General features: G+C 40.9%; 2 protein-coding genes across 2 annotated transcripts; both read right to left on the bottom strand.

The window, feature by feature from the left end:
* Positions 1–16,021: 16,021 nt before the first annotated feature.
* FUT4 (fucosyltransferase 4) lies at positions 16,022–19,076 on the bottom strand. Its single transcript, XM_066370830.1, has one exon. The coding sequence runs from the start codon at positions 18,482–18,484 to the stop codon at positions 16,898–16,900; it is 1,587 nt and encodes a 528-aa protein (XP_066226927.1). The 5' UTR covers positions 18,485–19,076; the 3' UTR covers positions 16,022–16,897.
* A 12,985-nt stretch (positions 19,077–32,061) lies between these two features.
* On the bottom strand, positions 32,062–55,492 carry C1H11orf97 (chromosome 1 C11orf97 homolog). The gene is made up of 4 exons (XM_066360729.1): positions 55,270–55,492; positions 49,578–49,682; positions 38,194–38,319; positions 32,062–34,076 (listed from the first exon to the last, which is right to left on the bottom strand). The coding sequence occupies exons 1-4, from the start codon at positions 55,397–55,399 to the stop codon at positions 34,072–34,074; spliced, it is 366 nt and encodes a 121-aa protein (XP_066216826.1). The 5' UTR covers positions 55,400–55,492; the 3' UTR covers positions 32,062–34,071.
* Positions 55,493–57,120: the final 1,628 nt, after the last annotated feature.

Raw genomic sequence — 57,120 nt, 5'->3', positions numbered from 1 at the left:
TTTTTTATTGATTGATTTTTTTAGAAAAAGAGGAAGAGAGACAGAAACATTGATCTGTACCTGTATGTGCCCTGACTGGGACTGAACCCTCAACCTTTGTGTATTGAAAAAATGCTCTTACCTGTTGAGCTATTCAGCCAGGGCTCATCAGTTACTCTTTAGTGAATTGATTGAGAAAAATGTTTTTGAGCAATACCCCTTGTCAAAAACTGTCCTACTCAAGAATGACATGTCTTCAAGGATCTTATGGATCTTGTTGGATACAGAAGCATATTATTGTTGGGGTCCAACCACAACAAGTATTTACTGGGGTCCCGAACAGGAAAAGGTATGAAATTGAAATAAATGATAGGAGACTTAAAGATACACACACACACACACACACATACATACACACACATACACACACACGGGTTCAGGAGGACGCCAGAGCAAACAGTCTCCACTGTTCCTTAGATGTAACGTCCATGCTCCCAAAAGCACATCCACTTTTATTCATAGAAAAAATGTGGTCCATCAGCAATTCAATTAAGTTTCCAAGGCAACTCAAAGACAACCCCCACCATACCATCCAAATCTACTTTACACTAACAAGAAACTAGCTTCCAGCCTCCTCCGGAGAACATGGGTGAGATAGATGAAAATCAGGTGTAGCTCTTTGTTAACTAGGCAAATGAGGTGGGGTTTGGGCCCAGCACCTCTGTCCAGATTGCAAAAATACCTTGTTTATTTATTTGGTCCCCAACACATTATGGGATGTATAGAGACTGATAAACATGCAATGAAGAAGTGATAGAAATAATACTTACTTTTTTTTATGATGCTTCTATATCCCCCAGGCCCTTCTGAATGTTATATTCCATTCATTATAATTTATGTTGTAGAAACACTGGAGCAATAAGAGTCTCCCATAGTCTGGATTTTGCTTGTTGCACACTCTTGGTACATTTCACTACCTTCTTATTTTCTGCCAGTTGACAGTAACATCAGGGATTGGCCCAGCCTCAGTATACCTGGTATGTTATTGGCCATTTTGTAACATTCGATTCCCAAACCATGAGGAGTTTCCTCTATGCTGGCTCCCATCCTCCCAACTGCCATAGGTTTTAGACATTTCAAATTCTGAGCTCTTGACAATGGGTCCCAAGTACTAAGGAATTATATCTCCATTTCTTCCTGTGAATTAGGACCTGGAAAATGGTTGATTTTACTAGTATTTGTTGAACAAGTAAATTCATCGCAAGATCAGGAATATCCAGTAAAAGTGGAGGGTCTCTCCACATAAGATTTTTAAAGGCATACAACATGGTTACAGATATACACAAGCTTTAGAATCAGACACACTGGAGTTGACATCCCAACTCCATCACCTACTACTAGCTTTCTGACCCAAGAAAATGTATTTAATTTCTCTTAACCTCAGTTTTTTCAACTATAAAGTGGGGATAAAGATGTGTCGGGATTTCTCCACCTCAGCACTGTTCACATTGGGGCCAGGTAGTCCACACTGTGAGGGGCTGTCCAGAGTGCTGCAGGAGGTTTTCTGGTATCCCTGGACTGGACACAGCAGATGCCAGCAGCACCTCCTCTCACTATAAGAACCCAACACGTCTCTAGAGCCGGCCAAACATCTGCAGAAGACAAAATTGCCCAAACTGAGAACAATGGAGAAATGGCTACCTCCTAGGATTGTTTTGAGGGCTAAATGAAGTAACAATAATGATGCTTTGTGTAGTGTTGGGCCATGTAATAAAAACTAGATCATCAGCTATTATCATAAGAATGTGTGAGGGACAGATTTCAGAAAAATACATTTAATACAATTTTTGCCATATTTCATATTTTCAAACTTACGTCAAATCACTTCATGTGCACACACTGACTCATGATGTTGTTAATCCATGATGTTGCCTGTGATACCCATCACATTTTCCTTGGTCCGTATTTCATCTCCAGCCACTGCTGTGGTGATCAGCTGGATGGTACATCTCTCACTTCTGTCCCAGGACTTCACATCATGTAGGCAACCCTTGGCCAATGTGTGGTGGGAAATGGTGACTAACTATTCCCTGTAACATTCATTGGGTAGATGGTTTTCTGGTGCGCTCTGTGGCTTCACAGAGGGTCTTCGTGGGACCACGTGTCAGATTACACAGTGGCGATCAGTTTGATCATGCATCCTTGGGTTGGCTTCATTCTTCCCTGTTACCCTCTTCCCAAAGCCTCTCTAGTGTTCCTTCCTTTCAATCACTTCCCAAATAACCTACCTGCCATCCAAGCCCTTGGCTCATGGTATATTTTGGAGGGAACCTAGGCTAGCATAGTTCAATAAGAGAATACAGTATTCATTCATTTAAAACTTATCTCATGCCTACTGTGGTCTCAAGTACAGTAGCTGGAATTTCATAATGAGGAAAAATACAATTAAAAAACATAACTAAACTCATTCTGCAAGTCAGCGGCAAAATCAGTTTTTCAGTGATATTAGTCCAGTGGCTGTAGCTTAAATGTTTGAATGATTTTCACTAGGAAAACCTTGTAAATAATGGCAATCTACAAACACAGACATGTTTATATAAGTTCATTTGTTCAGTGTCTGTGGTTCTTGCTTGTACAAAATTAATTCCCCAGGCACAGATGTGGGGATGGTCAAACCACCTATGAAACTAGTGCATCAATAATGATGTTGTCTTCTTTGGACTCTATTTCAACATTACTTATTGGATTAATTTTGAACAGTCTCATTTTAAATTTTTTTTATTTGGAAATATATCACATTTACAGAAAAGCTGTGAGCAAATAACCTTTCACCAAGATTCACCGGTTATCATTTTGATATACATACTTGCTTTACTATACTGCTCACAAAAATTAGGGGATATTTCATAAAATATTCTCCACTTCTCTAGCCTGAACTGTGGTGGCGCAGTGGATAAAACATTGATCTGGAACACTGCGGTTGCTGGTTCAGAACCCTGGGCTTGCCATGTTGGGGCATATACTGGAAGCATCTACGAGTTGATGCTTCCCACTTCTCCTCTTTCTCTCTCTCTCCTCTCCTAACATCAATAAAATCTTAAAAGAAAAGAAAAAAAAAAGAAAACCACTGCTCTAAAGGTCAATTAACTCCTTCTGGGGAACTGAACTTATAAACATCGAGTACTTTTTTCTTAATTGTTTTATTTACTGATTGATTTTAGAGAGAGAGGAGAGAGAGAGAGAAAACATCGATTTGTTGTTCTACTTATTTATGCATTCATTGGTTGATTCTTATATGTTCCCTGATCAAGTATTGAACTCAAACCCTGGCATATTGGGACAATGCTCTAGCCAACTGAGCTACCCAGCCAGGGTATAAACTTACAAGCATTGAATATTTTGTGTTGCAGGAGCATTTCTGCTTACATGTACCCCCCCCCCCCATTGTTCTCCAGTTCTCTAGCCATTGGGTTTATACTTTCCTCACTCAAGGACTCTCTTTCCCTGGAAAAATCCATGCATCGACCTCAAGCAGGAAGCCCCACAGGGTGGATTTTGCCTTTCATTGACCCTACATACTTTTACATCAGTGGGCACCTCCTCCAATTAAAAAAAAATGTTTAAAATTTTATCTTATAAGTATATATTTTAGATTCCACATATAAGTGAAACCATGCATTTGTCTTTCTGTGTCTGACTTATTTCACTTAGCATAATACCTTCTAAGCTCATCCATGTTGTCACAAATGGCAAGATTTCATTCTTTTTTTATTGCTGGATAGTATTCCATTGTATATCTGTACCACATGTTCTTTACCCATTCACAGAAACAGAGGCCAAAGGGATGGTTACTAGAGAGGAGGGGAGGGGAGGTGATGGGGGAATGGGTGAAGAAGGTTAAGGGGAACATAGTCAATAATATTGTGACAAGTTCGCACAGTGACCTGTAATTACTAAATATTAATGGGGTGAGAACACTGTAAGGCATAAAAATGTCCAATCCCTCCCTATATTGTACACCTGAAACTAATATAACTAATATTGTATGACAACTTTACTTAAATTTAAAAAAATCAATTCACTAACCTCAAGAAAATTTTTAAAATTAAGATATTAATATTATATATCAGATCACTTTCTTTTACTTAAATTTTTTATTCCAATTTAAAAAGGAATCAAAACATTTCAAACACCCCCTCCCCAAAAAAAAAAGCATTGTGGGCCTTAGGCACTGTGCCTCCTGTGTCTAATGCATAAGGCCGTCCTGCTCTGACCCCCACATGCATTTCCCAAATTGAGTGATGTGATAAAGAAGCATAATTGGCGGCTGCATCAGGAAGATCAGGGATGGTCCCTGACTCCCCATCCCCATGGGAGGTGCGTGAGGATGGATCCCAGGCCCAAGATCCACAGCCAAAGGTAGATGTGGGTCTCCAGGTTAGATTTCCTTTGCAGTAGTCCCCTCTGTGTTAGTTGTAAGTATGTCCACTTATTTAATTATGGAACCTATTAGAATAGTACATGCATCTCTTCAAGGGACAAGTATAATATGGGTGGAGGGCAGTACCGCCTAAACTCAAAATGGGAAAGGAAATATTTTCTTAATTAGCAAGGCTTCTTCTCCTTCCTGCAAGTTAGATACGTCTCCCATCATTGTGTGGCATTGCCTTTGGATTCCAGCTCTACCTTGGAGCCTACCAGAATTAAAAATGAAGTTATATTTTCTCAATATTGTCTACCCACTTTGTAACTCAAAGGAAGGGCTGCAAATGTATAAGTCTAATAAGGACTCAAAGCTTTTAATTTTCTCAGTCTGAAGGTTGAGATGAAGGGATATAGTTCATTAGCAACTCTACAATGTAAAAGAGCATTACCAGGAGTGCATACACACTGGCCTGAGATTTACAAAGTTTGGAGCTACCAACTTCCAACTTTGATATGAAGATGCGAGAATGTAAGCCTCTTACGTGTCCATTGGACTCAGCTCCCACTAACTTCCTTACTGAACTCACGCCTAAAATAACTGTCCCCAATATGCCCTATTGTCAGACTTGGTGGTCAAAGTCAGGTCTTCCCAAGTAGATAGATACGATAGCTGAGATTTTCTTTCTTTTTTAATTTTTTTTTATTTTTCTGAAGTTGGAAACAGGAGGCAGTCAGACAGACTCTCGCATGCACCCGACCGGGATCCAACAGGCATGCCCACCAGGGGGCGGTGCTTTACCCATCTGGGGCGTCACTCTGTTGTGACCAGAGCCATTTTAGCGCCTGAGGCAGAGGCCATAGAGCCATCATCAGCACCCGGGCCAACTTTGCTCCAATGGAGCCTTGGCTGCAGGAGGGGAAGAGAGAGACAGAGAGGAAGGAGAGGTGGAGGGGTGGAAAATCAGATGGGCACTTCTCCTGTGTGCCCTGGCTGGGAATCGAACCCGGGACCTCTGCACGCCAGGCTGACGCTCTACCACTGAGCCAACCGGCCAGGGCTGAGATTTTCTTTTTAAGGTAATAAAATTCAAATTTGGTAAGATTCCATGTAACTGAGTCTAATCTTATTTTAGCCTGATACTATAATAATATTCATCAAGCAGAGAGCGAATTCCTGGAACACAATGTAGCTTAGTCACTGAGGGGGGATTTCCATGGAGTGGTAAGTGAGGGGAGCAGTAAGTGAGGCTCTGATAATGCACCCCAGCTCCAATAGGACTTCTCTGCTCCAATTTGCTTCATATATTGCAGTTCTACATACAATTTTGTTTGAAAATTCGATTTTGGCCTGACCCTGTGGTGGCGCAGTGGATAAAGCATCGACCTGGAAATGCTGAGGTTGCCGGTTCGAAACCCTGGGCTTGCCTGGTCAAGGCACATATGGGAGTTGATGCTTCCAGCTCCTCCCCCCTGTCTCTCTCTCCTGTCTCTCCTCTCTAAAATGAATAAATAAAAATTTAAAAAAAAAAAAAAAAAGAAAATTCGATTTTGTTCCTGAAAAAAAAAAGTTTGAAAGCCATCCATATCGGCTCTCCCCTTACTTTAGGGAAAGAAACTACGTAAACTATCCTAAACAAAGTTTAAAGATTTAGGCTATTTCTTCCACCTGAACTCAGGTAGTGCACAATGAAAACAATAGCTTTGGATTCCAAGAGAATCAACGTTAGCTCTGCAGGGATGAGCTGTGTGACCTTAAGCAAGTAAGGCAGCCTCTCAGTTATCTATAAAATAGGAATCTTAAAAGTTAACTGACAGGGAGTGTTGTACTTGGAAAATGGGAAAAGAGCCAGTTTAGATAGCAGGTTCAATTAAGCTTATCTCCTCTGTGCTCCCTCTCCATCTCTTAAGAGAACCCCTATGTACTCTCCTTGTTAAAGAAACTTTTTTCCTACCCTATGGTTCAAACCTCATTTTCTCTTATTTGAGCCTACCATAAAGAAATTTCATTCCAACTCTTTAATCATCTTTTCCAATTGATTCAGCAATTATGGTAATAACTAAAGCAGAACACAAAATTGTTATTCCAATGCTTTGTAATACACCGAAATAAACTTGAATCTTGCTTACCACGTACAACTTACTCACTGCTTAGAGTCTAGGTCTTAGACTAATATACTTAGTAAATAAAGCACGATACTATAATCCCAAGAGAATGCAAATGGAATTTCAAGCAGGATGGCAGGTTGCTAAAGTTGATATCTAAATAATTGTGATTTATGGTACATGCTACATGCTTATAGAATTACTAGGCAATAAAGGGCCTTAATAAATCTTCCAAGAAGTAACAGAGTGGAGTGTGACTAATTTCAAAGAGTGCTATATAATACTTATAATTATTTTATTACAAAACAATGAATAAAAGTTTAGAATTTTATTAGTCATTCCAGAGGACTGCTGGAAAATAAAGTATTTTCAAATAGAATGAGGCAGAGGTAATGAGTAAGGACATTCTTTTTTGTCTTCAGGGAGAATTTATCTGTTAAGACTGGTGGAAAAAATAAATATATTAAAGAAAATTATAAAAAGAAAGGAGAAAATGAATTTTTCAATTGAAACTTTTAAATTGCCCTCTAAATTACTGAGGATTTTCTGTTCAATTATATATGGAGCATGATAAATACATGCTCATTTAAAAATGTAACTCAGAAAATACTGCAGGCAGTATCTATGCCCTGAAAATACAAATAGAAAAATTGCTAAGTGGAAACGAAGGGGAACTTTGTAGGCGGTCTTACTGATTTCCTTTACAGACTGAGAATTAGAGAGCAAAACTGTGTGTGTTACAATGAATCAATCACCTCAATCTCACACGATCCTTCTCAATAAAAGAATAACAAGACTTGCCTGTTTATTTGTATGGGGTAGTCCACTGTGGTAGTCCTAAGTGTCCTGACCCAAACCAGCAATATTAACTTAAAACCAAGGATAGCACTATGGCATATTGGCTGCTGTAGTCTTCTGGGTAAGGATATCGTAAACCACTTCCTTGCCAGTACATCAAGTAAAAGGACGGTATTGTTACACATTTAAACAACATAGCAACTGAATCAATAATAAAATAACAATATCTTCTTCTTTCTTAGGAAATAAAAACTCAGAGTATGGTTAAGTGACATAGTTCAAAGTATAAATTTTAATAACCAAATTCTTAGCATATAGATCCAGCAATGGCATTCATTGTTATTTTCCCAGAGGTGTCAAAAACTTCCCACATATAAACATGCACATGGATGTTTATAGCTGCTTTATTCATATTTGCAAAAACTTGGAAGCAACTAAGATGTCCTTTAGTAGGTAAACAGACTGTGGGATATCCGGATAATGGAATATTATTTAGTGCTGAAAAGACATGAGCTACTAAGCCATGAAAAAACATGTAGGGCCTTGGCTGGGTAGTTCAGTTTACAGTGTCCTTCCAGTATGCCAAGGATGCTGGTCTGATGCCTGGTCAGGGCACAAACAGGAATCAACCAATGAATGCCTAAGTGGAACAACAAATAGGTGTTTCCCTCTGTGTGTGTTTCTCTTCCTTCCTCTGTCTCTCTCTAAAATCAATCAATAATTTTTTTTTTTAAAGAAAAGACCTGGCAGGGTAGCTCAGTTGGTTAGAGCATTGTCTAGGTTGTGGGTTTGATCTCTGGTCAGGGCACATACGGGAATCAACCAATGAAGCATGGATAAGTGGAACAACAAATTGATCTCTCTCTCTCTCTCTCTCTCTCTCTCTCTTCACTCCTCTGTCTCTAAATATCAATACCTAAAAATTAAAAAGAAAAAAAGACATGGAAGAAACTTAAGTGCATATTACTAAGTTGAAGAAGCCAATCTGAAAAAGCTTCATACTATTATTCCCACTGTAAGTCATTCTGGAAGAAGCAAAACTATGAGACAGTAAAAAGATCTGTGGTTGACAAGGATTGGGGGCTGGGAGGAATAAATACATTATACACAGAGGCTATTTTTGTATAAACTATAATTGTGAAAATATGTCATTATACATCTGTCCAAACTCATGAAGTGCACAATACCAATTCTGGGCCCTAATGTAAACCATATAGACGTGGATGATTGTGATTATCAATATAGCAAGTATTCCTATCATGTGGGTGGGGGATGGTGATAGTGTGATAGGCTATGCATTTGCCAGGGCAGGGTATATATGGGTAATCTTGGTACCTTCAATGTTGCTGTAAATCTAAAACTGCTCTCAATACAAAGTCTAATATACATATGATAAATAACTTTTATACAGAAAATAATGATTTAATGGAATACTCTTTATCAACAAAAGGAAACTACTGATACATGCAACAATACTGGAGACTCTCAAATGCATTGTTAAGAAAAAGAAGCTAGATTGAAAGGTTACATACTACTCAGTTTCATTTACGGCATTTTTAGAAAAAGTGAACTATAGCAATAGACAAGAACAGTGGTTGTCAAGGGAAGGGGGTGGTGGGAACTGGGCCCAAAGATGCATGAGGAAACTTTGGAAGGTGGTGGAACTTGACCACAAGACCTGGTTCCTAGATCCTGAAGTGACACAGTGCTGCACAATCAGAACTGTGAAGTGAATTATTTGAACTAACTAAATTTCATTAAGCTTCAGACATGCAAACAGAACAGGTGAACTGAACACCTGAGACTTCTTTCTACTCAAAAATCTGTAAACAGAAGAAGCACTGGCAGAGGCCATGTCTCCTCTTTGGGATTTATTCTTGGCTAGTGACTCCTGTAATGGCTCCCTTCACTGTAAGGAAACAATTCAAAATTCCTAGTCCCATTTTTAAGGCCTGTCATGATCAGACCATGCTCTCCTCTTCAGAATTACCTCTTCCCCTCCTCGCCTCCCATTTCTGGCCCCAGCACACCCTTGTCTTCTATTCTGGTTTCTCTAACCCAGCAACTTTCACCCAGTGCACAGCAAAAAAAAAAAAAAAAAAAAAATGTAAAACACACAATGCCTGACTATTTAGTCGGGGCACTGATCTATTTTCCCTTAGATTGTCAAATAAAAAATGACAACAACCAACACAAAGATACACTTTTTTATTTCAAGATTGGCAAAATATATATATTTTGGGGTATGGTGTAGAATTTTAGTAATTAGTTTATATGTGCTGTGAGATGAAAAAGGTTGAAAACCACTGTTCTATCGTATTCCCTCACATATATGGGCTTTTGCTCATGCTAGTTCTTCCCATACAGGTACTTCACCTCTCAAGTGTACTTGTAACTTCTTTTCATATTTAAAGACTCAACATTTACACAAATATTTCCTCTAGATCAGGAAGACCTTCTGCAATCTCCACCCACTGAATTAGACACCCCTCATCCATGCTTCCATTACACTCTAGACATTCCTCTGCCATGACTCTAGTCAAGCCACTTAACAACTGTTGCTTCGTTTATCTGTGTCTGCTTCTATTCTAGATTGTGATCTTCTTGAGGGCAGGGACCATGTTTTTCACTTCTGTGTCCCTAGAATCTAGCATAATATCTATTATATGTAAATAGATATTAATTAAATGAATGAATGGCTGGATTCTTGGAAGGATGTGGATAGATGAATGATGGATAGATAAAGGCTATAAAATAGGTATATGAAAAGCACTCTGGATCATCTTAGAGCAGGAGTCCCCAAACTACGGCCCGCGGGCCACATGCAGCCCCCTGAGGCCATTTATCCGGCCCCTGCTGCACTTCTGGAAGGGGCACCTCTTTCATTGGTGGTCAGTGAGAGGAACATAGTTCCCATTGAAATACTGGTCAGTTTGTTGATTTAAATTTTCTTGTTTTTGATTTTAAATATTGTATTTGTTTCCATTTTGTTTTTTTACTTTAAAATAAGATATGTGCAGTGTGCATAGGGATTTGTTCATAGTTTTTTTTATAGTCCGGCCCTCCAACGGTCTGAGGGACAGTGAACTGGCCCCCTGTGTAAAAAGTTTGGGGACCCCTGTCTTAGAGGCTGCCTACCAATGTCTTTAATGTAAATAGTTAAAAAAAATATATGGAAAGCACCCTGCACATAGTAGGAGCTTAATAAGTAACAAAATATTAGTGAACTGCAACTTCTAGCAAAGAATCTTGTTCAAAAGCCACCAATTTATACCTCCCAAAGCAGGAATATTGATATTAGCTAGGACTCATTTTTCTCTAATAGTATTTGTTTGATCACTAAGATAGCTATGCTTAATTCTATTTCAGAGTAAGTTTTAGGTAGCGAAACAGAGATTCCTAAAATGTTTACCTAACATTCTGAGAATGAGAAAATTACAGGGTAAGAGCAGGTGTTTCCTAGTTGTAGGTGAGAAAAAATCCCTCTAGAGGTAGTCATTTTGAATGTGATGCTAATTATTATTGTTTTTAACTGTAGTATTAGTGAAAATAGGTAAATAAGTGTTGAGACAAGAGGCTATCACATTTGTATTTTTCAGAAACAACATTAAGAAGACTTAGTTTGTGATGAAGGAATTTCTGTTCTGACATGTTATCCTCAGACCCCTCTGAAACTCCTATTGAGTTTGCTTTGTTTTCACCTTAAATTCTGTGATTTTTTATATGATCTAATACCTCTATGACATACCTTTATTATGACAACACTTATGCATTAGGATTACCTGTCAACATGTCTGTTTTTCCCACTAGGACATACACTTTTGAGTGCAGAGTGGGTGTTCATTTACATCCCTAAGTCTAAGCATACCCTTAGTCTTGGACATAGAAGGCAGTGAAGCAATATTTGTGTTGTTGAATAGTCTGCTCCTCCCCCATTAAAAAGTAATTCAGAATAAGATCTTTAGCATTCATGTGAAAATAGGGCATTATATTTAGTGTATTTAGGTAAGATTCAGTAATTTTTTAAAACATTAATTTGAAGAGCTTAAAATCCAATTATTATGAAAGTTTCATAATAGGGTTCCACATGAAACTACTAAGTATATTAAATGTACTGAGTCCCTTGACTCTTCTTCAAGGAGCCAACTGGTAATTATGGCTATATGAAAAAATAAATTTCTCTAAGAGTGCATACTGAGTACAGTTGAAATATGCCGACTGGGAATTTTTTTTATAAAACTGCAATGAATGTGACTTTTCCAAGATGAAAAAGCAGCATTCATAGGAGTTCAAGAATTTGTTGTAATGAGTCGAGACAGTTTTATATTTCTGATGAAATGTTAGTTTATTCCTTAAGTTCCTGACTTTCTGTCTCCGTGAGTTCAGACTTCTTGATTTCACTCTCCATTTGCCGACAGATGCTGCATTTCAAGCGGGAACAAAGGTTGCTTTTTAGAAAGGTGGTGTTGAATGGCTTGTACACCCTTCCCTCATTCTCTGGGCATATGTTCCTCCTTTATCCTCCCTCCTTCATTGTCCTTGCACCCTTATCTCCCCTCTCCTTTTTTCTAATCTAATCTCTTTCTCCGAACACTCCTTACTCATTTGCCCCAATGTCTTCCCATTTTCCTCCTCACTCCCCACCTACACTCGCCATCTGTTCTGCTTTATAGTGCGCTTTGGTTTCATTCGCCCACTCCTGGGCCCTCTTTACTTGTCACTCCTCTCCTACTCCCAGCGTCCATCATCCTTTTTCTGAATCTGTAGTGAAAGGAGCATGTCAGTGTGTGGTGGAGGAGAGAAAGCAGAAAAAATACTCAGTGTTTTTTCCAATTTCATATCTTTTGAGCACCAGCTGTTAAGAAAGATGCCTCTGCCAACTATCACATTCCCAGACTTTATTCCACCTCTTTAAAAAAATGGCATTTTAAAGTTTAATGAACAGGAGCTAGGGACAGTACAGAGAGGGCATCAGAGCACTTAGTAAATAAATTGGAATGAGAGAAAGGATTATACTACTTATGCCCTTAGAGATGAGTTACCAGCGAGAAAGGTGAGAGGCAGAGTCAAATGAGACCTGATGCAACTCAAAGGAGCAAAGCCATCATATTCCAGTTACCAACCTAGAACCGACGGGCTTAACAAAAACTCTGACCAAGCAAACCCCATGCGCCATGGTTAAACAGATCAGTGCCTGGGAACACACATTATAAACACGGAGTCCTTTTCCATCTCATTACTTTATTTTGTCAAATAACCTGAACGTACATACATAAATTATTGTTATAAGACTGTGTAGTATAAAAGTCCCTGAGACACATCCAAGAATGATTTGAAATGAATTCAATGCAATTATTCACCACACTAATTACCAAGGACTTGGCTCCCTTCCCTGATATTGAAAGCATGTGATACTAAGTCAGAGCGTCCCTCTTTGGTGCCTGGTTTTCTGCTAATTTACTGCTGCAGTGTAGTCAGTCATTTCCAGACTGTAAGGAAGGCACATTAGGAGGTGACTTAGTTCTCAAAGACCTAGGGGACCAATTAGTAGAATGATGGCAAGGGGAACTAGAGGTGCCAAAAAAAGATCTTATACAAACCCCTCACTTTGCAGTTCAGTTGACAGAGGCTCAAAGCGGTTAGGACTTGCACAAGCATGGCTGGCTTTCCCACTATTACTGTAACCTTAGGCGAGTCCCACAGTGGGTCTGAACCTCAGCTTTCTGTAAAATGGACTGGTGATCTCATAGCTAACATCTTCCTGTGCTTCCTACGTCAGACACTGCAGAGTACTTTACATGTCTTACCTAATTCTCCCAACACTTCCATAAATTACAGACAATTACCTTCAATTAGAGATGAGAATGTCAAAACACAGAAAGCCTAAATAATTTGCCCAATATAAGATAATTCAGAAATCTTACAGAGCTGGTCTAGGAACCCAGGAATACCTGCCTCTAAAAAGTTTTAATTATTCTCAGCAGGTAGGTTCTCGAATTCCTTATAATCTCTAAAAGTCTAGTACAAAGTTGACAAGCTATGATTCAGGGGCCTGGTCCAGGCACCCCGTTTGTTCATGGACTGTCAATGGCTCCTCTCAAACTGCAACAGCTGAGGTGAGCAGCGGCAGCAGAGACTGTGTGGCCTGCAAAACCTGAACGATCGATCTACTCTCTGGCTGGTACAAAAAAAGTACGCCAACCCCTCCTCTCCAGCACTGTATAGCACTTTACGATGTACAAAGTGCCCTGGCGCATGGGCACCACATTTAATCCTTGTGCTGTAGGGGCATTCATGCATTATAAAGGAGGAAGCTGAAACGCAGAGTTGACTTAGGCTCTGCCTAATCGGGGCCACAGGGGCAAAAGTGGCAGAATCCCATACCCAGTTTCTGATTCCAAACTGCAAGCTCTTTCCATGAGGCCACCCTGCCTCCTCTACAGTTACTACCAGGGAGATGCCTGGAAACCGGGAAGGACCTGGAATACAGAAAGCAAGTCAGACAGTCTTCCTGATGCAAATATCAATCATTCCAGGTGCTCTCATGTAGTTCAAGTCATCGAGTACTAAACATCTTAAATTTGTAGTAAGTTGTAAAGAAAAGTTAATGTGTAACAGGAAGGACATAACAATCAGAGGAAAGGCAGTTTGAAATCTATATGATGCATTTTATATTAATGCTTGTGAAATTTTAACCCGCTCAATTTAGAGTATGAAAAATTAAATAACATAAAATCGCCACATTTCTCTTGCTCTTTGATTAGATTAGCCTTAAAAATACTGTTTGTTCCATACTCCAAATTTTCAAATAAAAATGCAGTCATGCCTTCTTATTCTAAATACTCAACAAAGAAGAGGCTAGTTTTAGATAGACAATATGAATAACATTACTAAAATAAACTTACTTAACTATATATCTTAACCAAATAAAAACAAAAAATTTTTTTTCCAAGAGAGCAAAGGTGCTTCTCTAGTCTGAAGATTCAAGTTCAATCTAAATGGCAATGTTGATTTTTGAAATAATAGCTTAGCTGTAGGGATTCATCTAAGATACATGTTAGGAGGGCCTTTCCATTTTATTTCACATGAATTCTATAATATACCTTCAGATTTCATTTTAAACATGTCAGGGGGCATGGAGGCACCCTGAAATCACTGCAGGGAAAGAAAGGAAAAAAAATCTCTTTCTCATCAATTGAGTGGCCCTCTTGACCTATTTCCTGAAATGTTCACAATGAGCTATGAAGTGTTTTACTCTTCCATTTTACAGATAAGGAAGCTGAAGCTCAGGGTTATTACTAATTTGCCCAAGATCACAGTGCTAGAATTCAAATCTAAGCCAGCTTACCTTCAAAACCCAAACTCTCCCCCAATGCCCCATGTAGAGTCCAAATAACACCAAAATCATTAGCCAGTATCTCATAAGGACTCATTTTAGGAACAGAGTTTTTCTTTTTTCTTTATTGGATGGTTGATACTTTGTAACTATAACCCTGCCTATGCTATATTATTTTAATAAGGAAATTTTACCTATGAATTTAATTTCTCCTTTAAAGATTAAGAGAACTGCAGTGCTTTTCAGATTTTAGTGAGCTTTTTAAGTGAGTCTACAACAAATGCAGATATAAAACTTTATGATTCAGCTAATTGTAGTAGTCAATAACAAAATTACTATTTACAGCAGAACGCTGTATAAACCTAATTTAATCTTGGCCCCTACCTACAATAATTAGTCATTGAGGGTCCTTATTATAATAAACCTAGGAGAAATATAAACTATTATTTCAGGCTGTAAATCAGCTTGCTTTGTAATTATTCATTTATGGCCTGTATCACTAAGAACATCACTTTAAACATGTTCTGCCCATTGATTTATCAAACTTCAGTTTACTTGTTGTCAGTGGTAGACTGTAAGAGTCTTAAAAAGAGGGATCTTGCCTTACATATTTTTTTTTCCTGTGTCACCCCAAGCCTCATGTTTGGCACAGAGTAGGCACATGGTAACATCTATTGAATATGCTGCTTAAAACAACTTTTCAAGTCAATGCATATATTTTCAAAGTTGGTCCAATGGCACAGTCTCAAGGTCATTAGAAACAATAGAGTATACATACTACTATGCAGTGTAGGAGGGAAATCTGCTGGACCCAGGGAGAACTACAGATTTACCGTATTTTTTCCTCCATAAGACGCACCTGACCATAAGACACACCTACGGTTTTAAGAAAGAAAATAAGAAAAAAAAATCTGAACCAAATGGTGTGTTAAAATATTTAATAAAATACCATATTTTTCGTTCCATAAGGCTCACGGGCATTTTGCCCTCCACTTTTGGGAGGAAAAAAGTGCATCTTATGGAGCAAAAAATACAGTAGCTTTTAACAAGAGACAAAGTTCATCGCAGACACTAATTTGGTTCCATCTCTTAACTGAACATTTAACAACAAACCAACAGAATCAAACACAGCCATTAACAGACACCATGAAACTTTTTCCATTTTGCATGATTCCATAACACAGTACAATCTATTTCACTGTTCTGCAGACAGGTAGGTAATGCCAGTACCCCTGGAGGACTGATATTCCAGTTTAAATTTCAGGTCCAGTAAAGACACAAAATAAGTAATTTTGTGGAAAGTGACACTGTGGCTTCCTTCTCTTCTGGCTGTAAACAGTCTTGTGTTCTGGGAAGAGGAGAAAAGAAGGTTGCTTCCACTTTATTTTCACATCTGTAATTTTAATATGCTTAAAAAACCCAGCTTATAGACATACATACACAGAAGAAACTAGTTAGGGGATCGCTATTCACATTGTAAAGGGATTCTCCATAAGGTTTTATCATATACTGAACTCCCACCCTAGGGCCGTAAATTTGGGATGTGATTGAAAGCAGCTTTTCAGGAATACATTTGTGTAAAGAGGGGTACACTTATATATTCTTGTCCAAGGACAATCCAGCATCTTGTTTCCATTCATGGGGCTGGAGAACAGACAGTACTTGTTAAGGACCACAAGTCAACAGACTCTTGGACAACCTTTCTCACTTTTCTTAGCAGCTGAGGCTTTGAGGAATTCAACCAACAAAAAGAAAGATCCCCTTGTGGCCACAGTCCTTCCACTATCCCCCAACATGGCTCTTTCTAAAACCAGAGGTTTGCTGCACATTGGTCCAGTGAAATGCAAAACGAGGAGCAGTGTGTATGACATCTGAACTCAGCACAGGCCACAAATATGACCTGTGGGAGATAAGAAAATTCAGAGCAAATGGATCAACGGCTTCTTTTAGTTAAGCTATTTCTTCAGCTCTGCCCTGGGTTAGTTACAAGATGAGGAAGGGCCCCCACTTCATTCCTGAACACTGATGCCCATCAACAGCAGAGGGAGCCCAACAGCTACTTCCACACAAAAAAACTAAGACCTGAATAGGGATCCTATCCACCCAGTCATTGTGCTGAATAACACTGGCAAATCATCTTTTTTCCCAAAAGTAAAACCTTAGTCCCATGATTCAGCGCTCAAGGTGATGCGTGCTGGCAGAGGATCAAAAGCTGATGACTTGACCTCCCTGAGTTACACCCAGAGGAGACTGGCTTCACCTCTCAAACCAGCGAGCCAGGTTGCTTACGCTTTGGGTCCGGTCCCCGGCCCTCTGCACAGCCTGGCAGGCCAGGCACCAAGGCTCATCCCAAAAGGAAGTTATGTGCACAGCATAGCTCCGTCGCCAACTGAAGTAACGGCGGTAGACAGCCTGGTTTCGGTCGAGGAAGCGCAGATAGGCGGCCAGGGAGGAGGCATTAGGGAAGTCGTCTACGTGGATGAAGGCACCGCGGGGCATAAAGCGCTCATAATTGGCACGGCTGGGGCCCAGTACCACCGGTACTGTGCCAGCCAGCAGGGCGTTGCGCCAGAGCTTCTCGGTGATATAATCCAGATGTTGTGAGTTTTCGAAGGCAAGGTAGAATTTGTAGCGGGCCACCGTGTGCAGAAGCCCAATGTCAGGCACAGGCCGCCGGGTCCCGCCCTTGCCGAACACATCCACAGACATATGCTGGCTCAGCTGGTGGTAGTAGCGGACCCGGGCCTGACGCTCATCCCAGTTGCTTACAACCCAGGCCACCAGACCCCGTTTCCGAGCCAGCGGGGGGACCAGGCCTGGTGGTTGGTCGCTGGGATGGGTCCTGGGGTAAAGGTAGCCATAAGGCACAAAGATGTCTGAGTCAGCCCGGTAGGAGAGCGTCCAGTTGAAGAGGTTACCTCCCAGGCTTCGCAGTCTGGGGCAGTGGGAAGGCGACTCGAAGTTCATCCACACCCAGCGCTGGCCCGGGGGCCTGTGGCTCGAGGCAGCCAGGGCTTCAGCAGCTATCACCTTCGCTTCCTCCTCGTCGTCCAACACCCGCAGCTCCAGCTTCTCCGTTGGGCGCCCGCGGCCGCCCCAGGGCGGGGGCCAGTCCGGGGATCCCTTCACGAGGTCTCGGTGGTGGAAAAGCACAGCCTGGGCTTCCCCGTAGTTAGCACGGTCAGTGAGCAGGCGGCAGCCGCTGATGCTGAAGCGCAGCCAGCAGTCGGGGGGCGGCCTCGCGGCGCTGTCGCGCCCCGCAAAGGGCTCCCACCACAGCAGCACGCCCACCGGCCGCGGCGGGGCGTAGGAGGTCCAGGGCAGCGGCGGGAGCTGCCCCCAGCAGGCATAGGCGGCGAGAGCGGTGCACAGCAGGCCGGCGGCCGCCAGCGCCGAGGCGGTCTGCGGCAGCCCCCGCGCTCGGCGCCGCCCGCGCAGCCGGCGGGCCACCGGGCCCCACGGCGCCCCCATGGCGCGCGCAGAGAGAGCCGCCGCAGCTGGCCGTGCGTCCGCAGGCTTGGAGCCTCGGCGCCCGCTCTCATACTGCCGCTGCGGGTCTAGCCGTCGTAGCCGCTCGCCGCCGACCCTGGACCCGGAGAGGGCGGTCCCGGAACCCCAGGGCCCGCGGATCCTGCTCCCCTCCCCGTAACTCCCCGCGGGGCGCGCCGCCAGAGCGAGGTGAACAAGCCGGGCGGCCCAGCCGGGCGCCGCCCCGTCCCTCCCCTCCCCGGCGCCCCCAGCCCGACCAGCCCGGCCAGGCCCCGGGCGTTTCCTGCTGCACCTCCGCTCCCCCTCCGCCCCCTCCACTGCTCCCGGAGTCCCGGCTGCGTCCCACAGGCTCATCACCCGTTACTCCGGATCCCGTCTCAGGGTGTCCCCAGCCTTCCTGCGCAAGCCCACCGCTCAAGCGTTGCGCCCGAGCCGCTGGGAGCTGCCTCCCAGATCTGCCCCGGTGCTCAATCGCTGTGGCCGGAACCGCGCCTTCGAGGGAGGGCCGGGCTCATGCCAGGGTGCACGCAAGGGACGCGAGCCCTTCCAAAAGCCGCTTCGGCGCGGGAGCCGGCGCAGGCACCGAGGTGAGGCGAGCCGGGGGTGCCCAGCTTCCTGGCTGAACGGAAGACCAGAGTCCACTTCCTTCCTCGCAGCCCAGCTAAGGCCAGCGACGCCTGCCGGAGAGAGGGATTCAGAAAGTCGCAATGACCTTGACCTTGTGACCTACAGAGGACTGGCCAGTTGTGCAGTCAGCTTCCCACGGCACGGACCACAGAGGTTTTGTATTTTGTGAAACCAAGTTTTAAGGTGAACAATTAATGTTCATAAGAACATTCCCTTTGCCTACTGCCCCAGCAGAGGATGGAGAGGAATAAGACGTTTTCTAAGCAACTGCGTTCCATGGTCCATACGTTCCTTCCAGTGCTCCCCCACAGAACACACCTGACTACCCCTGCCCACAGCATTCTTTGTGCTAGGATTTAGGAGGACTCCTGAAACCCAAGATAAAGATAAGGCTCTTGAGACCTTTGTCCTCAGGGTGCTTCCCTCCTATTCAGTGAGGTTAAGGAATGAACATCACTATTAATTTTACAAAGCACTTAAGGAAGAATTACCGCACTTAAATAGATTATGAAAAACACTCTGGACTATTAAGTGATGACTAAGAGAAGTATTATAGCACCCAAGTTTAGGGTATGAAGGATTAGTATCACACTGGCCTCTCCAGGTTTAGCAGTGAGGCAACAATCAAGGATTCTACAGCTGTTGTAGATTTTTTCCCCTATGGTTTAAATTTGAATTTCTAGGTTTAGGCCTTCATTTATGTTACTAAATGTTTATTCAGCAAAATTCTAAGTAGTCCGTGTATAGGCTGCTGACCTATCCACGAGGAAAGGAGAGGATTTGGAGAGGAGGAGGTTTTGAGAAAACTTTTAATAGATCACGGCTGTGCATCAGCGGTGCCCCAGCCCAGTGCTATTTAAGTTACAGATGTTAGGGGAGAAATAGACTTTCTGGGAATGGGGCCAGCCAGTCAGAAGTTTTTGATGTTATGCCATTTGCATTTTTTTGTGTGTGTGTGAAGGGCTTTTTCATGAAAAAATCAACTCCAGATTGTAAATGCTTTTATGAAAATAGTTTTGGGTGGCACTGCCTGCTGGCCCTAGTAACAGTTTGGGAGCTGAGTGGACAGCGTGAGGTGCTCTGGTTATACCTATCAACGTAGTAACACTTTCTCCTGCGAACTAACACTATTTATAGTTCTTTGTTGTTTTTTTTTAATTTCATAGAATCATTTTCAAGCTAGTTAAGCAAATTGTCATTGAAATCAGAAATTTCAGTGATTCTCTACTGTTTATAATTTAAAAGAGAAAAGCTATAAATGAACAAGTAAATTTTTTCAAACAAACGAAAGGACATATTGGCTTTGTTATGCAATTTAAAAGGCTATATATTTATACACATTTCTCCCCCACTTTAGTTAATTAAGACATCATAGATAGAGCCTAACATTGTGTCCAGTGCATTGGTAAATATTAACCTGCTTGCCTGCTTCCTCCCCCTACTCCCAGTTTTCCCTGAAGTCCTCCAGATACTCCAATTAAACCAACTTGTTATTGGCAGAATGGCTCAGATATAAATATCAATTTCCATTCTGTCCACTTACCTTGGTTGGGTACAAGACCACAAACTGTCCCTACTTTAGTCTTACCTTGGGGGGGGGGATACTTAGCAGGAGAGTATGACTGCATCAGTGAAACCAGTCATGACTTCTCTACAAACTAGTCATTCACCACATAAGGACATTTTAGTCAATGACAGATTGCATATAAGGCCCTGGTCCCATAAGATCATAACAGCTGAAAAATTTCTATTGCTTAGTGACATTGTAGCTATCATAAGGCCATAACAGGACACATTCACTTGGGTAAACCTACTGTACTGCCAGTCACATAAAAGTATAGCACATACTTGATAATGATAATAAATGACTATGTTACTGGTGTATGTGTTTTCCATACAATATTTATCATTATTTTAGAGTGTACTCTATTTATTAAAAAAAAAGTTTGTAAAACAGTGTGCTTTGTAACACTCAAAGCAGCCTCATCCATTTTGTCTCTTTGCCCTGCTTTTTCTTTTTCTTTTTCTTTTTTTTTTTGTGTGTGTATTTTTCTGAAGTGAGAAGCAGAGAGACAGACACCTGCATGCTGTAGACCGGGATCCACCCGGCAAGCCCACTAGGGGGCGATTCTCTGCCCATCTGGGGCGTTGCTCCACTGCAACTGGAGCCATTCTAGCACCTGAGGCGGAGGCCATGGAGCCATCTTCATTGCCTGGGCCAATTTTGCTCCAGTGGAGCCTTGGCTACAGGATGGGAAGAGAGAGACAGAGAGAAAGGACGGGGAAAGGGTGGAGAAGCAGATGGGCGCTTTTCCTGTGTTCCCTGGGGCTGGGAATTGAACCCAGGACTTCCACATGCTGGGCTGACACTCTACCACTGAGCCAAACGGCCAGGGCCTGTCCTGTTTCTTGATTGCATCATTTCTCTTGTGCTTGATTTAATCTCATGTTGTTTTGATATTGGTTCTGATACTGGTTCTGATTTATGTATGTGGTTTGTGTCGTGTCATAAAAAGCATTTTCTAAAACCCACACTTGGAGAAGCTTAGGTATTGCAATAAGATTTGTTTGGAGTTGAAATATACTGCTCACAAAAAGTAGGGGATATTTCAAAATGAATATGAAGCTATAAAAAAAAGAAGCATTTGAATTTTTCTTTATTAAAAAAGAACATCAGAAAAGCAAACAATAAGTTGAAGAAATGCAAATGAGATGTAAAACCAACTTTTATTTCATTGGTGAAAATGCACTATACAAAAGGCTGAAAGTACTGGAGTATCTCCACGCTCACTGATCCCCTAATTTTTGTGAGTGGTGTAGAAGGTAGTTCACAAGTTCCCAATGCCTTATTTCCCTCTGTCTCGCCAAGGAAAAAAATCCAGCCTAGCCTTCAGTAAGCCCAGTATAAAGATCAAAGTCCAGATATTCTGCACCATAGTTTTAGCCTATATCAAAGCACAGCCCAGTTCAGGCACTGTTCAAAGTCTGTACTTGGGAGACTACCTGGCTGCCAGCCCATGCAGCATGGCTGCAAACACGGTGAGTGCATTCCCAAGCAGGAAGACAAAAGGGGCTGGATCTCTTTTAGGCCATGTTTATATTTTTGGACTGGGAAACACTAGCTCCCTTTAAGCTAATCAATCAGCTTTGTGCAGTAACATTCTATACAGGCTTGTAGCCTAGAACATATAGGGTATAACCGGCGAGGTTTGTGTAAGTACAGTCTTAGGATGTTTGCACAAGGACGAAATCACGTAAAATCAACACATTTCTCATAATATCTCTGGCTCTATTCTTAAATTGTCCCCATTGTGTGTTCTTTTTTTTTTTTTTTTTAAATGTAACTTCAGAGAGAGACAGAGAGGAGAGAGAGAGAGAGAGAGAACCCTGTTGTTCCACTTATGCACTCATTTGTCAGTTCCTGTATGTATCCTGAATGGGGATCAAACCCACAACTTTGGTATATCAGGATGATGCTCTAAGCAGCTGAGCAACCCAGCCAGAGCGCATCTCCATTGTTAAGTGGTATGTGACTGTACTGATTGAAGGTCATATACATTGATTTATTCATAGGGCAATGGTTTGTTCTTATTTTAAAAGAATGAAGAGGAGGAAGATAAAGGAAGAAGAGCATTAAGGGAAAGTAATACTGCCAGGTGTTCTCATCTGCTCATTTAACGAACTGAGAAACTGGGATGAAAAACACTGTTTCTATCTTCAAGAATATGTAAGAGAAACAGACAGGGGAGAGGGAAGAGATCATGGAAGGCTTTGAGAAAGTGTCTCCCGGAATAGTTAGGAACAATTTAAATGAGGGAAGAAGCCTGCCAGGCGGTGGCGCAGTGGATAGAGCTTTGGACTGGGATGCAGAGGACCCAGGTTCGAGACCTCGAGGTCGCCAGCTTGAGCACCGGCTCATCTGGTTTGAGCAAAAAGCCCACCAGCTTGAATCCAAGGTCGCTGGCTCCAGCAAAGGGTTACTCGGTCTGCTGAAGGCCCGCGGTCAAGGCACATATGAGAAAGCAATCAATGAACAACTAAGGTATTGCAACGTGCAATAAAAAACTAATGATTGAGGCTTCTCATCTTTCTGTTCCTGTCTGTCTGTCCCTATCTATCCCTCTCTTTGACTCTCTCTGTCTCTGTAAAAAAAAAAAAAAAAAAAAAAAAAATGAGGGAAGAAGAGGGCTAAATGTGGGATTCAGCCAGTCCGCACAGGTTCGGTAGAACCGATTCCTAATGTTTTGTTGAGTTTGAAGAACTTGTTGTTAAAATGGCTCTTGTAATCAGGGTTCTCTCTAAGGTGGGCGCCTGGGCAGCCGCCAAATGTGGAAATCATGAATTTACATTCCTTACTCTTTTTTAACATTCATCTGCACAACAGCGTATTCTAAGCCCTGGTAGTAATGTTCATTCCGTTTATAGGTAAAAGAAATTGAAAATGAGGATGCCAATCAAGAAGCAATATGGAAATATCTTAAATAACAATTTTATTGCTTTTATGTCAGGTATTATTTAATGTTTTTTCATTAATATTTTAAAACTCCTATAACATAATCTGGTTTTACACAAAACTCTTTTATTGTTCTTACTTACGTATTAAATGCATGAAATAATAAACTACCTTTTGGTATATAGTTTTTTCTATACTTAAAATGGTTATTAGGACAGAGAACCGGTTGTTAAGTTATTTGAATCCCACCACTGGCTGAGATGTTAGTCTTAACAAAAGGAGTAGCACACCCAAAGGCCAGACAGTGAGGACTGGGACAAAAGGTTAGGAATTACGAGGGTTCGGTTTGGCTAAGGAAGTGAGGTTTTATCCTGAAGGCTGTGGAAAATCCTTGAAATGTTTTAATAAAGCAGGGGAACAAGATAGACATTAGCATTTTTAAAAGCTCATTTGGGAGAGGAGGTGAGTAAATGGAAGGGGACATGAGGTGGGCTTCTGGTGTGCTGGCCATGTTTATCATCACCGGTTCTGGTTAATGGGTGTGTTTACTCGGGGAAGTTCGTCAAGCTGCATGCTTACATATGTACTTTTATGTGTATATGCATATATATTATACTTCAGTAAAATATTTTTTTATGAAAAATCATTCTGTCATTGGGTGAGTTGGATTTTAGGGCCCAGGATAAGAGGAGACATAAGAAATTCAGTCAGAAAGCTATTGCTATAAATCAGATGTGCAACAAAAAGGGTCTGAACTCAGTTGCTGTGAGAATGAGAAAGAAAATTTAAGGAGAATAGAGTCAGAGATATTAGGAAGTCCGTCCCTTCCTCCAGGAAGCTGTCCTAGACACCCATATGCACACGTCCAGGATAAGCTCCATGCCCCTCCTGTGCTCCCCCTGTACACCTTCCTATTTCATTCATAACTCCATTCCACGTGCAGATCCAGGCAGCTAGTAGTAGTATTCAGCATCTCACGGAATACTTTTTTCTCTTGTTCTTTTTTATCTTTTTTTTTTTTTTGTATTTATTTTTGGGGGTTTTTTTCCTTTTCTTTTGTTTTGGTTTTCTATTTTTTTTTTACTGTTTTCTCTTTTTTTATTTCAGTGAATACTTTTGGATTAATGAATGCTCTTGATATCTGTGTTCTCCACTAGAATGTCAGGAGAAATTGGTTATGTGAATGACTTGCTGTGACCTTAGCAAGCCCCGTAAGCTTTCGGTGTAAAAATGGTGCACATGTATTCATCAGACATCACAAACAGTGATGGCTATGCTACTCCTTTTGTTAAACTAACATCTCAGCCAGTGGTGGGATTCAAATAACTTAACAACCAGTTCTCTGTCCTAATAACCATTTTAAGTATAAAAAAAACTATATACCAAAAGGTAGTTTATTATTTCATGCATTTAATACTTAAGAACAATAAAAGAGTTTTGTGTAAAACCAGATTATGTTATAGGAAAGAGTTTTAAAATATTAATGAAAAAACATTAAATAATACCTGACATAAAAGCAATAAAATTGTTATTTAAGATATTTCCATATTGCTTCTTGATTGGCATCCTCACTTTCAGTGATGTCTGATGACAGGCATCACAAACTTGATAAAATTAGGTTGGCTGTCATTGGCCCAACCTGGACCAAGTGCTCATGCTTGAAATAATCACTGTGGTCAAGGAACGTCTCCGTAGACTCTCTTTTGGAGCTATGGGGTAGAATCAGCCCCATCTAAACCTCAAAGACTAAGAATGGAGGGAGGTTAGTTCCCCAAAGGAGAAAACACTAGTACCTGAAGAAGTGAGCAGACAAAAACATAGCCATATGTAAAGAATTATTATTATTCAAATGAACTCTAAGTCATCTTAGAACTTTAAGCATTTTTTTAGCAATTTTTAACTTGGTAACAAGTACATAATTGTATATACTTAAAGGCCTCTTCGCTTCTATAAACTGTTACACAGAAAGAACTGGCTTTCCATTGCAAACGTGAACAAGGTCGGGTATAAAGGAAGGCTTCTGGAACCCGAGGATTGATAAAGCAGACGAGAAAAAAGCTTTGCAGATCAAAGCTCATGTTATCAAGCTGAACGAGTATCACTCACAACATGTCCAAGAATGACGTATTTAGTTCCAGAATTTAACATAGGACACTGTTCTCTCAGGGCAAGAACCAGGCCAACTGCGGTTCCTAGAAGTCTAACTCATTCTTTGTTCTTCCCCAGGGAATTAGTTCATTTTAAGCCTGCCCTTGTGCTCCTCTCTGGAGACATTTGATATTTCTTAGGAAGCCCAGGACACATGTCTAGTGTGTTTGGTCTTGCCCAGCACCAAGCTCTGCCAGCCTAGGCTCCAGGAGGCTACCCTCAAATGGTTGCTGTTTTTGATGGATCTGAGATTTCTGTGACTTAATATTGATTGACCTGCTAGGTATACTTTCAGTTTTTTTCCCTTCAATTCCAAGTCTGTCCCAGTATTATGTACTTACTGAGAAATGGGGAGCAACCAGTGAGCTGATATGGTTAGAAAGATTAATTCATATGCAAGTAGGTGCAGATTGTTGTTTTGGTGACAGATGAGTATAAAAATGTTAAAAAATTATTAAGAATTGTGTAACTTTAATAATCCACAATTATTTGTGATCGCCCTATTAAATTCTTGATAGAATAATAAACCTAACACTAACTTTTAAATTCTTTTTTTCTCTCCAAGTGCAAAAACTTATTGCTCATAAAAGACATTGTTATGAATAGTCAATATAAGGACTTACTATATTTATTTTAGGGTTTTACTCTTTTGCGCATTCAAGTTTTTCCTGTCTACTTACTTGACTGAACAGGTAATACAAGAATTTCGGATGTTCAGAAAAATGTATGTAGTAAAAATATTTGTATATTTTAAATATTTAGAGGTTTTATCTCTGTATTCTTCTTGTTAAACTACTCTATTTTAAAATACAGATTATTTTCAGTCACATGTAAAAATTATAAACTACAAGACTCACACAAAAGAAAGTTATTTTGACTGTGAAATTAACATGTTACTATCACACAGTGCAATGCTTGTTACATATGAAGTATTTAATAAATATTTGTTAAATGAATACACAAGTGAATGAATGAACATCACTATTAATTATATGTTTTAAGATGCACTTATGAAAAAATTTAATTTCTGCTCATGAAGATTATGCAAAAGTCTTTGGACTATAGAATAATGACTATGATAAATAAAATTGCACCCAAGTGTAGGGTAAAAATGGTAAGTATCATACTGGCCTTCCCAAATCCTCTTCAGGTTCACCAGTACTGTCCTCTTACCCAACGGTGGGATTCAAATAACTTAACAACTGGTTCTCTGCCCTAGTAATCATTTTAAGTATAAAAAAGATATACCGAAAAGTAGTTTATTATTTCATGCATTTAATACTTAAATAAGAACAATAAAATAGGTACACAAAACTAGATTATAAGAGTTTTAAAATATTAATGAAAAATATTAAATAATACCTGACAAAAAACAATAATACTGTTATTTAAGGTATTTCCATACTGCTTCCAGATTGGCATCCTCACTTGCAATTTTTTTCACCTATGGACCGAATGAACATTACTATGGGCACTTAGAATACGCTGTTGCACAGGTGAATGTTAAAAAAAGAGTAAGGAATGTAAATTCATGATTTCCACATTGGGTGGCTGCCCAGGCACCCACTTTCGAGAGAACCCTGATTACAAGTGCCATTTTAACAACAGGTTCGCTGAACTCAACAAAAAATTAGGTAGCGGTTCTGCCAAATCGGTGCGAACTGGCTGAATCCCACCAATGCTTTTACCCCCAATCCAGGTCCTCAGTCAAGTGAGTTAGCACAAATCCTGCAGTTTCAGAAACCTCAGTTTATCTGATCTGAGCTTCCTGTGGCCCCTGCCCTGTATCAGTACTTACATGTGCCACACTCAAGGCAGCCAGACCCTAACTCAAGGAGGCAGCCCACTCACTGTAGATGGAGAAAGAGATTTTCACTCCTCTCCCTCTCCCCCTGTCCTCACCTATTTCTCACACAGATCCAGGGCATAATTCACAAAAGAAAGTGGAGGGAAGATGCATTTTCCCCAGAAGTCAGGTAATTCTGCCTTGACTACTAAATTTCCCCAAGCCACCAATCAGACCACAACTGTGGTCGGACTGGGTTCCATCACTCTCAGTCCTGTGATTCTTTCTCTAGGAGGGTTCTGAGGCTCTTGACATGTTAGGAAATACTTATTGGATTCAAGTAAACAAAAGTCGTGCCCTGTAAATGATTTTGGAGAAGTGTGGAAATGGAAGGGTCAATGCCTGTTGCTCATATGGCAAGGAAAAAAACACATTCCTGGAGAAGTAGGAGGACAGCCAAATTTTATAGTTCTGGGTTAAGCTTATTGCAGCCAGATACACCACAGCCCAGAAATCTCACGTGATGCATGAAGGAGAAATCATATTGAAAATACTGGTTATAACAGGATTATTTTCAACCACTCCAGGCAGAACCTTTGGTCTGTTTTCACCCTTAGTAATGTTTAATGCAATTCAGCAAACATTTGGTCTTGAGAGAAAGGGAAGGATGGGTGAATAAACACTGCCCCGGTTTAACTGCATTGCAGGAGCAACTTCTGTTCTGGCAGTTCCACCAGGTTCTGCATAAAAAAACCCCAAAAAAACTTCTTCCTTGAATGAGCTCACTGTTCAAAGACTTAATTTCCTGGATCATCCAAGACAGCAGGGAAATAGCAGCAACTGTAAATCAGAGAAATTAGATGGAAGTGATAGAGGGAGACAGTCTGACCACCCACTCACAGAGCCCACGGTTGGCCACTTCCGTCACTGAACAGCTCTTCTGACTCTTTGGCTCCCGGAAGCTCTCCCGGGCACATTTTCCAATTCACAGTTTAAGGGAAGAGTGATGAGGATTGTTGTTAGATTTTAATATGATTACTCCAGGATGTTGCTGTGCTCCTTTGACAAATAAAATGCTTCGGTTTTCTCTTTACTTTGATAGTAAGTAAGTAAGGCATGAGTCTTTTGTTCTTGTTTCCCAAGAAATACAGGACTGAGAATTGTCCTGTAATGACATTTGCAGGGCTGCACTAGAGGCAGACCTTTTTTGAGCTAATAAACCTGCAAAAGTATAACTTCACACATTAATACTTATTGAATGCCAACCATATGCCAGGCAATTGAGGTATAGCAGAACAAACAAACCAACATTTCTGCCTTGTGGGATAGCTAGCTACCACATGCAACACACCCATGTGAATTATAGCTTTAGAGCAATTCCTGGCCTAAAGCATCCAAGGCTGACATGAGAAGCAGCTGTGATGTGTTAGGCCAGCATACTTGTCTCTTGAAACACCGTTTCCTGGATTTCCTTGTCACTTTGTCCTTTTTATTGATCAGTGTCAGTGTCAGTGTAGAAAGTTCTTTCAGGTCTCTACCTTTGAACCTTTCTTGTCTCCATTTACAACTAGTCAGACAAGGTTTGTCAGATTGTGAGGGAAGATTTTCAAGTTAAAGAGAAGCAAGTTTTCGTTGTAGGGGAGGGATGGGCAGGGGCTCTTTACCCCATAGTTTCCACCATCTCTCCTTTAGCTTTAGAGACATGGAATTATAAACCAGAAGGAAGCCATTCAGCCCACACATGTGCTCCATGCAAGCACTAGAATTAAGTCAGATAAAATTAAAGGCAGTTGTATTTGTAAGGATTCTTATGGTTGTAATTACAGTGACTTACTAGAGGCAGCTTTACACAAAAAATAGGGTGGAAGGAGCAAAATTTCTTACCATTTTAAGTGGCATCATCTACTGGATAGGCACCAGAAAAATTTAATGGTTTGTTATTTAGCAGATGTCACTACCATTTACCATCAAAAGGTAAGAACATGGAGACTAATAGTAACTGAGACATGGCAAGAAAAAAATATGTAAAAGTACCTTGGTGTAGTCAGGGAAGATTTCTTTCATAGCATTCATTGTGTTTGTCTCATATGTATAGCACATATTTATCATATGAAGTTTTTAAATATATAATAGAAATGTATAAAGAAGAAAATGTTTCTCCTCCATCAACACCTCAAGATAACCAGTTTATATTTTGGTATTTAATGAATATACAGTATATAAAAACTAGGATCATATTATAATACCATTTGTATGCAACTTTTCCTCCTTTAATATAAGCTTTATACAGTGCTTTTGCACAAGTTAAAAACATGACTTAATCATGGTTTCATCATATCAAGAACACACAATCAATCTATAGTTACCCATGGTTGGCATTCTTTCTAAAAATAGCCACATTCTGGATCAAACTCTATATAAGGAAAACCACAGTCAACCAGCCCTGTTCATGAACACCGTTTTAGTTAGCATTTTAGTCCCTTACTTACTTTTAAAATTTTTATTTTAGTGTAGTAAGAACATTTAACATGAGATCGACCCTCTTAACAGATTTTTGAGCATACAATACAGTACTTTTACCTATAGGCACAATGTTGTACAGCAGATCTCCAGAGCTTATATATCTTGCATAACTGAAATTTTATACTGTTGATTAGCAACTCCCCCATTCTACTGTATGCCAGGCCCTGGCAACCACCATCCTAGTCATTGCATCTATGAGTTTGACTATTTTATATACACATAGGTGGAATCATGCAGTATTTGTCTTCCTGTGACTAGCTTATTTCACTTAGCATAACGTTATCCAGATCCATCCACGTTAACCTCCAATTCCCCGTGTGTGTGTGTGTGTGTGTGTGTGTGTGTGTGTGTGTGTGTGTGTAGACAAGGATTAAACATTCTGGCATTCTTGGAACTCAGGGGGTTGGGCTCTTGAAATGGACAGCGTTGACACCCAACTTGATCAGAGTATTTTAATTCAAAATCCTTTTGGTTTATTCCTTCTGGAGCACAATCCTGCAGGTTTCTGCTGTGAGAAAAATCTAAGAGGTTTCTTATTTGTTGCAAGGGCCAAAGGAGGTAGAAATGTTTTTTTAAATACCAAGTTTAGAAAAATTGGATGCATAATGAATGCCCATCAATAGGGACAAGATTAAGAAAATTTTGGTACTGTTGTACCAGGACATACTTTATAGCCTATAAAATCAAGATTTACATCAATATACATTACATATGAAAATGATCACATATATGTATGACTAAGTGAAAAAATGCAGGCTATAAAGTATATATGTATAATGTGATAGTATTCTTATTTTTTAAAACCTCATTTTATGATTTCTATCTCTATAAACATTTTAGTTGTAAGGCAAAGGATATATTTTTAAGATAAACCAAGGGATGGATTTCTTTAAAAGATTAAAAAGTTCTCTTTTGAGAAAAATTGTGTTCCATTTCCTGCAGCTAAATAGTCTTCCCAATCACTTTGGCTTTTTATTTTCTACTTCTAATCTGTGTCTTTTACCATGACTATTTGGCCAAATGAAGACATGGGGTGCAAGCCCTATGACACCTAGTCATCCAGTATGCTATAACAACTGTCTCTGGCACAAACTGAGGAAATTCAAGGACCATATAAAATGAAGAATGAGAGTGAGCAAGTTGCAAACATCTTTAGGAAAAAAAAAGCATTTTGTTTTGTTCCTGAATTCAAAAGAAATGCTTCTCTTGTATATCAGATGAGATGGGGTATGTTCACGGTGGTATGGCCTTAGACATTCCATTGTATACCATCAAGAATGAAAATGGCTGTTGGTTTAAGATTGCAATAGATTTTTATCATTTTCAAATAGTGTCCTTGTAATTCTGGTTTTCAAAGAGTGTTTAAATTCTTATTAAATTAAAAACAAAAAAAAGATGCATCATGTTATATAGTAAATTTTTAAACCATCGTCTGTCTACATTTGATGTTTAGATGGTTTCAGGTATTCATTATTATAAATAATCCTGGCAATGAAAAGCCCTTAGTAAGGAAACAGTGCAGGGAAATCAGTCCTCAGTGGAGCACCCAGATGAACCCCCGGGGTGGGAGAGCTTGTTGATTATTTACTGGGCAGGGATAAAGAGGAAGTGAGGAAGGAATCCCTGAGCGTGTTTGTAAAGTCATGCTGGCAGCTCAAGTGCAAACAGGACATTGTTTCTATTGGATGAATAATACTCCACACCCACTGCACTTTTTCTGTGTCATCCTAACATACACGCAAAAAGGTTGATGGTAAGAATTTTAGAAAGGTAAGGTTTCAGATTAGTAAATGGTTTACCCCAGCTACAGGAAGTTTTTGGTGTTACATTTTTTGACTAATTTAAAATGTAATCTCTTCAATTTTAGCCACTGGCCCTAAACACTGTTGTTGAAGTAGCCAGTGACTAGCAAGTTCCATAAACACGGTGGTGGCTGGAACTGGCTTACATGTGGGATCACCTCTAGTGTGTACTCACTAAATGGAAATTTTTATATTAAATCTGGAGAAGTCTGGATCTTGAGTCAAGAGATTATTGAATGTTTCACAGTGTAAATATTTTTAAGTAGGGAAGAAACATAACCAGTCAATAAATCTTTGTTTACTTGACTTGATTTATTTCATTAAAACAGAAATAAACTTGAGAAGTGTAAATTGGAGGAAGTTTTAAGATGCTCTTAGTCTAGAGAAAGAGTAGAATGAAAGGTGTGTTGTAACCAGAATACTAGGGGAAAAAACTTTTTAAGAGTGGAAGAAGTAAGTAAATCACAACAGTTATATATAAAATAAAAAGTCCAAAAACCTAGATGTCAAAAGAATAAATTCAAAAATGCAAAAATTTAGTACAAACATATAAAGATTTTTTTTATCATGAAAAGTTTTTTTTGGCCCTGGCCAGTTGGGTCAGTGGTAGAGCGTTGGCCTGGCGTGTGGACATCCCAGGTTCAATTCCAGTCCCGGCATACAGGAGAAGTATCCATCTGCTTCTTCACCACTTCCCTTGCTTCTCTCACTTTCTCCTTCTCTCTCTCTTCATCTCCCGCAGCCATGGCTTGATTGAAGCGAGTTGGCCCCAGGTGCTGAGGATGGCTCTGTGGCCTCCAACTCAGGTGCTAAAAATAGCTAAGTTGCTCAGAGCAACGCCCAGATAGGCAAAGCATTGCCCCCTAGTGGGCATGCCAGGTGGATCCTGGTTGGGCACATGTGGGAGTCTGTCTCTCTGCCTCCCTGCTTCTCACTTCAGAAAAATACAACAACAAAAAAAGTTAAGTTGCTGAACAATAGTGCAACACCCCAGTTGGGCAAAGTACCACCAGGTGGATCCTGATCAGTGCTAGGGAGAGTTTATCTCTGCCTTCCTTCCTCTCATGTAATTAAAAAAAAAGTTTTAAAAATATTATTTATTGATTTTACAGAGGAAGAATGAGAAGTATTAATTCATAGTTGCTTCACTTTAGTTGTTCATTGCTTGCTTGTTGTATGTGCCTTGACTGGTTAAGCCAGGGTTTCAAACTGGTGACCTCAGGATTCCAGGTCAATGCTTTATCCACTGTGCCACCACAGGCCAGGCACAAATATAGAAGATTTCTAATGTAATTATTTAAAGTTAAATTTTAACAAATGGGAAATTATGATGTTATGTTAAAAGGGATAATAAATATATATATTACACAATGTGATTTAAAACATGTAAACTAAAACATATGCATAGAAAAAAATAAACATGTATAAACATGTTATCAGTGGTTATCTGTGGGAAATGAATTACAAATGTTTTTGTCCTTTATTTTTCTTTGTTTTCCAATTTTTCTATACTATGGATACATTACTTTTGACAACTGGGAGTACTGTGGGGGGAAGAAGGTTGGACCTTCTTTTAACCTCTTTTTTAATCCAGTATTATTGGTAAAATTTGTTTTTCCTTTTGTTTAGTTCTCTCCATAAACTTCCTGGTTGCTTACTATTTAATGGACAAATTCTAGAAAAATAATGAGCTCTACCAAGGCTAGCATTAAAATATTTGTCTCTGAGTCAGAGATTTTTCATCTGTGTCATTCATTTACTAACCTGTACCTATACCTGGATTGATGTTTGTTCTGTTTTTTTGGTTTTTTTTTTAATTAAGTGAGCTCAGAGGCAGAGGGACAGACTCTTCCATGTGCCTCAACCAGGGTCCACCCAGCAAGCCCCTTATGGTGCGATGCTCTGCCCATCTGGGGCATTGCTCCATTGCTTGGCAATGAGCTATTTTTAGCAACTGAGGCAGAAGCCATAGAGCCATTCTCAGTGCCTGGGGCCAACTCGCTGGAGCCAATTGATCCATGGCTGTGGGAGCAGAGTGTGTGTAAGAGAGAGGGAGAGAGAGAAAGAGAAAGGGGAGAGGGGTGGAGAAAAAGATGGTTGCTTCTCTTATGCGCCTTGATTGGGAATCGAACCCGGCACTTCCACATGCTGGGCCAATGCTCTCCCGCTAAGTCAACCGGCCAGGGCCTGTTTTATTTTTTAATGAATGAACATAATGATACCCTAGTGAAAAGTTAAGGTGTATAATGTTTACCTTGAAGTAAAGACAATAAATACTGTTTTATCATGTTTTACATATTTAATAATATAACTAAATTCAAAGCCCAATGCTTTCCAGCTGTGACAACTAAAAATAAGTACATTTTCCTTCATTGCTACTGGGTGCTTAGCAAACTTTACCAATAGTCTGTTGTTATTTTGGATTAATTTCTAGATAGGAATTAATACCAATAATGGAAATTATAGACTAATGTACATTCTTTTACACATCCTTCTTGTTTTCTTTTTTACATCTTAGATTGTGAAAAAAGCTTGGGTTTCTTCTCTGTTTTTCAGACATTAGGAGAAAGGAGTTTCTTCTTGATGGAAAAGTTTATTCTTCTTATCCTAGAGTAAAGAAATACGTGACTAAATCAGTTTTTACTCCCGGAAATGCTCTTTAATCCCAACCCCATTTTAATATACATTTAATTTAATGTTCCCAATGGTACTTCATGTGGTAGAGCAGAATGTAAAAGCCACACCATGTGATCCAAGTAACTGAGAAACCACTCCTCAGCCTTCTAGACCTTCATTACTCACAGCGTCCTCACAGGTAGTGTTGACATGACCTGGGAGCTTGTCCGAAATGCAGACCCTCAGACCACACACCTGACCCACTGTGTCGGAATCTGAATTTTAATAAGGGACCCAGGTGATCCATAGACACATTAAAGCCTGAGAAGCGCTGGGCTAGACAACTTTTTGCTGTTGTTTTTACATGCCACAGAAGAGGACGGAAATTGATAAAAGTCAATGAATGAAACTTGTTAAAATGATGAAAGTAAAACTTCTGTTTGCAGTCTCTAACAGAGATGTGTTTTAGAACTATAATTGGATGATCATAATTCTAAAGTGATGTGCATTAAATTTTAAGTGATGTGCATTAAAGTTTGGGAAAGTCACAGCTACAATGACCGCATTGTTCATGAGAAAGAGGAAAGAAGTATAAGTGAATAAAAAACGTTGACAAGTGAGGACTGACTGAACTATCTGAATGAAGTACTCTTTGCAGGAGAAGTTCCTGGAAATATCGTAATCCATGGGAAACCTCTCTTTGAAAATATAAGTTCTAAGGTGTATATAAGATACATGAAACTTTTCATGAATCACACCCTAAAGTCAATAGATTCCCTTGCTCTTCTCACTATAATCTGTGTTCTGTTTAATTTAGCAGTCTCAAGTGGTAGAAAACCATACACCTTTGCAGAGAGGGAGACATGTGTGTTAGCAGTAAGAATATTCTGAACATGTAGTATGCATTCATCACATACATCCTGGTTCATCATTCACTGGCCAGTCTCGTGACAAAAAGGGAGTGAGCACTTCCTCTTCCAGGCCTAGTACTAAGTTCTAGAGACACAGTGGTGAGTGAGGGAGACACAGTTCCTGCCTTCAGGAAGCTTCTGACAGTGTATGAATTAACTACTGACCAGTTTTTGAAAATTATCTGTGGATTTTGTTCATCCACGGTATTTCTGTGCCTTGGATCTACCTTTTTTCATTGATAATGAGAAATGGCTAATTCTTAGTCATCAGCTTATTCATCTAGGCTCATCAGTTGTGATTCATATAGCAGAGAGTAGCAGTTCATCTGGCACAATGCAGCTGGCGACTTCCTGATATGAAGCTAAGACACGTAACAATAACAGTTACATATGGTAGCACCATCACTCTAAGGGCTTGCCATGGGCTGGAGACTGAGGGCTGCGGGCTGTAGGGAAGGCAGTGTGGGTGAGTAACAATGAGCAGGAGCCGTGAACAAGTCTCACCTACATTGTTGATAGAAGTAATGCAATTATGGTCAAAATGAAACCTCACATTTTAAAGTCATATCTCCAGTTGATGAATTAGGTAATCTATTGGGCATTTATGTATTCTAATGAAGGTAGTTTGTTCTTCAAACCAGTCTTATAATATGGCATTTAGAAAATTATTCACCTTAAAAATAAATTGCTTTAAAAATAAATAAATAAATTGCTTTAAGAGTTTTCTTGAAATGATGGACTTACCCACTAAAAGTGGGACCTGACAAATTGGGTCAAAAGTTGAAATAAACAGCCCCCAATGGGCAAGTGGCCTACACTCGGGTTGACTCAACATTATGTCAAGACACTGATATTTTTGTTCATTTTGAGTGTAGTTGCCTCCTAAGTTCCTCACCCTACAACCCTGTAGCCCTGACATTTGTGCCTGTCAAATCACTATGACTGGTTCCAGCCTTGGTTTCCAGTGACTGCCATGATAGCCCAGTGGTTCAGAGTATAGTCTCGAAAGTCAGATGGACACAAGTTTATAGTTCTGACCTCACAACCTCCTACACGTGGGATCCTGGGTAATGTAATGTCTCTATGCCTCAGTTTCCTCACCTGGAAAGTGGAGAATAAACCTCTCATCCCTCATGATCATGTGGGGCACAGAACTGTGTAAGACACTTATTGCTATGCCTGGCACAGGGAAATGGTGGCTACTGCTACTTATTATTAAATCCAGGTCTCCATACTGGTTCTTTCTGCTACATGAATCTCCTTTAGTAACTAGTGTTTCTGTTTGTTTGTTTGTTTGTTTGGTTGGTTGGTTGGTTGGTTGTTTGTTTGTATTACCTGTGTCTCAGTCTCTTAGTGACTCTATTTTCTTCCTACTGAATTCATATTCCATAGGCTGTCTCCGCAGAAACCTTTCTCTTTTGTGGCACTTTTACTGAACTCTCACTCTACTCCAGGTTCAAAAGACATCCAGACCTTGGACATTGTTTGTCTCAAAGAGGCAGTAGTGACTCATGGTTAAAAGCCACCAGAGACTGGTGGCCTGGGTTCAAATCTCAGCACTTCCACCTACTAGCTGAGTGACTCTGGGTAAATTATTCAACCTTTCTATGCCTCAGTTTCTTTATTGGTGAAATGAATTGTACTCATTTCATATGACTGTTGTAAAGATTAAATACATTAATATATGCAAAGAATCACTTATTAAGTGCTATATAGCATTTGCTATAATGAGTCATACCTTGAGTAGCCCCAAGCTTGGCACTTACTCACTTCTCTCTTCCCTTCCTGGGATTAGCTCCCCATTGCAGAGCTAATTTTTGGATTTATATACGCAATTTTATGTCATTAGACAATCTGGACACTGCTTGTGCTTCTCTGTCAAGACCCCTGCCTTCTCCACATCCTGCCACAAATGTTCCTGGCAGACACTGGTTATGACAGTGAGGAATGAATAATATTTTGTTCCAAATTTATGTCTGTGAGAAAGAGTACACTGTGCTCAGCTGGTGGCCTCTTACGTAAAACAGGGTGAAAACAAAGGAGCCAAGCAAAGCCGCTGCCTTGTCCTTCCTGACTCCCCTCACTGCCCTGTCCCCATCCTCCTGTAAACAGATGTCATCCATCTAAAGAAAAGGACGTGTAAGATCCTTTACCAAAGAGGCTGACTGTGTGACAGAAAGTCTTACATGGGTGTAAAAAGTGAAAGGAAAAGTCAGGAGTCTGAGTTGGAGTACGAACTTCTATCGCAGGGGTCAGGACCCTTTTGGCTGAGAGAGCCATGAACGCCACATATTTTAAAATGTAATTCCATGCCCTGGCCGGTTGGCTCAGCGGTAGAGCGTCGGCCTAGCGTGCGGAGGACCCGGGTTCGATTCCCGGCCAGGGCACACAGGAGAAGCGCCCATTTGCTTCTCCATCCCTCCGCCGCACTTTCCTCTCTGTCTCTCTCTTCCCCTCCCGCAGCCAAGGCTCCATTGGAGCAAAGATGGCCCGGGCGCTGGGGATGGCTCTGTGGCCTCTGCCCCAGGCGCTAGAGTGGCTCTGGTCGCAATATGGCGACGCCCAGGATGGGCAGAGCATCGCCCCCTGGTGGGCAGAGCGTCCCCCATGGTGGGCGTGCCGGGTGGATCCCGGTCGGGCGCATGCGGGAGTCTGTCTGACTGTCTCTCCCCATTTCCAGCTTCAGAAAAATGGAAAAAAAAAAAAAAAAAATTAAAATGTAATTCCATGAGAGCCATACAATGACCCGTGTACGTTACGTACTATCCAATAAAAATTTGGTGTTGTCCTGGAGGACAGCTGCGATTGGCTCCAGCCACCTACAACCATGAACATGAGCGGTAGGAAATGAGTGGATTGTAATACATGAGAATGTTTTATATTTTTAACGTTATTATTTTTTTTTATTAAAGATTTATCTGCGAGCCAGATGCAGCCATCAAAAGAGCCACGTCTGGCTCGCGAGCCATAGGTTCCCGACCCCTGTTCTATCACATACAGGGGTGAATGGGTTCACTGAACTGTTACTGGTTAAATTCCAGAGTGAGGCAACATGGCTAAACTCAAAGTAACCTGAGAGACCCAAAGCCAAAGAAGGTTAAATTTCGACTGAGAATTTGAATAAAGCATACACCACTGGTCTGTGAACTGCTCAGCACACTGGAGCTTCGGTGGAAGTCGGGGGTATGGGGTCTTACTTCTCAGCCTTCCGTGCCTTGAATAGTACTTGGCTTGTGGCAGTAAAGTGTTTCTGTTGGGCAGGTCTGGCTTCAAGCTTCCAACAGGGAGATTCCTTTTAATGCTCCAAATCTCTTCCAGGGCCACTGTTAATATTTTCAAAAGCAAGATGAGGATTATTAGCTTATTCTGTTTTTAGCCCAAAGTATTTTTAAGGTATTTACTTGTGATTATTTTTTTGAGTGGGTAGTGGTTTATTTGGTTTGATTAATCAAACCATCCAAGGTCTTTATTATTTGTTTAATCTTTTATTTCAGTTCATTCATTCAATTATTTTGTATGCAATTAAACCTCTATAGTGCTTAATTAGATCATTCAATTTGCCCCTTAAGAAGTAGATAAAAAGCCAACATAGAAATATAAATAATGAAACATAGAAAAATCAAGAATAAATAACAGTTATATATACACACACATATAGACTTCATTCAGTCAACCTTGTCTGATTCTTATTTAATTCCTAGAAACACAAACATTTCCAGAAGTGATATATCCCAAAGTTATCACATTAATTCATCCAATAGATTCAACCATGTTCTAAAAGCCATAAACTAGATGCTCTTTATTCTCCCCTTCAAAGAAACATAAATTCACTAGAAAACAAAATATTTAGAATGTGATGTCTCCACATTGGCACAAGTCAAATTATAGACTTATATCTTGACACCATTCAATTAGTATTGGTTTAGAAGTTATTTACACTGGGCTTTCCTCCATACTCTTAAGTTAATTGTTTAGCTTTTCAGAGTCAGTCAGCACAAATTTGGTGGGAATCTACAGTGTAGAAATCTGTGACCTAAGTCAAGTAAGGTAGTGAATTCAGATTAGTGCCGTATGGTTGTTTTTCCCATTTTGGAAGCTGCAAAGTTCACTGGCAAATATTCTCCACAGATCCAAGGTTGCCCACTGGCACCCACACTGACATCTGACCCCTCCCTAAAGGATTCCATACCGTTTAGTGATTAGGGGCACAGCCTTCACGTTCAAAGGAGATCTGGGTTTCAGTCTCTGCTGTCCCACCTCCTAGTTGTATGACTTTGGGCAAATTAACCTAGGATGTCTGTTTCCTGAACTATGAAATGGGGATTATAATATCTACCTGGAAGGATTATTATAGGTTTGGATGAAATTAATTTTTTTAAATGTTCTACATTTAATAAATAGTAGCTATTATTTTTCAAGGGACAACGATTTTTCTGTCCAAGCGTGGACTTAGATTCCATCTCCTGAGGCACAGAGCTCACTCACTGAGCTGAATGTCAATATTTGCTTCTCCTTCCCTCTTCTGAATAGAGTGGCTGAAGCTATCCATCAAGATTAGTCTCTCCCTTCTTCTTCAAAGACCTTCAAGAAAAACTCCACAATCTCCTTCTGTCAAGACTTACAAGGTTTAAGCTGTTTCTTATATCTAACCTAAATCTTCCCCCACCATTCAAACCAGGCTCCTCTTCTTCTATTCCATCTAGAGATAGAAAAGGGCTGCTCCCCAGCCTCTGGGGAGTAGACGCTCAGATTTAGGAGCCCATGAACGTTTATTAAATACCCTCTGTGCGAGACACCCTGTAAGAGACCAAGGAAGCAAATTTTGACTTGGTCGGTGGGTCAGGTATAAACGCAAAGCCGTTTAAAATCAGGAGGCAGAACTCTGTAGTAAAAACCATATCAAATCAGATAGAAGAGGACTGTGCTCATGCAATTCAGTTGTGGTCTTTCAGATTCAATCACAGGCATAGATAGAAGTTTACAGCTTATTAAGGGAAAATGCCTGAAATGTACATGCAGATGCTCAGAAATGCATGAAAAAAACAACCCTTAAAGCATAAAATATATAGTTATGCATGAGTATTTACTGTCCAGGGTAGAGGCTGCTGGCAAAAATAGCACTGCTTTGATCTGATGTTTGAGTGAAGGACTATAGAAAGATGATATAGGAAAGATGATAAAGAGTAGAGAAAATGAGGTCTGGAAAGAGGCATGGATACCCTTTAAAGCAGCTGCTTCTTTAATGAGAAATCCAACTCCCTCAGCTCTGGCCACGTGCATTTCAGGAGGAGGCAAGGCGGGTGCAGCGCCAGAGAGACCTGTGTTGGCAGCTGAAGCTGGAAAGGAGAAAGGCAGCAGGCCCAAGAGAGAGGCTGGGAGAAAGGAACGAGACCCTTTCCCGAAGCTCAGGATCAGCTAGAGATCCTCCTTCTTTCTTCCCCTCTCATGCCCCTCAGGCCTTTCTAGCCAGAGACCTTTTTAGATATGTTTTTATTTCAAATTGGAAAGTCACTGACCATGCCTTTATGTTGGGAAGTTCAGCCAGTGGAACGTGGCCTGGTCTTTCAGGGAAGGTAAGCGCACCCTTTAGAAATATTTTTGTTCCCTTCTGCTGTCTCTGGACTGCGCATAATGAACATTAGAGCTTGAAAAGCCAGTTTGGAGCTATATTGTCTCTGTTTCTTTTGTGTAAACATGGGTCAATTTGACCAGAGGAAGAAAAATGTAAGTGATTTAAATTTATGTTTGCTGGCTTCTAGGCGCTGTCCTGATCTTGACATGCCTTTGGTGTCTAGTAAATTCCTTGCATATTGTAGATACACAAAACATTTTTGTTGAATGAATTAATGAATCTCAAACATATCCACTCTCACCGAGCAACATTTTACATTTTCTGAGTTGGCACTCAGCATAATAAATAAATCAGACTCAAAAATACATTTCCTTGCATTAAGGCACACACAGACACAAATGAATGGATTTGGAGGGACACTATTGAAATTAGTTGGGAAAGAAAATGTTGTGGAAGAGAAAACTAGTAAGCTTCATTAATCAAATTTATCATGACTACTAAAGTTCTGCAGGTTTTAGCCCTGTGATTTGAAAACATTAAATTAGAACATTAACTTATTGCTGCAACATCTTCTATAGAAGTTCTTAGAAACATAGAAGTAATTTTAAGATAAATCATTCCAGGCCCTGGCCGATTGGCTCAGTGGTAGAGCGTAGGCCTGGCGTGCAGGAGTCCCGGGTTCGATTCCTGGCCAGGGCACACAGGAAAAGCGCCCATCTGCTTCTCCACCCCTCCCCCTCTCCTTCCTCTCTGTCTCTCTCTTGCCCTCCGGCAGCTGAGGCTCCATTGGAGCAAAGATGGCCCGGGTGCTAGGGATGGTTCTGTAGCCTCTGCCTCAGGTGCTAGAATGGCTCTGGTTGCAACAGAGCGACGCCCCAGATGGGCAGAGCATTGCTCCCTGGTGGGCATGCTGGGTGGATTCCAGTTGGGCGCATGCAAGAGTCTGTCTGACTGCCTCCCTGTTTCCAACTTTTTAAAAAAATTAAAAAAAGAAAAAGATAAATCATTTCATAATTCATGTTTGTATAAGCTTGCCTCTTCTTTTAAAAAAGTAATAAGGAGAGTGAAATCATCAGGAAATCACTAAGAATATGTGAATGATAATGTTCACTAAATTCTTATTTATCCAGAAAGTGCCATAAATTGCTCCAATACCATTTTCATATGACAGAATATTGGATCAGAAAATTGCATTTCTCTTTTTTGGGAGATGATGAGAACCTTTCAGGGAGATCCGGCCCTTGTTCTTGTCTGACAGGATGTGTGGAATGCCTCTGAAACCTGTTTACTTCAAGTGTGAACCTCAACTGAGGCTGAAACTGGAGAAAATATGTCAACTTTTTTCCCTGAAGATTTTCTATCAATACAACTTCAAATCATTTTCCTCTCAGAAAATATAATCCAATATTTTAAACAGGGATAGTGTGACCCAATAGCTAAGAACAAGGACATCAGCTTCTGACCAGCCTGCATTCCAATATCAGCTATTTCAAGGCGTGACAATGAGCAAATCACTGTATGTCCCTGAGCCTCAGGTTCCAGATCTGCAAAATGGGAATAATAAGAGCTCAGAATGTTGCAGGAATTAAGACAGATAATATGTAAACACTCTCATGTCCAGAAGACACACTGAATGATAGCCATTATCATAATTATTATTATTCCCATCATCACCAACATTATTTTGTATGTATAGACACTCTTCACACACCCCACCTCTCCCCAGCATCCAGTGCTTCTAACCAAGCCCACAGGTCTTTGCTTTAGGAGCCTGGAAAAAAACAAAAGCCTAGAGCACAGAGGGCTTAGAGGCCTGGCCCATTTTTTCTGTGGTCACTGATGCCATTCTCCAAACCCAAGTACAGAGTATGCAGTAACAATCACTTAGGACATCTTGGCCATTTCAGTGTCTTCACAGCTTGTGTTAACTGTTGTCACAACACAACCACAAGAACAGATGGGATAGCTTGATCAGTGGAGGGTTCCAGAAGACTGAACAGTTCTTTATTCTGAGTCCCCTGTTGTTGCCCAAACTACATATCCCAAAAGAAATGTCATGTTCACTCTGTTACACGTCCATAAAACTTAACTTCTGGACCTTTTGATTTCTTCTTTTAAAGAGTTTATTTATTGATTTTAGGGAGAGGTGAGAGAGCAAGAGAGAGAGAGTAGCTGCTTCTCATATGTGCCTTGACTGGGCAAACTTGGGGTTATGAACCAGAGACCTCAACACTCCAGGTCAAATGCTGACACTTTATTCACTGTGCCACCACAGGTTAGGCACTTTTTATATTTTAAAAATTGATTTTAGAGATAAAGAAAAAGGGAGAGAAAGAGAGAGAGAGAAAACACATTGATTTTGTTGTTCCACTTATTTATACATTTATTGCTTAATTCTTATATGTGCCCTGACTGGGGATCGAACCCATGACCTTGGTGTATTGGGGGACCACTCTCTAACCAACTAGCTACCTGGCCAGGTGGGATCCTTTGATTTTTTTTAATAACAATTCCATTCAACCCAAGAAGAAGACACTTTTGATCTTTTATCAGTTTCATTCAACCAAAGGAAAAGAGAAAAAGCACAGAAATAATTTGAGTCAGTTGTTTTGTACACTTTCATAACTGTCATCATTAGCTCAGTCAGAAACAAAATATGCTATAATTTAAATTGCTTGACTTCAGGACAAATCCCCCTCTTAACAAATGGTATAAACTCTGCAGTAAGTATTCCTACCTGTGCTTTGTTTGTGGTCATGTTCTGGTGCTTTGTCAATGGTTGAGGGGAAGTCCAGTCTGGATACTTTTTGAAATTTCACCTTCACCAATCATATTGTTGTGAAAGTATGTGAAATTGTTTAAAAATTCAGAAAAACCCAACCAATGCATACATAGCTACACAAACATGCTTGGACGCATGCATATACCCTGGAGTCCCTAGAATCTACATAGGGGACATGTACATTCCCCTATATATCTAAGGGGTATATCTAAGAAATATATTGTTTATCTAAAGTCAGAAATTCTCTGTCTCTTAGGGGTGGGGGTTAGAGAAATAGATTGATGATAAGTAGGTAGGTAGATACATACATACATACATACATACATACATACATACCAGGCAGGTAATATAAGTAAGTAAAGCCAGGTGCAAGAAATAATTGGCTCTGCCAGTCTTTTATTATGATCCCACTTTTGTTGGAGGCATCGATGCCAGAGAAATGCTATTTTCCTACTTCTACCATGAGAAGAGAAAGGCTGTAGTGAATGTTTGAACATTAAATAGCTGGTGAAACGCAGTCTTGGCGTGCTGAGCTATGGTTAACAGAGAGGGAAGGCCAGCCGAGTGTGAATGTTAACCTTGTTGCCACATTTTCCTCTTTCTTTCTCTCTTTCTCTTCACCCAAGATAATCTAGAAATCTAGATTATTATATAAAAGGTTCTGATTTTTAAAATGTTGCCAACTGGTTTATATATTTTAAAAATACAATGCAGAAAAATAAATATGTCTATATGTTTGCAAGAAGAGACTGGAATCTGAGTTGAAAGTTTGAATCTTGAGTCAAATAAGCTATCTATTCCTGACAGTCTAATGAGACGTGGGGCGTGGTGGTCTGGAGTAGATACGGGGAATGGCTCTCCGGTTTTATTTTTTTATTATTATTTTCTGATGGTTCTCTGGTTTCAGACTTGGACATCAGGCCATGTCATTCATTGGGATGGATGATACACCGAAAGGAGCAAGTGGAGAAGAGGTATGAGTTTCATTTTGGATATGGATCCCAAGTATACATGGGACATCCAGGAAGGGAGATTGGGCCTGGAAGCAGCTCTCAGAGGTACCGCAGTGACAGAGCAGGGGAGACCATGGGCAGAGCTGAGGTGATCCAGGGAGAGCTAATGGATCAACATTAGAAGACTGTGGGTAACACCCTGGGAAACATCCATTTTTGGAAATGGGGGTTAACTAAAAATGTTCACAAAGGAAGATGAAAAAGACTATCCAGAGAAGTAAGAGAAGAATGAGGACATCTTAGTATCAAGGAATTTGAGGAAAGGAGTTTAAGAAGAGAGCCATTAACTATGTCAAATGTTATGGAGATCTCAAACCAGCCAAGGGTGGAACAGCATCCACTAGACTTAGCCATAATATGTCACCAGAGGCACTACAGTGAACAGAAAGTCAATGGTATTTGTGGTCAGACCTGAATTTGGAACTCAGTTTTGCCACATACTTAAAGCATAACCTTGGACAGTAAAAAAAAAAAGACCTCTCAAGCCCTAGCCGGTTGGCTCAGTGATAGAGTATCGGCCTGGTGTGTGGATGTCCCAGGTTCAATTCCCGGCCAGGGCACACAGGAGAAGCGCCCATCTGCTTCTCCACCCTTCCCCCTCTCCTTTCTCTCTATCTTTCTGATCCCCTTTCGAGGCAAGGCTCCATTGGAGCAAAGTTGGCACCGGCACTGAGGATGGCTCTATGGCCTCTGCCTCAGGTGCAGAATGGCTCCAGTTGCAATAGAGCAACGGCCTAGATGGGCAGAGCATTGCCCCCTGATGGGCATGCTGGGTGGATCCTGGTAGGGCATATGTGGGAGTCTGTCTCTCTGCCTCCCTGCTTCTCACTTCAGAAAAATACAAAAAAAAAAAAAAACAAAAAACTCTCAAAATCTCAGTTTATTCATCCATAAAATGGGGTTCGTAATACCTATGTCACATGGCTTTTGTGAGAATTTTTGTAAGCAAAATAAAGCCTCTATCCTTGAGTAGCTTATGTTCTAGTCAGAAAATAGTCAATAAAGAAGTATACAATTAATATATAATTTCAGGGAATGATAGATAAAAGCAGAAAGAATAAAGTAGTATAAAGGATTAGAGAGTAACTTGGGAGGGTGGGCAGTTTCTATTTAAACCTGGTAAAGAGGTTTCCTCTGAGAAAATGACATTTGAACTAAAATTTGAATGAAGAGAGAGGAGGACATTGATGGTCTAGATCAGTGGTAGTCAGCCTGGTCCCTACTGCCCACTAGTGGCAGTTCCAGCTTTCATGGTGGGCGATAGTGGAGCAACCAAAGTATAAATAAAAAGATAGATTTAACTATAGTAAGTTGTTTTATAAAGATTTATTCTGCCAAACTTAGCGAAAATCCAACATGAAGTACTTGGTAAGTAATTATTATTATATGCTTTAACTTGCTGTAACTCTGCTTTATAAATTTTATAAAGTAAAGTTACTTTCCTACTTTCTAAATCACCATTATTGTGGAACCAGCGGGCGGTTAGAAAATTTTACTACTAACAGAGATACAAAAGTGGGTGGTAGGTATAAAAAGGTTGACTACCCCTAGTCTAGATGAAGTATAATGGTCCTGAGGTGGGAATGGGTTTGGTCTATCCCAGAATATCAAGAAAGCTTGTGTGGCTAAAGTGGATTAGAAAAGTATAGGAGATGAGTTCAGAGAGGTGAGCTGGCCATATATGGAGATTAAATTGTAAACAGAATAATAAGGAACCATTGGAGAGTGTTGAGCTTGGAGGTGACGTGCAATGATTTACATCCGGAAGAGATCCCTCTGGTGTCTTGTAGAGCAGTAGTCCCCAGCCTTTTTTGGGCCACAGACCGGTTTAATGTCAGAAAATATTTTCACGGACCAGCCTTTAGGGTGGGACGAATAAATGTATCACATGACCAAGACAAGCATCAAGAGTGAGTCTTAGACGGAAGTAGCAGAGGGAATCTGGTCATTTAAAAAAAAATAAAACATCGTTCAGACTTAAATATGAATAAAATGGAAATAATGTAAGTTATTTATTCTTTGTCTGTGGACCGGTACCGGTCCGCGGCCCGGGGGTTGGGGACCACTGTTGTAGAGGATAAACTATAGTATCAGTTGTTATAGGATGTTACTGCTGATCCTGCAAGAGACGATAGAAGCTTATGCAAGATTGCATTTAGGGAAATTTAGGGTATACTTCAAATGTAGATTCAACAGAATTAGCTGATGGACTGGATATGAAGTTTGAGGATCTGCCTTCTGTGTCTTTGGCCTAATCAACTGAGTGAATGGTGGTACCATTTTTTGAGAAGGGTCAGACCTGTTAAAGAGTGGGATTTTAAAAACTGAATAAGAACAGGAGTTCTGTTCTGGACATGTTAAGTTTAAGAGACCTATTAGACATCTAAGAGGAAAGTTAAGTAGGCTTTTGGGATTTGAGGGGGAAAGCAGAGGCTAGAGATATCAACCTTGGAGTATAATATGGCTAGACATGACCACCCAGGGAGAGACTGTGGGTAGAGAAAAGGGCCTGTGACTAAATTCTCCAAAGTTTAGAGCCAAAATTTTCCAAAGTGGTACAAATGAAATGAGGAGATTGAAGCACAGTGACCTGGAGGCTAAGTTGAGAAAGTGTTTTAACAGGGAAAAAGTAAACAATGATGTCAGATGCTACAGAGAAGTTGAGTTTGATGAGTTTGTGGATGGTATCTGACCTTCAAGGTCATAGGATTTGACCTTCAAGAGGAAAGCCATTTGCAAACTGGAAAAGAACAACTTCGCTGGATTTGTGGAACAGAGGCCTAGTTGAAATGGGTAAAGGAGCAAAACCTAAGTAAAGAAGTGGAGACCGTGAATCAAGTGTACCAACTCGTAACATCTACAGGAGCTATACTGTCCCTAAAAGTTTTATGCAGAATTTTGGGCGTCTGTAACAAGCTGTGTTTTTCAGGAAGAGAAGCCAGGTCTTTCACCATATATTTAAAGGACTGTGTCACAGGAACCCTGCACTAGACGGCTCAGTGTCTGGCCCAGCCCTTGGTGCCAACACTGAGATGAAGCAGGGAGAGTGTTGCATTTTCTAGGTGCTAGTTCGCTGTTGTGGCCAAGGACATGGGGTTTCCAGACATTTAAAAAAATAAGAAAAAAGGAAAAATATATCAGTTTTTGTTTTCTATAAGTAGAATCCCTTTAAACTGAAACCTTAAGAATATTCTTAGGTGAAAGATTTTTCTAGGTTAAAATAGCACCTCTGTGCGACCTCTAGTGGATCTCATAAAATTGCAGCTCAAGCATTCTCTATTTTATATGGGCATACTTGAAAAGATTGCTTAGGAAAATAAATTTTTATAAAGCAAATAATATTTCCTATTCACTTAACCTGTCTTATCATCAAATATCTACAATAAGAAACATAAAACATCCAATAGTATATAAAAAATAGTATGTAAGTGTATAAATGAAAGTAAACCCTAAATATAATAGTATAGATTTTTAAAAATGTGTTTTAATCTCCAGGGCAATGATACATTTAGGCACAGAAGCAGTTTAATGGTCATCCTCCATCCATTCATAGAGTTCAAACTAGACTTTCACTTTTGTTCAAGATAACAAAATTGTCCATTTTGCAGGTCTCTCCTTTTGTAAGAATCAGCGATACAGAAAACCTAAAAAGGTGTTTCTATGGTTGGTTTTGAAATATAAAGAGAGAGCCCTGGCTGGATAGATTGGTTGGTTAGAGCATCATCCTGAAGCACAGAGGTTGCGGGTTCAATCCCTAGTCAGAGCACATACAGGAACAGATTGATGTTCCTGTTTCTCTCTCACTTTCTCCCTACCTCTCTCTAAAATCAATAAAAAATAAATAAATTTCTTAAAAAAATTTATAGCCTGACCAAATGGTAACATCGTGGATAGAGTCGACTTGGGATGCTGAGGACCCAGGCTCAAAACCCCAAGGTCACTGGCTTGAGCAAGGGCTCATCTGGCTTGAGCATGGTGTCACCAGCTTGAGCATGGGACCATAGACATAATCCCATGGTAGCTGGCTGGAGCCCAAGGTTGCTGGCTTGAGCAAGGGGTCACTCACTCTGCTGTAGCCCCCTGGTCAAGGCACATACAAGAAAGCAATCAAAGAACAATTAAAGTGCTACAACCAAAGAATTGATGCTTCTCATCTCTCTCCCTTCTTGCTGTTTGTCTATCTCATGCAAAAGAGAAAGAAAGAAAGAAAGAAAGAAAGAAAGAAAGAAAGAAAGAAAGAAAGAAAGAAAGAAAGAAAGAAAGAAAGAAAGAAAGAAATATAGAAAGAGGGCAAATATTTCTTGGGAGTCTCAAATGATGTACTTTGGGGCCTGTAGCACCTGCTCTTGGGAATTTTTAGAGAATTGGGTCCTTACCCACCTGGTGTTCAACAGTCTTCCTCAGAAAATGTCACATTCTCTGAGGATAGGAGTCATGTTTTACAATTCTTTTACTTCTTCTAGTCATGCTGGTACCCAAGAGAGTTGCAATGAAAACCTGATCCTTTAAAGAACATGAAGTGTGCACCTAGCAATCACTGAGAAAGAACTGCATAAATGGGGGCTCCAACAGTTTCAAAGTATCACTTGTGAGGAGTTCTGAGGATTCTAGAGCGTATCTTTTCACAAGTGAAAGCTAGCATTACCACACAACTCATATACTATGTGCACGTGCAATAAACTCCTTTGGTGAGTTGACCTATTTAAATGACTTGGGTTTTTCTGGGCAAGTGATTTGCAAAGTGGGGTCCCTGAACCTGTAGCAGCATCAGCTGGGAACATGATAGAAATGTAAATTCTTGAACCTTACCCCAGACCTCCTGAGCCAGTTCTAAGCAATCTGTTTTTAATAGGCTCCTAGGTAATTCCGATGAAATCTAAACTTTGGGAACTGCTGTTATTGGTCAGACTTATGTTGATAAAAATTGAAGATATTTTTGTGCTTTTTAAGCACTTGGGGGAAAAAATTTGGCTTTTCATTTAAATAGAAATAACCCTTCAAAAAATGGGGGCAGCAATGTACACACTGATACTTAGCTCATTTTTAATTCTAAATATAACAGCTTATTTGGATTTATGCAAATAATTGTAAAATTAGCTCAATAATTTCCCCCAAAGACCCATTTTTCTTTTGATAGTCATGGTTTTGTAATAATCATTCTGCTGTCAAATAGGCAATTTCATATCCATTTCATTCATTTATCACTGAGATTACCTGCAGGTGGCTTTTTAATGTGGCATTCATCTCTCTTAAAATAAAGTTCTTCTTCCAGTACTTCCTTAACTCTCTTATGTGGCTCACAATATAAAAATGTTTTCCCTATAAAGATATTAACAAGAATGGTTATGTAGCATAAATTCTTCTCAACCCCCTAGTCATTACATCTACATATATAACTACTGTTTTAAAAAGATACATCTTTCTATACAAATGAAGATGATTTACCCTAGAGACTCTATTTTGGGAAGATTTCTTTCATTCTACCTTCTGATCTTTTGGGGATGTCACACTTCCAAATAATTCCTGAACTTTTGGAGTAGTTTAAGATACCTCTTTCAGGTATTAGGAAGAAATACATTGAGTTTTCTTTATTAGCTTCAAGAAAATTTTCATTCAGTCAATAAATTCTCCTTAAGGACCATAGCAGTGAGTAATTCAGATGTGTGCATGGAGTCTACAATCCAGATATGTAACAGAACAGCCTCAGTATTATTTAATCATTTTTAGCAATTGAGCCTGGATTATAGTAATGAACCATTTATGGACACGTGACTTTGTTCTGGTCTATAAACTTGGCCCCATAGGACATCACTGCAATGGTGGAGGACTGTATATTAGCTGAATTTCTTCTGCTCTTTGCTATCTGACCCCGTCCATCTCTCCAATTTCTCCTATTGGCCTTTCTTTCATATTCTGTAAGCTCCAACATGCCCCATATGCCCATTCCCACATTCTATTTTCTCTGCCTAAACTGTTTTTCTCTTATTTTTTTTTCTTCCTGGGTAACTTCTACTCAACTTGCAGGTATAGCCTTAAATTTCAGTTCATTAGGAAAACCTACCCTGACTCCACAATCTCAAAATTCCCCTGGTTACTCTTTCTCATAGTACTCTCCTCTTTTTTTTTTCATTTTATTTATTGCAATTTATATTGCTTTTGTTTAATTGATATACAATTACTTGTGTAACTATTAGTTTAATATATGTCTTCCTTACCAGACCATAAATCCCTAAGGGCAGGCATGTCTGTTTAGTCAGCAGAGTCCTAGAACAGAGCGTGGCATACTAATAGATGCTCAGCAGGTGTGTGTTCAAATAGAACTAAGCATTGTTAAATTAGATAAAGGTCAAGCCCATTTTATGTGCATGTCTGCCTAGATAGCCTTGTGAATATCAGGGAACCAGTAGCTCTAGTCTCAGGACTCAAAAGGTCAACCCAAAGAACCATGAAAAACCTAAACAACCACGTACTGTAGCTATTTAAGATTTGACTTTAAACTCACAAAGATATGGCAGGTGTCTCATCTTTTCCAGATTAACCAATAAACAACACAGGTGAATGAATTTGGCTTATGTGCAGACCGACCAAATGGGGCAAGAGACCTGCTGCTTCTGGCTGTGGCCCCAGGTCATTCCTGGTCATGAAGACCCACACACACCCTTAGGCACAGACAAGGTAGAGATACTTTCTGTCTCCTCATTTCTCCAAAGTTAGGAGTCACATCAATGAGAGATGATGGGATCAGCATTACTCCAGTTTGATTTTGGTTTAAACTTTTCTGGTTAAAGTTTAGGCAGAAATGTTTTTAAGAAATGTGACTAAGAAGGAAGAACAGCCTAAAACAGGTCTGTAGAGAGGAAGAGATCACCTGCCCTAAATCCAGATCTCTTGACAAATTTCAGCCCTGCTGCTACAAGAATTTATAGAGGAAACCACTAAAAGTTTTGAGGAACTGTGAAAAATGAGTAGAAAAGGGCTACTACAGGCAAATATTCCCCATGCCAAAAAAGAATAGGAAGGACGGAAGGAAGGAGGAAAGGAAAGAAGGGAGAACAGAAGAAAGGAAGGAAAGGAGAGACAGTGGGAGAGAAAAATTTTTTTTAAAGTAGCAGCAGCTTAATGTTGATCTTCAACATTTTGAGTGAATTGGTCAATAGATTGTTTGTGAGGGCAATGAGGAGCTAGCTGTGATTAGTGTTAAGAACTGCTGAAAACAAGCCTGACCAGGTGGTGGCGCAGTGGATAGATCATTGGCCTGGGATGCTGAGGACCCAGGTTTGAAACCCTGAGGTCTCAGACTGGAGTGTGGGCTCACCAGCTTGAGTGTGGGATCATAGATAGGACCCATGGTCATCGGTTTAAGCCCAGAGGTTACTGGCTTGAGCAAGGGGCCACTAACTTGGCTGGAGCCCCACCCCTACCCCACCTCCGTCAAGGCACTTATTAGAAAGCAATCAATGAACAACTAAGATGCCACAACTATGAGTTGATGCTTCTAATCTCTCTCCCTTCCTGTATGTGTCTGTTCATGTCTGTCCCTCTCTGTAAAAAAAAAGAACTGCTGAAAACAATATTATTCCAGACTAAACTTTTATTTTGTTAGGAGCTAATAACAGTTGCTAATTTATCGAATGCTACCATGCCCTAAGCATCTTGCATATATTATCTCTCTTTCTCACTGTCACCCTATGGGTATAATTATTCCTATTTTACAGGTGAAAAAGTAACTCCCAGAAGTCACAAAACTCATAAAAAATTAAAAGCCTTGCCTAGTTGACTCTTCCAAACCCAAATTACTGAACAAGATAGATTAGAGATGGAGCCACAATATACCTGCATTTCAGCAAGGCATTTGATAAAATGTATTTGTAGGGAACAGACTGCCCATACCAAAGATGTTGATTGACAGATCAGGAGCTTCTAGAGACTCCTCCTGGAATTGTTGAGATCACCATCTCATTTGCTAATTTGGATGTAGGAACTGTCAACAAACTCACCAAATGTGAGGATGACACAAACTTGGTGATGGCAAACTCAAGACTCAAAAGGCTACTTCTATACTTGGTATGAAGTGCTAAAATCCAGAGGATTTTACTGATGGAAATAAATATAACAACTTGTATTTAGGATCAAACAAATGAACTGCATAAATATTAGATAGAAATGGTCTGTTTCAAGTATTTTCAAATGAACAAAGGGGGGAAGAGAAACTATGGATGTCATAGACTACATGCTAAATCTGTTGATAATATAAAATGTCTTCCAAAACCGTGAATGTAATTTTGGATCTATTTAATAGAAGTATAAGGTTCAGATGAAAGGAGATATTGTAGTCCCACCACACTATTCTTATCATATTCTGATCATACGTAGTACACTGGATTCAGTCATTTAATAAAGTGGAGAACATTGGAAGAGATCAGCCATCATGACGAGTGTGCTACAAATTATTTTAAAGGTAACACAAAAGTCTATGAAAGATTTGATGGGTGCTCAAATTGACCTTTAAATAATTCAAGGATAAAATTAATTAATTTCAGTGGGAAAGGAGACCACACTTTATCTGTGGATATTAGAGAGCAGATCTGTGATTAGAGAGTTGAAGCTATAGAGAGACTGAAGATCTTTCTAAAAAAGAGACTAAGCCCTGGCCGGTTGGCTCAGTGGTAGAGCGTCGGCCTGGCGTGCAGAAGTCCCGGGTTCGATTCCCGGCCAGGGCACACAGGAGAAGCGCCCATCTGCTTCGCCACCCCTCCCCCTCTCCTTCCTCTCTGTCTCTCTCTTCCCCTCCCGCAGCGAGGCTCCATTGGAGCAAAGATGGCCTGGGCGCTGGGGATGGCTCCTTGGCCTCTGCCCCAGGCGCTAGAGAGGCTCTGGTCCCAGCAGAGCGATGCCCCAGAGGGGCAGAGCATGGCCCCCTGGTGGGCGTGCCGGGTGGATCCCGGTCGGGCGCATGCGGGAGTCTGTCTGAACTGTCTCTCCCCGTTTCTAGCTTCAGAAAAATACAAAAAAACTCAAAAACAAACAAACAAAAACAACAACAAAAAAAACAGGCCCTGGCCGGTTGGCTCAGCGGTAGAGCGTCGGCAGTGTGGGGGACCCGGGTTCGATTCCCGGCCAGGGCACATAAGAGAAGCGCTCATTTGCTTCTCCACCCCCCCCTTCCTTCCTCTCTGTCTCTCTCTTCCCCTCCCGCAGCCAAGGCTCTCTATTGTGAGCAAAGATGGCGCCGGGCGCTGGGGATGGCTCCTTGGCCTCTGCCCCAGGCGCTAGAGTGGCTCTGGTCGCGGCAGAGCGACGCCCCGGAGGGGCAGAGCATCGCCCCCTGGTGGGCAGATCATCGCCCCTGGTGGGCGTGCCGGGTGGATCCCGGTCGGGCGCATGCGGGAGTCTGTCTGACTGTCTCTCCCCGTTTCCAGCTTCAGAAAAAAATAATAATAAAAAAAAAAAAAAGAGAGAGAGAGAGAGACTAAAGATTTGTTAAAAAAACATTTGAAAATTGAATGAGTACTTTGTGTGGATGTGAACAGCCTGTCTCAAATTAGGGTGAGGCCCTTAAATGAGGTTTTTGGGGAGGCTCAGGAAGGAAGTCAACATGCCCTGACCCTGCCTTTATGAGCTCCAGAAAGTTTAAAATCTTGCCTCAATTCATTACTCACATCCCTGCAACTTGCCCAATGCCTGGCATGCAGTAAGAACTCAATATTTGCCGACTTGGTGAGCAAATGATTAGGTCTGTTTTATACACCCACACCACAGGAATAGAGAACTTTTAAATTCTAGCATCTTTAACAAGGAAATTGCCAGATAGAATTGTGTCAAAATAATTACTTAAATATATTAAACACTTGAATATACTAAAGTTAGTTGTTCTGAGGCCTCTGCATGTTGATGATGAAAATAAAAGAGATGATGTATCATTATCAGCCCTATAGGGGCTGATGCTGAGGGAAGTGGCCCTTCCACTAGGAGGCAAAAGCTCTGTGGCTTCTTGAGGTCTTGCGGGAGGGCGCTGTGCGATCCCTGCGGTGGGAGAACTGAGCCTCTGCAGCCCAGCCCTCCCTCCTGGGGCAGCTGAGCACCGAGGAGCCACAGGCACCGAGACAGCTCTCCAGAGAGGTAACAAAGAGAAGCTGCACAAGGGCTGGAAACCGCTCGGGTTCCTCTTCTGCTTATGATTTTCACCGCCCTCATTCCTTAGCATCTACTGAAAACCTCTGGGGCGCTGGGGCTGTGAAATATCCGTCAATCCATAGAATACTAAGGATGAGCACTGCGACCTGGCGCGGACTCGAGTTACAACAATGACGACTGTGACTGTGGACCAGAACTGCCTTTACTTATTTGAATGTTGTCTGTGCGTTTGGCAGGGCAGGGAGGTGAGAGCAATGTATCACAACGTGGCCTATAATTGTGAGATGCTAAAAGGAATAGGTAATAATTTAAGGGCCGTAATTCCAAGAGAGGAGAGTTTAGGTATTTGAAATATTTCTCCAGCAGTGACTGAGTGATCATGGTCAAGTCACTTCCTTTCCTCCAGTCTAGACCTGTTTCCTAGTCTGTATAATGAAGAAATTGCCAAAATTGATACATATGTTTTCATTTATAAAATTATATATAACATTTTTATAAGTTTATATTTTTATAAAGTCTTATGTATACACCTCCCCAACACCTTGCAGACCAATGACGCTACCAATGAAGTCGGAGGCTACCCGGGGAAGTGGACTGGACGCTTTCTGCCACTGTGTCATCACCGCTCCCTTTGCCAAAACAGAAGCTCCACCCCTCCCACAAAAATCTCGGCTTTTGCCGGTCTCACTCCGGTTTCCATCAAGTCCCTTCTCACCGTTTCTCCACACCGCACGTTCCTCTGCCCGGGGTCCGCGGCTGCAAAGAAACTCACACTGTTCGTGGGACTCCCGGGGGCCGCACACGCTAGGGTCCCGGGGCGCCCTGCACCCCAGCCCCGCTGGCTGCCACGGCTGCTCGCCGTCGCTGACCACGTCGGGCGCCGCCACGGTAGTCACTACCATCGCCTTCTGCACCCTCCTGCTGCCGGGGTCTTCGCGGCGGGCCTTCTCAGCCCCACAGCAGGCGGCGGGAGAACGAGAGGCGTCCTCGGTTGCCATAGTGATTGCGGATCCTCCCAGCTCTCAGCGGCTCCCAGCCAGCCGCCTGCTTCCGGGCCCCAGGTGTTCCGCGCGCCCAAGAAGGCGCGGAAGTTGGCGAGGTGTGATTACTTGCTGATCAAAGCAAAGAACTTGCCATTAATCTCATTTGATTCTCACATCAGTCCCGGTAGGGAAACTGAGATTCAGAAACAGCTAAGGAAACTGCGTGAGGCTATACAGCTAGGACGTTGAACAGCAGGAATCCGAATTCAGAAACGTCTAGCACCAAAGCCCAGAGAATCCGGAACAAATAGGGGTGGGAGCAGGTACTGGACAGGTGAGTTTGAAGGTAGGTAGGATCGCTGGTTTCACGCAGTGTTATGCTTATGGTGTCCCGCTCCCTGCTACACACACACACAATGTGATCCGATAAATAAATTTTGAGGATTCCCAACTTTTGGATTCTAAGGATTTTTTTTAAAAAATTATTGTTTTTATTGTTGTTAAACAATTCTTGTAGTTTCCAAGCACTTTTGTATTCACAATCTAGATAATAACCAATTTTACAGATGAGGAAATCAAATTCAGAAAAGATGATTTGACAGCAAATGGGAAAGTGTAGAGTTTTTGGAGCAGGAGGCTGCCTTTGTTTTTTTGTTTTGTTTTGTTTTTGCTGCCATAACAGAAGGTAATTATATTGCTAATTTTAGGAAAGCTAAATGTCCGTTATTTAACAGAGTTAAATAGCTCGTAACCAAACACAGGGTACCCCTCCTGCCTCCACTCCACCGAAGAGGCAGCTGCTTTCACTTCTTCTGGCTGTTTACAAACCTATAACCAAATGCTTATTTTGCCGCTTTTTATTTTTCAGTTTTAGCTATCATATGTTGATTTTCTAGTATGGAAGATGAGAATTTAGCTCTCGATATGCCCACCATCTCGCGTGTATTTAATGCCCAAGCTGACATTTTGGCTGGAGCATTTTACCTTACCATGACTGTAAACTCCAGTGACAGCAGCACAGCAGCACAATGCAATAGCCTACGGTCACTTTTCCTTTCTGCAGTTAATAATTGCCTTGTTTTTTAATTTGCTTGATTTATTTTTTTTTTGTATTTTTCTGCAGCTAGAAACGGGGAGAGACGGTCAGACAGACTCCCGCATGCGCCTGACAGGGATCCACCCGGCACGCCCACCAGGGGGTGATGCTCTGCCTGCCCCTCCAGGGCGTCGCTCTACCGCGACCAGAGCCACTCTTGCGCCTGGGGCAGAGGCCAAGGAGCCATCCCCAGGGCCGGGGCCATTTTTGCTCCAATGGAGCCTTGGCTGCTGGAGGGGAAGAGAGAGACAGAGAGGAAGGAGGGGGTGGGGATGGAGAAGCAAATGAGCGCTTCTCCTATGTGCCCTGGCAGGGAATCGAACCCGGGTCCCCCGCACGCCAGGCCGACGCTCTACCGCTGAGCCAACCGGCCAGGGCAATTGCCTTGTTTTTTAATTTGCTTGATTTTTAATGTCTCTATCACTAATTAATTTCCCAACTTTTCATCCCTGTGTAAATCTCTTAATATGTTCAGACACATGAGGAATTCTATCAGTGTCATGTTTTCTAAAAAGTCCCTTTCAGCAAACCTGGGCCAGCTGGT

Source organism: Saccopteryx leptura, chromosome 1 (assembly GCF_036850995.1).
Source record: "Saccopteryx leptura isolate mSacLep1 chromosome 1, mSacLep1_pri_phased_curated, whole genome shotgun sequence".
NCBI lineage: Eukaryota > Metazoa > Chordata > Mammalia > Chiroptera > Emballonuridae > Saccopteryx > Saccopteryx leptura.
Note: the sequence above shows the minus strand (reverse complement) of the source record. Positions and strands in the feature narration are given on the sequence as shown.

Bases quoted from the DNA above. Each gene is read 5' to 3' on its own strand.
- FUT4 (XM_066370830.1), bottom strand. From the start codon at position 18,484: ATGAGCCTGTGGGACGCAGCCGGGACTCCGGGAGCAGTGGAGGGGGCG.
- C1H11orf97 (XM_066360729.1), bottom strand. From the start codon at position 55,399: ATGGTAGTGACTACCGTGGCGGCGCCCGACGTGGTCAGCGACGGCGAG. The intron at 49,683-55,269 runs GTGAGTTTCTTT...ATATCTTTATAG, and splicing joins CCGGGAGTCCCACGAACAGT to GGAAAACATTTTTATATTGT. The intron at 38,320-49,577 runs GTAATCTCAGTG...AAATATTAACAG, and splicing joins CATTAAAAAGCCACCTGCAG to TGGCCCTGGAAGAGATTTGG.